The sequence below is a fragment of the Lactuca sativa genome, chromosome 9 (genome assembly GCF_002870075.4).
Source record: "Lactuca sativa cultivar Salinas chromosome 9, Lsat_Salinas_v11, whole genome shotgun sequence".
Taxonomy (NCBI): domain Eukaryota; kingdom Viridiplantae; phylum Streptophyta; class Magnoliopsida; order Asterales; family Asteraceae; genus Lactuca; species Lactuca sativa.
In genome coordinates, this window is record NC_056631.2 from 12,511,295 (window position 1) to 12,583,383 (window position 72,089).

General features: G+C 35.3%; 3 protein-coding genes and 1 long non-coding RNA gene across 4 annotated transcripts; 1 reads left to right on the top strand and 3 right to left on the bottom strand.

Moving 5' to 3' along the window:
- The first annotated feature begins 11,816 nt into the window (after positions 1-11,816).
- LOC111881276 (60S ribosomal protein L14-2) lies at positions 11,817-13,341 on the top strand. The gene is made up of 5 exons (XM_023877694.3): positions 11,817-11,961; positions 12,056-12,157; positions 12,723-12,852; positions 12,930-13,042; positions 13,140-13,341. Exons 1-5 carry the CDS (start codon positions 11,959-11,961, stop codon positions 13,191-13,193), a joined length of 402 nt encoding a protein of 133 aa, XP_023733462.1. The 5' UTR covers positions 11,817-11,958; the 3' UTR covers positions 13,194-13,341.
- Positions 13,342-25,976: 12,635 nt separating this feature from the next.
- LOC111881247 (piriformospora indica-insensitive protein 2) lies at positions 25,977-27,540 on the bottom strand. The gene has a single exon (XM_023877664.3). The coding sequence runs from the start codon at positions 27,508-27,510 to the stop codon at positions 26,113-26,115; it is 1,398 nt and encodes a 465-aa protein (XP_023733432.1). The 5' UTR covers positions 27,511-27,540; the 3' UTR covers positions 25,977-26,112.
- A 7,465-nt stretch (positions 27,541-35,005) lies between these two features.
- On the bottom strand, positions 35,006-36,262 carry LOC111881259 (uncharacterized). Its single transcript, XR_002846754.3, has 3 exons — positions 36,137-36,262; positions 35,491-35,594; positions 35,006-35,237 (listed from the first exon to the last, which is right to left on the bottom strand). It is a non-coding gene; the product is annotated as an uncharacterized LOC111881259 (long non-coding RNA).
- Positions 36,263-63,474: 27,212 nt separating this feature from the next.
- LOC111881223 (succinate--CoA ligase [ADP-forming] subunit beta, mitochondrial) lies at positions 63,475-67,907 on the bottom strand. The gene is made up of 14 exons (XM_052767322.1): positions 67,782-67,907; positions 67,506-67,634; positions 66,797-66,907; positions 66,414-66,525; positions 66,254-66,318; positions 66,051-66,128; positions 65,872-65,946; positions 65,642-65,794; positions 65,394-65,528; positions 65,072-65,236; positions 64,860-64,982; positions 64,706-64,777; positions 64,420-64,498; positions 63,475-63,746 (listed from the first exon to the last, which is right to left on the bottom strand). The coding sequence occupies exons 2-13, from the start codon at positions 67,605-67,607 to the stop codon at positions 64,421-64,423; spliced, it is 1,269 nt and encodes a 422-aa protein (XP_052623282.1). The 5' UTR covers positions 67,608-67,634; positions 67,782-67,907; the 3' UTR covers positions 63,475-63,746; position 64,420.
- Between the last annotated feature and the right edge of the window lie 4,182 nt (positions 67,908-72,089).

Sequence of the window (72,089 nt, forward strand, 5' to 3'; positions counted from 1 at the left end):
TGTCAAGCCATTCTAGGGTGCTGACCTACCCATGTCAAGCCGTTCTGGGTTGATGACCTACCCTTCGGTCCTAACAACCGAACCTCGGGGACTATTCCACCCCCTACTGCTACTATCACATATATCATAACATAAACATATTGTCAGACATATTTGGGGTGTCCGACCTACCCTTCGGTCCTAACAACCGAACTTGGGGACTATTCCCCTCCTACTACCACTATCACATATAACATAGCATGCCACCATATAAACATATCATCACATACTGTCAGACATATCTGGGGTGTCTGACCTACCCCTCGGTCCTAACAATCGAACTCTACTACTATCACATATAACATATCATGCCAACATATAACATATCAGGTAGTAGCAAACCTAGATGATATCATAAAGACAATCATCTAACATACAACTCCTACTGGTGGGCCGACAGACTCAACCCCACCTGCTGGATGACAGATTCCCGAACTGTCAATATCAAAACATCACCCAATTAATAATTGGGTTCCAACACATAACCATAAATGCATACTTGGGGTAAATACTACTTTACCCCTAACTTAGCTTTATTCAAGCCCAAGGCCCAATCCAAAGGACCAAAAGTCAACTATGAGTAAAAGCCCAACACATGGCCCAATTTTCTAAATTGGGCCCAAACCTTTACAAGGTCTTACCATAAGGCCCAACCATTTATTCCAGTCCAACCTTTGACAGTTTTATGGTCCAATATCATATAGTCATTAAGGCCCAACTATGGCCCATCTATGGCCCAATTTTCCAAATCGGGCCCAACTCCTCGTATGGGCCTTACCTCAAAGCCTATTAATTATTCTAATCCATTTTCTTGGTCTTGGATGGCCCATTAATAATCCAATCATCAAGGCCCAACAATAAACCCAAGTAAAATTAGGGTTTCACATAAAATGACGATTAGGGTTAAGTGTTTCTCACTTAACCCATTAAGGACTTAATCCACTAAGAACTTAATCAATTAAGTCCAATATTGCTTAGATTAATTTTTGCCAATGATTATTATTTAATATCTCCAGTTATTAAATAATTCCCGTGTGTCCCGATATTATTGTTTTTCCAACCCAAATACTAGCCCATTTATCAATTTGTTGGGCTTTTATGTCAATTAGGGATTTATATGGCCTATTAGGCCCATTAGAATATCATTAAGCTTATTAGAGTTTTATTGTGTCAATTAGGGTCCATTAAGCTTCATTGGGCCCATTAGGGCTTACAAGGCCCACTAGGGTTTCCAGCACCCCAAACGAATCGATCACAACGAGGCAAAACACACCGCTACCCGACACGGCGGCCGGTGGCGGCAGCCACCAACCTAAGGTGGTGGTTTTCAATTTCCTTTCATTATACTTTAGCTAATTACACTTTACAATGCCTTAACCAAAAATAAACACACACACTAACTACATTAAACACACACATAATGGTGGTTCATGGCGGCAGCCACTACCTCACGGTGGTGGTGGTGGTTGTTCTCAACTTTCCGGCTAGAAAAAACACACACACATGTACTTCAGATTGCATATAACACTCCAGCCACCCACCTGGTGGCTTAAGGCGGTAAAATCAACGGTCTTGGGATGGCAGTGGCGGCAGCCACCATGGTTGGTGACCATGGTGGTCCCTTTTCCTTTATTTCCGGCCAGCAACTCTCGTACCATACGTCTCGTGTTCGACGACAACACCTCTCCAAACCTAACACGCGACCACAGCTCCCCGAATAATAACTAGGCGGCTGGGGCAGATTGAAATGGAGACCAAGGGCGATTTCCGGCGGCAACAGCGGCATATAAGATGTCGAACCCATAAGAAGGAACAAGAATGAGGAGTCATTGGCATTCTGAGAGTATTCTGGTCGCTCATACCCCAGGCGACGACGTCCTTAGCTTAGATCTTCGGTCTTTAATGGCACCTCCGGATGCACACAACGTCATTAGCGGCAGGCGCTATTTGGTGGCGTCCGGCCGTGAGGATGCAAGTGGCGGAGCAACGGTCGGACTTGACACTGACGATGGCGGCTGGGGTAGTTTCTTGTGGTGGCGGCTGAACATCAATTAGGGTTAGGGTTGGACGATGCATGAGGGTTATGAAGCATAAATATGGAGGTTGGTGTGGGTGACGGGTTCACCTGGATCCCACACAATTTCATATGGTTTTTACACTTCCAGCCCCTCCTCCCATTATTCTTTTCAAAACAAATCCAATATTTACCATTTAAACGCTCAACATTAAAATCCATTACAACTTAGGTACAAAATTTACCAAACAACCCCCAATATCTTAAGTATGACATACTCAGCCCTTCCACCTCATTATCTTTTAAACTAATTCCAAATAATTACCGCGAAGCCCATGCCTTCATAAAATTATAACATTTAGCTCCCAAAACCAACATCTCACTGGATATTATGGATTTTAGAGCTACTACTCTTTAATAAATTTTATCTATTTATTTATTAAATAAAAAGGGTGTTACACATATTGCATGATGAGTCCACAACCACCCGATTGGATTACCCTGCCCCACAACCTCCCGGTTGGATTGCTACACATATTGCATACCGGTTCCACAACTTCCTAGTTCGGTTACCCTGGCCCATAACTTCCCGGTTGGATTGCCACTCTGGCCCACAATCTCCTGATTGGATTGCCCCGGGTTTGTTGTCTTACAACACAAAGTTGTACAACCTCAACCCAACCACACTATGTCGACATATGTAACCGATAAACATATAACTAGCAAGTTCAGGTAACCATAAAAATCTACCAATCTATCATATAGTCATCATAACATCATCCTATATACCAAGATTCATAAATCGGTGGGTCGACATTAGTGCCTTCGACCTACGAGTACAGTGAAGAGAAACTCACCTCACAATCTGAATGATAGCAGAAAAGAACGTTGCTCCAAATGCTAACTCTATAAGTCACCTATACATAAACAGTAACCTAATCTCAAACTACCGATCGAAATACCCAAAATGCCCCTAAAACTTGGTAAAAATCCTAGTCAAAGTCAAGGTCAAAAAGTCAAAGATTCCTTTTGGACTGAGTATGCCTTGCGTACTCCCTCTATGCCCAGCATGGAGGGTTCCCTTCCAAAACACATGCATGATCCATGGTACGTGCAACGTACCTCCAGGTACGCCCAATGTACCAGAGCTAAATTTCAAGTTTTCCATTAAGTTCTTATTTCGTTAAGCCAATGCACCAAACTTCAGATCTAGATTAAAAGGTACGTCCTAATGAATAAAGCCTTTGACTTTATCCATTTCCATGCATACAAGATGGTAAAAACTCAAACCCTTGGTCCAAAAGTTATCTAATGTCCCAAAACTCTTGCATGGATCAAAGAGAATGTCAAAGCTCTCATTCTTATAAATCTATGAGCTCAAAACTACATAATAAGGACCCGAAGTAGCTCATACTCCACTAGATCAAACTATGGGACAAAAAATGTACACAATCTCTAAACTAGCAAGATCTAAGCACCTAACTCATCACGATTCAAACTTTATACATCCAAATGATACTTGAGGGTGAGATGCTTCTGGATCTAATTGGTCTTGAGCTTCCAAATTGGTTCTTCAATCTTATCATTACTTTAATGACACCAAAACACACAGTTTCAAGCTCAAAAATGCTCACACAGTGGATTACGGTTTGCTATGGACATCTTGAGAGATGGAGACTGGTGAATGAAAGGGTTTTAAAGAGATAATGATGTTATGCATCTTGAGAGATGAAGGGTTTGCTATGCATCAATTTAGGTCCTTTTATCTAAAAAAGAATAAAAACACAAAAAAATCCCAATTCTTAAATCAAGAAAAGAAGAAAACGAATATGAACAACTTATCTTACAAGTATTGATTGCGGGAGGCAAAATAAAAGTGTCATTATCGAAATGTAAGCATACACATTCGTGCTATCCATACATGTCTGTAAAAAAAAAACGGATTTATAATTGGTTAATATTCAAGATAATTCGCTGATAATAATTAACAAAATATTGATGTTACCATGGCTTTCTTTGAATATATGCTTCTGTAAGTGAAAGAAATGTTAGAAATCATGGCGCTTGTGAATCCAAGCCAGTTGAATGAAAGTTCGGTCAATGAGGCCATTGATACACCTAAAACATTTATGTCATTAAATCATTAAAATTTATACTTCTTTTTGTTAAAGTTAATTAAAGAAACATATAATAGTAAAAAAAGATATACCTAGAATAACAGGGGCCAACGATAGCCATAGTGAAAAGGGAATCTGGTGCCCTAAAACAAACTGAGAAGCTGCAGCACTGAAGAATGGCTCCAAATTTGTTCACAGTCATACCAGTGAATCCCCATCCAACGAAATTTCCGGCACTGAATCCACACCTTCATAATGGCTTCCGTCTAAAAAATCATGAAATTTCCAAGATAATCTCCTTTTCGTTCCTTCTCAAGAACAGACTGGCAAAATGATAACAAATTACTAAAAGAATCTGGCACTAATCACTACTACGGAGTATAGAAATGATACAACACAAATTTTGGTAAATGGTAATGATACCTGATAGATCTTTCCAGTGGTTATGTTGTTATCTCTAGTAAGCCTCACGTCCAAGAAGCGTTCATAATTACCCAAATCTAGTTCGACCTATCAAAACATCAACATAAAATTCAGGTAATAGAATATGCTATACCAGCAGGAGCTGAGGAGAACAATCGAAATCGCAAGCTCTAAGATAAAGAGACGAAGGTCGATGAGAATAAAATTCAGGTAATAGAATATGCTATACCAGCAGGAGCCGAGGAGAATAATCGAAATCGCAGGCTCTAAGATAGAGAGACGAAGGTCGAAGAGAAGTCCTCAGTCGCAGCTAGAAGAGTTAGGGCTTTTTTGTGACAACCCGACACTTTTACACTATTCAATTGATCCATATATCTATAATTCACTTGAATTTAGCATCTTTTAGCAAAATCTTGGATCCGTACGAGTGTTATAGGCTTAGTATATCATAGATATGGGCCTTAAGAAGGGCTAGGAAGGGTGTTGCATCACAAAATCAAGCCAAACACACCAAGAGAGGTGTGTGCGGCCAGCTAGCCGCACACCCAACCGCAAACCCCCTCCAGCCTCACACCCGACCCTATATATAGTAGAGGACCTTCTTCCATTCACTTTTGGTTGCACCTTCTCTCTCTTTACTTTATCTCTCTAGAAACATCATCCAAGAACACTTAGAAGGCCTCCAAAACGTGAAAAACATCATCTTTCAGCTTGTTATAGAGGCAAAACACTTGAATCTAAGCTTAAAACTCATAGTGTTCTTCGTGTTCTTCACCCCTTGAAGGAGTGCGGCCGCACACCTTCATCAGGTGACAGCACACACACAAAACATCCTCGAAAGTGAGGGTATGGCCTCTATAATCGATCTAGGACTTAGTTGATACTTGAAAACCCCTAAAAATCGACACATAGGACTCAAACAAGGAGTGTACAGCCGCACACTCCTGTGTACGACAGCACACACCCTCTGTACGGCCGCACACTCCAGTGTGCAGCCTCACACACAATTCTAGCTGCATTCCCTAGCCGCACATTCACTTTTATGACCATACACCCACTCTAGTACCCATATTTGGCCTTAAACTTGTAAGAATCACTAAGTACGAAACATGGGACACTTAATCCTAATGAATCTAAGTCATTAGGGTGATTTCCCATCATGTTTAGTCATGAATCACCCTAGCTCTAACTCATATATGTGTCACCATATGATTAATAGGGACCTCTTATGTTCAGAGAATCCGTTGACATCCAACACTCATATCGATTGCACACTCGAACCCTACGTTAAACAATGAGTTCATACCCCTTAATTAACCTTTCAATGTTTTTGAATGCTTTTATGGGGGGATACAAGTTGAAACCAACATGCTATAGTATCAATCACATGTGATTTATAGCTTGCAACTAAAAAGGATTTTTATATTTTGAATTGCTTTGACAACAAAATTGTTCTAAATGTTTATTTAACTCATTTTCCACGTAAAAGTTTTTATAAAAACTATTTCCAAACTTTTTTCAAACTTTCTTTGTTTCCTAAACCTTATCTACATCAATATATTTATATAAGTAAGACTTGAAGGACTTAGGACTGATAGCTCACCTTACTTCCTGTTCTTGTTTGATTGTGGACTTAGGGTACTTTGTTAACTGTCCGACTGTCGTTGATTTCTTAGTTATATATCATATATATTTGTGTTGGATATAAAAGCCTTCATTTCAAGTTCAATACCTTTGTGTACCAAAGGCACGCAACTAACACTTCTATTTAACTATAATAGGTATAGTTAAGGATTTCCACTCGTTACTATTATTACCATGATACTTACTATAGTTAGTACTATTACGAGTCGATACACGATTAATACTATACAACGAGGGTACTATATACTATACAAGAGAACACTCAATACATTATACCAAGAAGTACATTATACACTAATACAAGAGAATATACTAAAACAGAATGTGACATACTATTTCGTGATACGACTCTTCACTATGCTATCACCGTGTAACCAGAGTCTCCTGGAGGGAGAGCGGGCATTTTGTGTATAGATCTATACGGGACAAACACTCCCACATCTCGACTGCTAGCTGCAGTCCGAGCCGTCTAGGCCCAGGGGTGACAAATGTCACCATACTACGTGTGACCTGGAGGGTTATCGGTTATTCGATCGTCAATCAGCATGGTTACCTACGAGTTCACATTCGAACCTTTAATTAACACATTAATAATTAAAGGCGAAACAGACTCCTCAAGGTGTATCGTACATTTAATACTACCTGGAGCCTGCAAATTTTATTACATTCAACCGGCAGTGACACTGCTGGGGTAAATCATTATTTTTCCCAATTACTTTACATGAATGAAGTCTAAAAACTATATTTTCATACGGATAGTTTCAATGGGAAAACTTTTTACATTTTCAAAGGATCAAACATACAGATAACCGGGTCTTGGTAGAAGACTACTTTTACTGGAAAATATACGATTTTCTAGGGATCATACTATTTTCAAACATTGATGACAGCTATTATAATACATGATTGAAAACACTTTTATACAAGCAATGACACTGAATACTTATGAACTCACCAGCTTTATGCTGATACTTGTTTTCAAAATAACTTGTATTCTCAGGTCAACAATAGGCAGGTACTGATGCAACTTTTGAGAAGATGGAGCACATACAAGACTCATCTTTTATTTTGCTTATACTTTTGGTGTCTATCAAACTGTACAGAACACGCTTGTATTACAATTTGATATTAATGCAATGGATGTTGTTGCTGGTTTTTACTATTATGCATTGTTATGATACTGTACATGACGTCCTCCACCCCAGAACGTATTCCGCCGTTCTCGGTTTTGGGGTGTGACATTTTTCTTGTTTATGGTGTGCGATGTCTGGTGGAGATGGAGGGGACACTCTAGGGCTAGGGCTTGCAGTTAATAGTGTCCGATGGTGGCAGCGAGATAGAGTTAGGGTTTCTAGGTAGAAGTGGGGCTGCAGACGACGACTAAAGGTAACGACAACGTCGGCAGGGTGGCGATAGCGACGACTATAGGAGGGTGGTGGTAATGGAAGCCTATCGGAAATTGAAGACAGTGGGGAGGTAGACGGAATAGATTTGGAAGAAACGATGGCTGATAGTGTCTAGAGGGTATTAGGGTTTTCCACGAGAAGTTACGACCGTACGTTACAATGATACGTGCGTGTATACGTATACATTGTAAGCTTAATAGATTGTACGTGATGTTATAAAATGTATACCTCTTAATCTTCAAGACATGGACAATACGTTTAATAATATAGTTAAGATTACATGGATGTATATTTATTTAGAAAAAATGTTAAAATGGTAATTTAATATTCAACATATTCATTCAACAATCTTACAAAACAACATAATTTTATTTAAATGCAAATTTATTTAAAGAATTTGAGTCAACCAACAGTAAGGCATTTACAGGTTATTAACAATTCCTAAATGACCACCTAGTTAAAAATAGAAAAATCTTCATATATACATTATAATATATTATATGGATGTATGTTTATTTAGAAAGAAGGTTAAAATGGTAATTTAATATTCAACATATTTATTCAACAATCTTACAAAACAATATAATTTTATTTAAATGCAAATTTATTTAAAGAATTTGAGTCATCCAACACTAAGGTATTTACAGGTTATTAACAATTCCTAAATGACCACATAGTCAAACATAGGAAAATTTTCATATATACATTATAATATATTATATGGATGTATGTTTATTTAGAAAGGATGTTAAAATGATAATTTAATATTCAACATATTCATTCAACAATCTTACAAAACAACATGATTTTATTTAAATGCAAATTTATTTAAAGAATTTGAGTCATCCAACACTAAGGCATTTATAGGTTATTAACAATTACTAAATGACCACCTAGTTAAAAATAGGAAAATTTTTCATATATACACTTACTAAACATCTAAATATCATATTTGTCTAACCTAAATTTTAAATATTGTATTTTCCCTAATTAATCTTTTAAAATATTAGATTTGCGCAAATCTATTTTTTTAATAGTCTTTAACATTTAGTAATCATTTTCTATATTTTTAAATCATTAAAATTAAAATAAAAGTGAATGGACCATAATACCCTTTAATCTTAAAACCCCTTTTGGCTAGATCGACCGTATTGTCCCTCCCGACCCCACCCAAATAGCCTTATGCATTTTCGTCTATCAGCAATGAATATCCCCCTGTTTTCAACAAATCACAACCTCCCTCGTAGAAGATCCCTCTGTCACCCGGAGAAATTATTGTTGGGAGTTTGTTGTAGCCGTGGTTGTGTACGCATGAAAGAAACCCTGATTAGCTTTAAGAATACAACAAACTTCATAAGAGAGAATCCCAGTATTCTCATTGAATTATAGAGTTGTGGCGTGGAATTATTATAGGAAAGGAGGCGAAAGAGCTATCGGGGGTTGTTGAACATAACTACCCAACCACATTCTACAATCATGTCAAATGTTTGTTAAAATTATGCACACATTAGTCTGTTTTTTGTGATATATAGATCTTTTTTAGGTTCATGTGTACAATTCAATTCGACAAGTTTGTTGTAATTTTATAAACTCCAGTAGGTGTTGTATAGGTGGAATCATTAGAAGAAACTATTAGGAACCGTAAGTTTAATCTCCTTTCTATAAAGTTAACCACATTCGGATCCTATAAGTTCCAATTTATATGTTTGTCGTAATTTAGTTTAATTCTTTGAATTTGTGGAATTGTGGTTAAAGGTGAAAAGGAGTTGGAGGAACTCGTTGCCAGCAAGGAAAATGTAGACAAGCAACTTAAAGATGAACACTAAAAAGTTCTCGGTCTCATAGATGAAACATGTATTGTGTAATTAAGAAGATATGATGTAGAAGCATGTTATATTTTTAATCAAAGTGTGGATGTGGGGAAAAAAATAGGGATTTCAACTTGTTTCCATCTCAGTATGTATGTATATACTTTGTAGATAGTCTAATCAAGAACTTTGAAGAGACTGTTGCAGTCAATGAATCAACCATAAAGAGTTTGACTTTTAAACGAGTGTGTTGAACTTGAGCTAACATCAAAAGAAGATGAGCTTAAATACATGCAAACCCTTAATGAAAGAAAAGAGAAAAAGAATACTAATCTTATAGCCTGTAGTAAGCAGGTTGCTGAGAATTTAGACAAAACAATGCAGGAGAATAGTGTTTGCCTAGCATTTAGACAAAACAATGTAGGAGAACCAAATCCTAGCGAAATTTGTAAAGGTGTTGACTTTTAAACTGACATATTTGAAGTTATTCATACTTCTATTCACGATTTTTTTTTTTTTTTTTTTTTTTTTTTTTTTTTTTTTTTTTTGTAAAAAGCAACGGTTATATAACTAAATAAAGGTCAATACATAACGATGGAAGGAAAATAATCAACAAGTTGTGCCGCTAACCCTTTCTGTATGGAAAAACTAATTCTTTTGAAAACAACATCTGTGGATCTAGGAGATATGACATTAGAATGCATGACTCGTTGGACTCTGTTGAGGAGCTCCACGGCCTCTGGTGCGAGAAAACCAAATATATCAAATGCAAAAGGTACAAACACATGTTGATGTTCTATACATACATTCTCGTGCTTTGCCACTTTGCATGCAACGACCTTCAAAGCGGCATGCCCTGCTGTGAAACCGCCACTCCTCAAACCGACGAGAGGAGAGACCCCCATAAGATCCACACACGCGTGCTTCCCTCCTACCCATCCAAAGATCAAAATGTCAGTCGGCCTGAGGGTAGATCTTTCATCATGTGGTTCCGTCAAAAAGTTCACGGACGCTTCTTTCTTTGCAGAGATACCAACATGCCGACAAACATCAAAGAGAACATCCCTAACCACATCATGTCGGTACTTGAAACCAGGGAGCTCTCTACAATGAACCGCATGTTCCCAAAGATGTCCAAACATGCCTTACGACAAACTTGACATATCTCGTCAGTTGGAAATAAAGGAATTCACGAAATTGAATTTCAAATAACAAATAAAAACACTATCCATACTTTAATCACGAAATTGAATATTCAATTAACAAATGAAAACATAAACTTATCTGATACCAATAAATGTAAAAACGCTTGGTGAAAAGAAGGTAGAAAAAAAAAGACGCAACGAGAAGAAGGCAGAAAAAAAAAGAGACGTAGGGTTCAGTCTCTAGTCGCAGGAATTAGTTATTCATATGATTTTAAAGCAAGGGTATTACGGTCCATTCACTTTTTATTTTAATTTTAATGATTTAAGAATATATAAAAAGTATTATTAAATGTTAAGGTGTTTTTGGCTAAACTTATGACGTTTTCATTAGCAATTTTCAACTTATAACTTATAAATTACAAGCTAATAAGTTAGAAGGACTTACTTCTAGATTTTCACTTATTTCCGATAGGACACATTGATAAGTTAATTCCTATACAAACACCATTTTTAGCTTATATCCGTATGAAACCGATAATAAGCTAAAAAATAGCTTAAATAAGTTTGCCGAACACCCTCTAAAAACTATTAAAAAATAGATTTTTGCAAATTCGATATTTCAAAATATTAATAAGGGGAAAATACAATATTTAGAGTTAAGGTCGGACAAATACGATATTTAGATGTTTAGTAAGAACAAATGTTAAATTCTCCTTTAAAATTATGGATTTCTGAATTAGTTTATTATTTTCAAACTATTTTCACCATTATTCTTATTTTTTTAGTTTCTCTCATCTTCTTACCTCTCATTTCTCCTCATTTTTTTTAATTGCATTTTGATAAAATAGATTGTTTTTCTTTCTCTTATCTTTTTTTTTTTATATCATTTCAATGGATATCTAACACAGAAAAATGAGTTCAATACTTAATGCGTACACATGAAAAACAAAAATTAAAACTCATGAAAAGTAATTTCGAACAATATATGGATTTTTTGAATCTACTTTTTTTTTTTAATTAAAAGTTATACGTTAAAAAACAGTTTTTTTTTTTTTTTGTTAGAAAATAGTTCAAAATTTTGGTTGTCAAATTACAAACAATTTAAGGAAAAGATAGTTGTGGACTAACAATCTTTTTGAGAATATCCCAAAAAAATCCCTAAAAAAGTAATAATAATTGTAAAAGTAAGGGCTTGGGTAGACACGGTGGTGGACTAAGACCCAAACATTTTAAGTGAAGCCCAATTAAGAAACAGAGTTTACTCTTTACCATATAAACCCTCCCATATCGTAAACCCTAGCTTTCATCATCTTCAACGCCTCCGCCAGTCTTCCTCGGCGATCTGAATACAGTAAAGCTGAAATGGTAAAACGCAACCCTGAACCACTACCTACATCCATCTATTTGTGTGCTGTATTACCTATGTTCTTACAGTATCCATGTGCTTTGATTTGTGTAGCCGTTCAAGAGGTACGTTGAGATCGGGAGAATCGCTCTCGTCAACTACGGAAAGGATTATGGAAGGCTTGTTGTCATCGTCGATGTTATTGATCAAAACAGGGTATCTCCTCATTTGCTCATGTATTTTTACTATAAGCTCAGTTTATATACTCTTATCATAGTTGGGCGCTAATTGGATCCCTAGATTACTGCTTTCCAAGCAGTTTAATTTGCTTTTATTTATGTAAAATTGTCCCTTTTCAGTATTTATCTGATTGTATCTGTGGGATGTCTGTGGAAAACACGGATTATAGTTTGATTTCTTGAACTTGAATCAGCAAAATCTAGAGTCATATAACTTAGTATGCATAAATATTGCCACACAACCATTAGGTTCAGTAAAGATATCAGTTGGCTACAAGTTATCTGTTAGGATAATTTGCATTTTTTTTTTCAGGAATTATTGAGTGATGACAACCTCAATACTTTTATAAGAATAGAAATAGGAGTTCATTTTAGTTTTGTATGAAGCTGTTATTGTCATTACTTGTATAATCATTGTTTTAACAAAATGCTAGGATTAGGAATTGGAGATGCTCTATGTTCTGTTATATGGATATAAAGAAACATGGAATCTGCAATAGATGCTCATGTCTTAATTACCTCTATTTTGATTTGATAAATAGGCACTTGTTGATGCTCCTGATATGGTAAGAGGCCAAATGAACTTCAAGAGGTTGACACTTACAGACATCAAGATTGACATCAATAGAGTTCCAAAGAAGAAAACACTTGTTGCTGCTTTAGAAGCTGCTGGTAAGTTTTAAAATGTTATGGTATGATATGCTTGTGAATGTTATAAATATCAAACTTATGATTATATTTATAACCAGATGTCAAGAACAAGTGGGAGAGCAGCTCATGGGGAAGAAAGCTTATTGTTCAGAAGAAGAGGGCTTCACTCAATGACTTTGACAGGTTCAAGATTATGTTGGCAAAGATAAAGGTCAGATCCAAATTGAATCATTTTTTTTTTGTAGTTTGTGTGTGTGTGTGTGTGTGTGGGTTCTTACTGTGTGTATTGTTGTTTGTGAATTTTGCAGAAAGCTGGAGTTGTAAGGCAAGAACTAGCCAAGCTTAAGAAGGAGACAGCATGAGATATGACTTTGGTTGTCTTTGTTCTTTTTTCTGAATATTAAGATTTTGGTGTAGTTTTATTTTAATGTTATTGATGAATTATTTGTTGCTTATGATCTTGTGTTTTACCCTCATTTACAATGAAATTATATTTCATTTTTGGACTTCTATTATAGTAGTTACTTGAATGCTTTTGTTTGTGTTTATAGCCTTTGTCAAATAACTTTACAGATGCTTTTCATGTCAATTTGCAAGCTGGGTATTTTGTAAATAGATATGTATAATTAATTGTATAGTATATTTATTTTTTTGAAGAAAATTATAACCAACTAGGCTATAAACTGGTTCAATAAGTTTAGTGTATGTTTTCGTTGGTTTCACTCATGGCTCTATTGTGATTTTCAACTGCAGATCAATCAAAAAATTTAAGCATGATTTTTGCCACTTAGAGAGTTCACATAAATACCCATAAAATTCGCAGGGTTGCTTTGCAGCATTTTGTGTTTTTCTTAATAATCTGTCGAGGTCTTTGTTATTTATTACAATTATGTTTTTTTTTTTTAAAAAAAAAAATCTCAAAAAGCCTTTTTATCTGAATAAAAGGTCAACACTACTAACACTTAATAATTAACCTTGATTAATAAATCTTCATTAGTTTTTTGTTGCTTTGTGTGCTTTTAAATGGGTTAGCTCTAGTTCACATACCATTAACAACATAATTTATTTCTTTGTTTTTTGAACATTAAATCTATCAAGTGGACCATTAGTCTCATCTTTCATTTATTCTACAACAAATGACATGTCATATGTTTGGTTTGACATTCAATATTTTAAAACGTTGGATAAGAATATGATTATTTTGTGAGTATTCTGAAATTCCATGTATGTACAACTATGAATAACATGGAATATGATTATTTGGTGAGTATTCAGAAATTATCTTATGTAGCCATGTTTTCGCTAGCATAAGGCACAGTAAGTCACTCTTCAGAACAAGAGATGTCTAAACATATATGAGGTTTGTCACACTTTTGGGAACATGTGAAAATTAGAGTTCAATTGTCACATAGAAATCAAGAGTTACCTAAACAATTGAAGTGTGTCTAGATGCATGCATGTACTACCTTGAAGCATTTACATGCAAGGAACAGTTTCTAAAGAAAAAAAACGACATTATCATCTATTGGTGACATTTATAGTAAATGGGAACAAATAAAGGTGGTTGTTCCAAAATGTCCACTTGGGTGAAGAGCGAAATCATTGATCAATATTATAAACAAGGTTTTTTTAGGTATGAGGTTACTAAAGACGGTGGAGTTATTATATTAATGTAGTGAAATCACGAATTTAAGAATTTGGGATTTAGGTATTAAGGCAGTAAGCGGTGATGTCTCGTTATGATGAATTAATTTATGGGGTGCAATCAGTGGCGGATCCAGAACCCGAACTTAACAGGGGTCTATTAAGGATTTTTTTTGGATTTGTTTAGCAAAGTGGGTGCCATATATGAACTTTTTCAGCAAAATATTGATTTATTAGGGTTATATATATATATATATATATATATATATATATATATATATATATATATATATATATATATATATATATATATATATATATATATATATATATATATATATATATATATATAGGGTGTATCCACTTCCAAATGTGGCCATACACCCTACTAGCCATAGCCTGCATCTGCCACTGGGTGCAATGTCTTCTTCAAAATAGAATGTAACATTCGTAAATCCGGGCTAAATATTTAAGATATAATAAATAATCTTAGCTAAAGATGTAGTAGTCATAATAACCATTTCGTGGATATAAGAAATGCTTAAATCCGACTTTGTATAAAGAAGTTATGCTTCTTCGAAGTTTCGTGATCAACACGACACAGCTACGCATGTCATAAAAAGTGAATCGGAGATATGTTGCTTATTAGCCTAAGTAATCTAAACGAAAGTCATAGTAATCGTCGAAGCAAGAGCATGCATATAAAGAAAGCATAAATCTGACTTCGTAAGAGCAAGTTATGCATTTTCGAAGTTTCAGTACAACAATGTGCGACACAAAAATCAAAATTTAAATCGGTTCGGTGTTAGCCAAAAAACAATGTAAACGGGAGTTCAAGATCTCCTAAATATAAACCCTTCGATATAAAAACAGTCAAGAATAAAGTTCGTATGAAAGAGTTATGATTTTCGCACGAACTTTAACAATCTAATCTCTATTAAAATATGAATTTAAAATAGAGTGAGAATTAGCAGTTGAGGTCGAAAATAAAGTTGTAGAGCTCTTCGAGAGGATTCCAAGGATATAAAGAATGTCAAAAACAAAGTACGTATGCGAAAGTTATGGTCGATCGAAGATTTCGAGAAAACACCTGTTGTGATGAGTGGCACCACCAGGAAGTGCCACGTAGCAAGGAGAGTGTCGAGTCTTCCACCGACCGAGTGACGTGGCATCATGAGATTGGGACACGTGTCACTACATATTTGTGAAATATGATAGCTTCTAGAATGGAGTAATGCAGGAGAACGAGGCGACGACACGTAACAAGCGAAGGGAGGAGCGACGACAACACATAGGTGCGGCACGCTTGGCCAGTCCCCTATATATAGAAGTTAGTTTTGTAGCCATTACTTACACCTTCACATCCCTTTCTCCCTGAAATGATTTTCTTCTCTTAGAATATGGTTTTCCCTAGATTTTAGAAGTTTTTAGCGGGCATCTGAGTCACCAGAGAGTCCAACAATTAGAAGCGTTTGGGTCAGAGTTCTTCCTATAAACTTTCCAGCCTTTGTCAGAAATTTTTATAAGTTAAGCTACACTCATTATTCCTTAGGTGTAACTTATATTTATATTCATAGACGTTGTTATGAATTTATAAATAAGATTTATTAGTGATTCCAAGTCATAATACTAATTGATCTACTTACGAGAATGATGACAATGCTAGATTTTATGAGGTGTTTAAAGTGGGATTTCTAAATAGTATATTCTATATACCAAACAAACCCTACCTCTGATATGATCTTACCTGGTTGTTCCTTATTTGATAGATCTTGATGTAACATTTTGACTATTGAGGAATCTAGACTAATATTATAGTCGCGAGAAATATAAGGCTAAGACTTAGTGATATTCATATCTAGGTATTTTCAAAGGAAAAGTTAAGGCATTAGGTGAAACGCTGCCCAAACCAAGTCATCCACTTTTAACAAGTGAATGCATAGTTACTTTTATTTTACACATAGATATGAAGTATTTAACTGCTTAGATGCTATACGTGCCTATTATTTGTATTTACAATACTTTGCTCAATATAGCTTACTTGGTTAAATTATATTTTGATAAAGTATTGAACTATTTATTTATCATACCTAAAGCATATTGGGTAGTGAAGGGTTATGGAAAGTAAAATAGTATGTGAGGTTGTAACAAAAATTGTATTGTTGTACTAATAGGGATTAGTCATCTAGTCGGATATAGAGGACGACCACAAACTATTCTAGACAAGTCTGGTGAAACATGGACATGCTTGCAACATATAGGTGTTAATGAAACATACATAGCCATGTCTTCGACTTGTAGATGTTAAATGAACCATACACAGGCAGGTCTTCGACCAGTAGGTGATAAATGAACCATACATGGGTAGGTCTATGGACTGTAGATATTAATGACTATACATTCATGCGGGTACACTATTTACTCCATGATTGCCTTATTGACATATATTGTTAAGGAATCCCCGAAGCAGTATTGTCTACTCGGAGATCCTTTAGCATAGGTCATCATCTTAGGATTGGGGAGTGAGAATAACAGGAATGGGTAATCGGGTTATTTGTTTGATGCGGAATATATAAGTAAAACAAATTAATTATAATATTATGGGTTGAAAACCCTATGTGCTAACCAGGTTCCCAAGTCTAACCTACTCAGTTTCTTTGTATTACAGGTAGCGATATGAAAGTTCAGGGATATTTGGTGTTTGAATCTGTTTAGAGATTTAAGGAGTTTTTAGGCCATTAAATAAATTGATGTAAGGCCTGTAAACACTAGTTTATGCTTATGTTTCGGTATCGGTAATGACATCCCAATATTTTGAAAATTAATGAAACAAGTTTCTTCGAAAATGCTTTTGATATTGATGTCATTTCACATTAATAATGTTTTGGGACAAATTCCGCACTAATAAAATAATACTTTGTTTTAAATAAGCATAAATAAAATGTTTTAATTGGGCGTAAAGTTAGTGACATCACATAACATGTGTTTTATTTGTTATGAAATATATAAGAATCACTTTTTAAATTCCATAGTTGGTCATAGCTATCAACATGGCTATTAGGTACGACTAATGTGATGTTAGGTACGACTAACAAGTTTCTTCGAAAATGCTTTTGATATTGATGTCATTTCACATTAATAATATTTTGGGACAAATTCCGCACTAATAAAATAATACTTTGTTTTAAATAAGCATAAATAAAATGTTTTAATTGGGCGTAAAGTTAGTGACATCACATAACATGTGTTTTATTTGTTATGAAATATATAAGAATCACTTTTTAAATTCCATAGTTGGTCATAGCTATCAACATGGCTATTAGGTACGACTAATGTGATGTTTGGTGGCATTCATGAGTTATATGTTTTCATAGTTGGTGAATATTGGAAATTGCCTACTTTGAGGTTGCACTTCATGGATATATGTTATTGAGTAAAGCTAAAACATATGATTCTTAAGCTTTATGTCCTTTGACTTGTGAATATTTCTTGGTTTCTAAATGAATCTAGTATCAAAACTTGAGGGTATGTCAAATACTGATCTAAAACATGATAATTGTAAAGACTATATTTCGAATATAACATGAAACTCAAGAGAAACACAAAAATGTCAACATGGGATTTGTTCCTTTGATTATTTAGAGTTTGGTATTAGTTAGGCCCCTTAATGAATGGATAAGTCAGAGCATGTGGTCACACCTAGAGGAGCCTGATTGACAAACCACATGTAGAGCACGTAACTTTTCAATCCATGAACAGAGCTTTATAAATATCATAACAGTTGGATATTCATACTAAGAATCGTCGACCACTAAATATTATTGGATGCCTTGTGGATGATAAGCGTTTCACATATATCAAAGAGCAATGGAGTATTGATAGACATTTAGCATTATTTATACAATTAGCTTTTCTTTCTTTCTCTCCCCCTTTTTTCACAAGTGAGAAGTTATGGAATTAATGTGCAATGAATAAAGAAATTAAACCGTGCAATTGTTCGTATGTGAATCAATGGGATCACACACTTAAAAGCATAAATGAAAAAATAAATAATAATATTTATGGCGTATAAATATATATTATTTAACAACTATTAATTAATAAAAATTAAAAGTTGGTTCGTTATGTATAACGCGATAAAACATATAAGCAATTATTTATTTAATTAATAAAATGTTTTATTGATTAATTGAGTTTATTATCAAGTGTTAAGCATAAAGAGGTCTTGGGCTTTATTTATTGAGTTTGAAAGCTTTTGAGAATAGTCATCATTGTTATAAAGAAAGGATTTAATAATTTAGCATCAGACAAGATACTACAGAAACCTTAAGAGCTCCCTTTCAAGATGACCGTATGAGTTTTATGTTTTTAATCTTGTGAAGTTTGGGTGGCCACGACATGGTGATGAAGGATCACCATGACGTGAAAAGCATCATGAAATGCACATTTCATTAAGTGACCACAATGTGGTGCAACAAGGTTTAAAACCCTTATACTCAAGCCTGAGGCCCTATTTAAAGGATGTGATGGTTAGGGTTTGTCAACCGTCAGCCTCCATCACTCCTCTATGTGCATAAGATCAAACCCTTGCCCCCTTTTAAGATTTTTAGATCATTTTGGTGAGTTTGTGATCTTTGAGGGAAGAAGAGGAAGTTTTCTAGTGCAAGGATCCATCAAATAACTCATCTCCACCTTTGTGATCATCTTCTGGATCATTGTAAGTCTTCACGAATTGATCTCTATGGTTCATTTCTTGTGTATCTAATAAGGTTAACATATTATGATCCATTACTGAAGTTTGAATGAATGTGTGTGATAAATTTAGCAAGTTTATGACTCACTAAGGTCGCTAAAATATTATATCTTTTGGATATAAGAGTTGAGAGTGTTTTTAAATCCATGCATGAGATTTAAGTCATTTTCTTACCTTTTGACCTAGTTTGAGTGGAGGACATGCATGGGTCATGCATGTTCATAAAGTTTAGATTTTTATGAACCTTTAAGGTCCCAATAATCCTTCTGGAAAGTTTGAGCAAAGGGCTTAATCCTAACTATGTTGTCGTTTAGCTGCTACGATGTGGCCTTTGGTTGGCTACGACATGGTGAACGTTAACATTTGACTTTTTGACTTGGTTGAGTTTTGGTCAACTAAGTAGTTTTAGATGATAGATTAAGGTTTGACCTTGAATGTTTTATTAGGTGGTGGGTAGCACCAGCTTTTTTTTTTCCGTGAGAGTTTTGGTACTTTCGGCTTCAATTGTGAGACAAGTTTTCTCACTATACTATGTAGGATGCTAGATTGTCTTTGTGAATCTTGCATAAAAAACCAGGAATTGGCTCTTGACAATTATGTGAAAGATCAAGATTTGGCCTGGTCCATGGCTGGAAGGGATTATAAGACTATGATTTGACCAATAACATTCAGTTGGGGGTTGAAATAGACCCATGATTTTATGTATGAAATGTGGTATTTTGGGAAACTAACTAAGTTGTGTGCTTACGATTTTATGTTTAAATGTTTCAGGTAATTTTGGTTCTAAAGGGATGGGTCCGGCTTAATCGCACTACATCTTCTGGAGTTTTCCGCACTATCTATTTCATGACTTTACTCTAATGTTTTGAGAATACATTATACTCTAATTATCTTTTGAATGATTGAATCAATGGTTTTGGTTGTTAGAAAAATGAAATTTTTACCATGTATTTTTGGAAGGTTACAAGTTGGTATCAGAGTCTTAGTTTTAGGGATTCAGTCACACTCCATAATATGTATGAACTCAAACTTAGGAATAATAAAATCTTTTAAAAGAAAACAATTTTCTAAAAAGGTTTTATAAAGAAATGGGTGTAATGCATGCAATCAGCCGAGCTTAAGTAATTAATTCCCAAAATACTCATACATGAACGTTATGTTTAGTATGCTATCATAAGAGTTGCATGCTAGTATAGGACTAAAGATCTGCTTAGGGATGCATGATAGAATGTTTATTAGGAGAGACGTATGTGATTAGGTGCTTTAGAGTTTATGCTGATACTAGAAGTTATGTGATGAATGCACTAGGGTGGTACATACTTAAGACTAAATAGCCCTAGAATGTTTGATTCGGCCTTATTGTCTGTTCTTATTTGATGAAAGCCTTATGGTAGAGACATTTATTAGAACGTCTATTTTATTTCAATTATGTACAACCTGCATTTATTGGATGATTAAAGATGTCAAAACAGACTTTCTTAGCACACATGGGGAATAGAATCCTAGGAGAGCATATGAAGTATCTTAGTATGTTCTGTATTTTGTTTAGCGATGTAGCCATGTATGGGTAGTTATAGATGATGGGTTTTATACATAGCAAACAATCTTATGTCTGCATGCAACCCTAATTGAAGGATCTATGTTTTCTCTATTAGACATACAAGCATTGAACACAAATCTAGAAACCCTAGGAGGCATGTACTATTTTCGAAATCAACATAAACTATGGTTTAGATACATACCTTGATTTGTTATGTAGTAATAACAAAGAATCCTTGAAGATCGTGAACTCTTGAGAGCAAGTGCCTCAAATATGACACCTCTAATGGCTTACAAAACACTTTATGCAAGAGAATGAAAGGAGAGAGGAGGAGGAGGCACAAGATTTCGGCTCTACTAGGGTTTAGAAGGATGGGGCCAAAATTCTAATGGGTGGGGCTCTTTATATTGTTGTTGTTGCTTAGTCCCAAAGCTTGGGTTTGCTGGAGGAAACCCTAATTTCCAGCTTAGGGCCTAAGCAGCCCATGGATTCCTTATCAAAGAGCCTTGGACGAAAAATTATGGGGCCTACCTATAATTTTCATCCACTCCTTTCCAAGGGTCCAATAGCTCAATTTCACAACTATTAATAAATTGCAAAACAGCCCCTACACTTTCAATTAGTTCCTTTAATCCCAAAAATAATTCCAAATTAATTCCTAATTAAATACTAATTAATATTATGATTTCTAATTAAAATATTATTCTTATAATATATTAATAAATCATTTTATGCACCAATTTATTATTCCAAATAATAAATTCAACATCTCTCTCCAAAAGTCATCATGTCAAGTTGCTAAAGTGAAGGCAACCCAAAAGGATTGTGCTACTATCAATTCAAGTATATATCAATTATAGTTATGGGCTTAGACACCTAATCCAACAATAAAGGAGTGAATTAGGCCTACTTCCAATCTACCATGTTAATATGATATTGGAAATGATAGAGAATAATATATATGACACCACTTCGAATGAAATACCATTAATGGCTTCCCTTCCTTATCTCCCTGAAAGTCTCATTTTGCACAATTCTTGCATCAAAATTTTCCTATATTCAATTTGACTTGAGAGTTCTCACACTCCTTTACTTCACCAGGATTTGAATAGTCCTCTTAGCCAAGATTGAAAGGATGTCAGTCTCCCACTCTCAGTCTGATATTCGAGAAGGAGCACCACCTAACTGAAATATCTCACTACGATACTTCAATATAGAACTTCTAAACCAACAGACACTAAGCTCGAGTAGTTGCCTTCTCTTCCTAGTCCTAGATCCGAGTTACTAGGTTTCTAGACCGACGGTTGTAGGCCTCCCTTAGGTCGGCTTTAGTCGAGCTCCCCAAAAGTAGCATCGTATTTTAATTTGTCTTGTTCATACCATTTTTATATATAGAATTATAGATACAAGAAATTATGTCAGTAAGTACTATTTCATTTGTGAAAAGTTAACATGATCGTGTCAAAATTGACATTGTTGTGTCATTTATAAACATAACTATATCAAAATTGACATGATTTTTATATATACAACATGATCATGTTTCAATATGAAACGACTAACCTTCAAGGTTTAAAAGTTAAAAAGCTTTTGACATGCCATGTAAAAAATAAGACAGTCATTTCGAAAATAAATATAAAAATAAAAATAAACAATTGGTCCTTTAAAATCATTTTTATTCTGAATTATTATCTCTTAATAAATCATAACTCTCTCACATACACATAAACATACAAACACATAAACACAAGCACACCACCGCCCCACTTCAACCTAAAGATTTATGTTGGTAGAATTTTGGGGAAAATGTCGTTATAGCACATTTAACTTTAATCATTTGTCCGATTTGGTCATTAAACTTATTTTTTTTGTGAAAAAGACCTATTAAACTCGTTTTTGACCTATCAAATCTCCCTATCTAATAAACCAAAGTAAAATGTCACATGTCCCTTCAAAAACACTTATTTCATATAATGTTAAATACCCTTTTTGCCCCTCTTTGATTTCACCTTCTATAATCATGTTATTATTATTATATAATGTCCAACTCAAAATAAATCACCAATTAATATCCTATTTTTATGGTATTTATGGTATATGATCTCTATTTAAATTTAATGTGATAAGTTTGAATGAATAATTCAAAATAACCCAACCTCACTTACAAATATCCTATTTTTACCTCTGGTTCCAACGGGTGTAACCTAATATCATGATAATCATCTACTATAATAAATGAAGATAATTTTGTCACATGTCAATTTCTAATGAGTTTTGACACTTGTCATTTTTATAATATTTTTTAAATAAATAATATCCAAATGTTAATTTATGGTTTTTTTTAATTTTTAAAATTAAAAAGCCACATAGTCTTATATATATAATATCAAATATAATAAATACTATAATAAATTGCAATTAATATGTTTTTTTATTCTTTATTTCAAAATTTTATTTTAAAAAATATTTATTATTTATGTTTTAATATTTTATTTTCTTTAACCAACTCATATAATATTAGAGTTTTACACCTAATAAACAATTATTTTCGAATTTATAAAATTTCTCGGTAATAATGCTTATGTGTCATTAATGATAGTTTCTCTCTTTTACTCTTTTTTTTTATAATTAATTAATTTATTTATTTATTATTTTTTTTTGTACCCACATCTGTTAATCCATATCATGTTAATCCATGTCTGCTTTGTCTTTGTTTTATGGGAAGCACCTCCCACACAAAAAAAAATGAAGCACATCAAGAAATTACAACAGATGCGCATTCTTCCTTAAATACTCATACACTTATACTCCTAAAATCAAACACCAAAAGCAAAATCTAAGAGCCTAAACGGAACATCCAAATCAGAATAAAAAATGTTGAAGAAGAACAACATGAAATTAGCTATCTACATGAAGAAGAACAAAAAATCGATCTTGGAGGTCTACATGAGAAGAACACCCTCGCCGTCAACAACACCCTCGTCATCTGAAAATGCCAAGGGCTAAGTGAAGGTCATTATTTGCCTCCAAGGACGATGCACTGGTTTCTTCGAAGAAACGACCCAAGATAGAAGAAAAGAAGGAAGACGATGAGGAAGCCTATGCAGTTCCCGATCTGGTATCTCCGATGAAAAGCTCCGGAGAATAGTCGGGGAAGCCGAAGGTGATAGCAAGGCCGAAGGAGAATGTGAAAGACGAGAAAGAGGATGCGGAGGAGAGTCGATTTGTTGGAGATCCGACCCTGCGATCAATTGGGAAGAACTTGAGGTAGGGAAGGAGTTCACAGTCGTAAGGAGGAGTTCTTCGTCTTCCTCTGTTCTTTCAAACGCGATATTATGGATATTATGGATTTGATTTTTAATTTTTAAAACTGAAAAAAGCCATGTCGACTAAATGTTGATTTCTTAATTTTGAAAATTAAAAAAAAAAAAAAAAACCACCTGGACCAAATGTAATCGGTGAAACCAGAAATAATTTACAAGATTCTTCTATTCAATAAGTAAAATGACACTTCAAGGGTCTATTGTGGAAAAAAAATTAGTGACCAAATTAGAAAAATAGCAAAAATTTTAAGGTTAAAAAATGTTGTACGGCTGCCAAAGTTAAACAATATGAAACATGTAATTCTATCAATAAATTTCTTTTAGTTTACTATCTATTTTGACATATAGTTTCAGGGCACATGCAATTTTCTTATCTAGTTGACTATTTTGGTTAGAGAAATTAAATAGTATCCTACTTTTTCTTTCTAATATCTTTGGATCTATTTTAGATGGTGACAAATGTCATTAAATTTAATTTAAATTTGATTGAGATTTTGAATTTGTACACTTGTTATCATCTTAAATAGGTAGGAAGAAAAATAGGACAAAAAAGTAGGATGATATTTAATTTTTCTTTTGGTTATAACTAGTTCGGAGCCCGGTCCTAAAATCATAATTAATTGGTCCTACTGTAACCGGTCTCGGGTCTTACACAATTTCATCTTGATTTAACTGTATAATCATATAACCGGTTATAATTGGGTTTTTGTAAGGGTTAATGACCTAAAAAGGTAACCAACTTTTGTCTTTGTCCACATTTAGGTAACCATGTTTTTTTCGTTCACATTTGACCATTGAACTTATTACCCTATTATGAACATGTCAAACAAGTTTATTGGTCAAATGTATACGAAAAAAACATGGTTACCTAAATATGGACAAAAACCAAAATTTCTTACCCGTTTTGGTAATACTGGACAAGAACCGTCTTAGGATTGTGTGCCCTGGGATCAGGTTCCGACAGTCAATGAACAATTAGGTTAGGCTTGGTCTAACCCAGTTTAGTCCCGGCTAGTCATGGGCTAAGCTGTGTTGCTCGATCTTTAAAACAGATATAATCTATCCCCTTAAGCATATACAACCTAACCCCTAACTAGTTGGGCCTAACTGGGTTGGCCCAAGACTTAACCATCTCCTCATACACAAGACTGTACAACCCAATTTCATTTTTCGTCAATGGATCTTATGACTACTTGCACTTAACATAAAGAACCTAATATTACCAAAATTGGTAAGTAACTTTGGTTTTTGTCCATATTTAGGTAACCATGTTTTTTTTACACATTTGACCAGTAACCTTGTTTGACTTGTTCATAATAGGGTAATATTACCGCTAATTACCGGTCATATTACCCCATTTTGAACAGGTCAAACAAGTTTAATGGTCAAATATGAACGAAAAAACATAGTTACCTAAATGTGGACAAAGACAAAAGTTCGTTACTTTTTGTAACAACTAGTTATAGGGTCTTACTTTTTTAACCAAATTTTATTTTTATTTTTTTAAAATAAAGCTTGTTATTAATAAATTGTTAACAAGTGCACTAAAAAACAAAAAACTGATACAAGGTTTGGAGTGAGACAACAAAAGTTTAGGCAAGGATGTTTATGAATCGAGCCCACAACCCACTCAATTGTGTAAGAAATGGGATCCAAGGTTTGGGAGAATCATCAAAAGTTTAGGCAAGGATGCTAATTAGTATGGCTTTAATATTTTTTTTGTTAGTTTTGTTACTCATAATAAACCAATCCTGCTGAGTTCTGATTGTGAATCACGATTAAGATCATTCTGCCCATTTTATACCTTTTTAGCCAAACTTGTCTCCCACCTTAATTGCAACAAGCACCAAATGTACGTTATAGAATTATTGTTGATACAAATATATAAACGCTTCAAAATGCTATCATATTAAGGTTCCCAAAACATCTCCTTGTATTTAGATACAAAGTGTACATTTGTTAGAAGCTAATTACATATTTGCCATTGAGTTGGAACACCCTCCCCTTTGAGTAAGCAAGCACTACATAATGAGAAACAAAAGAAACACTATCACTAAATATGAAACTTGATGGCCCATAAAACTTGAGCTACTAACATGCAGAATGTCTGATCTGGTATTAGCCACCCTATTGCTATTGCTATTGCATACCTTCAATTGACCCAAAACTCCACTACTTTTGTGAAATGACCTAATGACCCCTCCATCCACACACAATTCAGGGTTCCCTTGTACCCTTAGCTTGTTTCCAACTCTTGACACAAATTTATCAGAAAATGGAAGTTTCCCACTCAAACTGTTGTTCTTCAGATTCAATTCATTAACCATTGTAAGCCTTTCAAGCTCCAAAGGAACTCTTCCTGTTAGCTTGTTGTTGTCAAGAGCTAAATATGTCAAATTTCCCAAAAATACACCTATAGAAGATGGAATATTCCCAACAAGCCCTACCCCTGAAAACCCGATTGCAATTATACCCCTCAAATTTTTCCAAATGTCTGGAATCAACCCTCCTAATTCATTACCACTCAGATACACCTCCTTCAATTTACTCATCTCGGATAAAAAGATAGGGATCCCGAAATTCGTAAATCTGTTGTAACTCAAATCCAAAAGCTCTATGTTCTTCAGCCCCTTCATGCTTACCGGAAAGTTGCCGGAAAAAAGATTCAAACTCAAATCCAGTTTTATCAGATTTTGTAACTCTCCAATGGCCGCCGGAATATTCCCTTCAAACCCATTTTGGCTGAGATCTAGAATCCTGAGTTTCTTGAGGTTTGAAACATTTTCAGGTAGGGTTCCAGTAAATCTGTTCCGGGAAAGCGTAGCTTCTTCGAGATTCTGTAACGTACCAAACCCAACAGGGATGTCACCGGAGACGTTAGTTCCGGTGATAACCAACCTCCTTAAGCTCGTCATGTTACCAATTGATTCAGTCAAAGACCCGAAAAGACTCGCGTTTTCTATGAAAACAAGCTCTTCAAGAGACGACCCCACATGTGAAAAAGCTTGTAAAGAAACGGGCTGTTGAGTAAAACAGTTGTAGAAGAAGAGTTTACGAAGGTAAGGGAAAGCAGAAAATATAAACGGGTCTTGAAGGGTTGAGTTTGGGCCACAAGGCGGGTTAGGGTTGTGGTCGGAAACGTACCCGAAACTGAGTTCAAGGATGTTTACAGTGCCGGGGTTGGTGGCGGTGGGCATGATGCTGTACCCGCAAACGACACCGTGTGGGGCGGAGGAGCAGAGGTCGTCAGGAAAGAGCGACCGCCATGGGATGTCCGAGTTGAGTGCTTCAAGAACACGATAAACCGATTCTTGCTCCACCGAGTTGAGAAAAGGTTGTGAGTTGACGCCGGAGATTCTAATTATGAGCAATGAGATGAAGAAAGTGATAGCATATGTTGGAGAAGATGAAATCGCCATTAAAATATAATAATTTTACAGAGAGCTGAAATGAGGTAGTAACGTATGTACATTCATATATATATAAAGAGAAAGAGAGAGAAGAGGGTATAATTGTCTTTTTCCTTAAAGAATGAAAAGAAAATCCCAGTACAAAGGTAGTGGCAGAGATCTTTTCTCTGCATGTTTCAACATTGAAATCCTCATGAAATTTACCAAACTAGCCCTATATTCTTCCACATTCGAGGGTAATTTGGACAATTTGCATGGATAGCGTTAAAGATGTCCACATACCCTACCATGCCTTACTTTTTTTTTTTATTTCCGCAGTAACGAACCAACGGCTTGAATCGTTATTGTGATTTACAATTTTGATCCCTTCATTTTAATTACTTTCACTTCAGTGCCACACTTTGATATTAAATTCTTATTTAATAAATTCCGTTGTTATACTTATATATGCTTTTTTTAAAAAGAATTTCATCTTCAATTTGTTAATTTGTTAAATAAGTTCTTAAAATTAAAGTAGGATCAAAATAATAACCACTAGCATCTTTTTAAATGTATTTGGTGTGTGTTCATATTATAAAATCATTAATTTTGAATAGTTTGTCGAGCTAATAATTTATTATATTTTAATTTTTTAAATTATAATATAGATTATTCCTTTTGACATAAAGATTAAATGTAGAAAATTAGATACTTTTAACATTTTATTGATCTATTCTAGTTTGTAATTTTGTATCATCTTACTTATATTTTACTTATAATTGTAGACAATATTATATAAAATGATAATTTTGGAATTTAATGAATAAATCAAGAATTTAATTTCATTAAATTAAAGTAAAAGTTCAATTGTCATCGTACAATGAGTGAGATGACAAACGAGCAACAAGCTGTGTCGCTAAGCCTTTTTGAAAGGTAAAGCTAATTCTTTTAAATACTACATCCGAAGATCTATGAGATATAACATTATTATGCATGATTCGTTATACTCTTTTATGAAGCTCTACTGCATCCGATGCGAGGAAACCAAACGTATCAAATGCAAATGGTATGAACACGTGTTGATTTTCCATGCACGATCTCTCATGTTTGGTGACTTTGCTTGTGGCTGTTTTTAAAACAGCATGTCCCGCTATGAAACCCCCAGCCCTCAGGCCCATGAGAGGGGATACCCTTATATAGGCCTGTCAAATCGTGTCATCGTGACACGACAATGTTTTTTGTAACACGAACACGACACGACACGATGTCGTGTTTTATTTCACTAACACGAAAACGAACCAATTAAAAAACGACAACACGACACGACACGACAAAGATAATATTATATAACTATTATTTTATTTAATTCATATTTAATCATATATAACACGATAAAAACGAAAAACACGACAAACACATGCTCAATCGTGTCAATTTCATGTGGATTTGTAAACACGAACACGACACGACACGGCATCGTGTTTTTTATATTTGACACGAACACGACACGAAAACGAATTCGAATTTTGATTTCGTCCCAATTTTGTTTCGTGTCGTGTATTTTTGTCGTGTCGTGTCATAAATTGACACCCCTACCCTTATAAGATCCACACATGCGTGTTTCCCTCCAAACCTTCCAAAAATCAAAATGTCAGCCAATCTGAGGGTTGACCGTCCTTCTGTCGGGTCAGTCAAGAAATTAATAAGTGCGTCTTTCTTAGCGGAAACCCTGACACGCTTAAATATGTCAAACAAAACATCCCTAACCATATCGTGTCTGTATTTGAACCCTGAGAGTTCTTTACAGTGAACTGCATGATCTCCAAAAGAGTCCAAACATGTCTTGCGACACACAGGTTATTATAGATTTTTTTTGGGTCTTTTTAACTCGGCTCTAATTACATATAGAAAGTTAAATGGGTAAAAGCGAATATGATAAAAAAAGTATAGGGGTTGAGCTGAAAAATATAACATCATAAGAGATTCTGCTTGGGCTGCCGGCGGCGTAATGGGACGGAGAGGGGACAACGGGACACACGGGAACACGAAAGCAATCTTCATTTCCAACAGATGCCCGCCGGCGCAGCCGACCTGTCTCCTTCCGCTAATAAACACCTACGAGGTACAACACCTATCGAAAAGGACGTCTCATTAACTTTATAAATAAAAAAAAAACAAGTTAATGCCCAAAATTCACTGTTTCTTGTTCTTTTTCTTCTATTCCCTTAATTTGTATGTTGTGTAGAATGCATTAAGGAGGCTTCCTTAGTAAAAAAATTCAAGAGATGTGTGAATGGTTTATTTTACTCGTTATACTTTATTTAAATTATGGAGTATTAATTATTATATTTATATGAAATTTTTATTTTAAATATTCCAATTAATATAGCTCATAACCTAATAAGGTTGGTGACTTTATAAGTCAACATCACGATCAAAGGCTTGTAAAATTACCGTTATGTTTATGTTTTCTTCCTGGAACTTGAATAAGAGGACTTGATCATTCTTCAACAAACAAGAGGTATGTTTTTATATGAAACAATTGAAAACAAGAACAAGTTGCGCCAAATATAATACATGTGAGGAGATTTGATGGCTACTATAATTCTACGGCCCTTTTAGTTCCTTTTCATACGTAGGAATGGGTCGTTTGGTTGAATCTACTTGTTCCTAGATACTACATAGGAATCTATCGCATTCTTTAGCGATTATAATCGGAAATTTCCTTTGATGTATAGAAATCCAAATTACATATTAGGAAATAATCAAGATAATGTTAACGTTCTATATATCATAATGATGTCAAAATGCAGATTATTGATGAAAATTTCATTTGAAGTAAAGAAATCCAAATTACATGCTAGTAAATGTGCATGCTACCCTAAATCACATAAACCATTTGTATAATTTACTTGATTGATGTAAAAAATTTAGTTGTGGAAAAAATAAAAAATTAATACTTTTTTTTTTTATAAATGATAATAAAAAGGAAAAGTGGTTTAAATGAAAACTTTAACCAACTCCATTGACTAATAATAGCTCAAAGGAAATATAGTTACTAAAATAAAACATTTTAAAAGGTTCGTTGATTGATTATAACTTTAACGACGTTGTTTCATGTTGATGTCATGAGCTACGTCATTTATATCGATTTGAGTGAGTAAAAAATGATTATAACTTTAACGACGTTGTTTCATGTTGATGTCATGAGCTACGTCATTTATATCGATTTGAGTGAGTAAAAAAAATTAGTGACTAATGATATGTTAAACAAAATATAATAATTAAAATAAGCAAACTAAATGTTTTTTTTTCTTCAGAAAGTGAACTTCCCTAACGAGGGTTTCCGGGCCAGCTTTCGCGCACCGACTAATCCGTCGCTGCAAATATGAGGTTTTGCCTTATGCTTTGGAGTCACTGTAGGCGAATCCCTATGGCCACAAGGGCTAAATGGTGAAAGATTTGAACATTTGGTCAATAGATTATCCATCATATCTTCCACATGCTTTACCGAGTCACCACAATCCAAATGGTTAAGCAAACTAAATGTTATGGTTACCAAAAATAATTAAAACCCTAATTTCTAACACTTTTCAACTCTCTAATAATATTGTTTTTTTATTTTTCAATTACTATTAATTTTTATTTATTACCAATCAATTCATATGTTATACATGTAATAATATATTATTATTATTATTATTATTATTATTATTATTATTTTTATTATTATTACTATGCTTGATCTAAATTTATAATTTTAGTGTTATTTTTTATAACTCATATGAAATGTAAAGATCAATACAAAGTAGGGTTGTTAAAAAAAAGTATACCTGAATAATTCATTCACGATTCGGGTAGATTGATTAGGTTTAATTGGGTTTCAAATATGAAAAAGCGGATAATCAATTTACCTGTTGTTTTTTGGTTCAAATTGAAGATAAGAAAAATTAAATTCATATGTACCTAAATATTCGATTCATTTAAAAAAGAAAAAAAACATACAAAAATAGGTCATGCAAAAATAGTATGCCATGGTTATCGACTATGATATATGCATATAGACATCAATAAAGATAACCATGTTTATGATTTGTTAGCATTATTCTAATAGGTTTAGTTATTTGCATAAATAAATGTATTATGAACCCTATTTTAGAGGTGGGGGAGGGGGTTAGGACCACACGTAATGATTGTATAAATTTAATCGTTTACATATTATTTTATACTCACTTTAACATTAAACGCATCCGAGTTGCTTAGAACCTATCATTATGACCAGATGTTGTAATTAATATTTTTTTTTATATACAGTTTACCATTAAACTTTTTTGTACATTATTTACTATTAAATTGTTACTTATGCAACCAACAAAATCTACTCCAACCACCATCGTCCACCTCCCATTGCCACCTTCCACCTCTAGCAACAAAGATCACCTTCCATTATCTTCATGCATCATTACAACCATATGTTATTATGAGTTATGACAATTATAAGTTTCATAATGGTATTGGAATCCTTGAACTAATCACTACATGCACTAATTGTGTACCTTATTAGGCTTAATTATCAGTTGCAATATCTTTAGCTTGTTATGTATGCACACATGCTCTAATAATCTCCCATGTGTGTTGCGCATAATAGTCTAGTCAAAACAAGTAAATGATATTGTATAACAGTGCATTCAATGCCTCCTACGTTTATGAAGTTTCAACAAAAAACAATATGTTTGTGATGAATATTAGTATGGTCTACTATGTTTCCATTTGTCCACATGATCGATGTTTGGGTCGAGCATAAGTATGAATCAAATCAACCTTCTCTACTCGAATTTCACCTTGATCTATATTAAGTCTTTACTTAAGCCTCGTTAATCATATCATTACACTTCACCATGGTCAAGCTTATAGTTTAGATTCAATTGCACACCCTCGGCCGGCGGCGAAATCATCGGGTTGTGCGACGTTAGGACGTTGGATCTTGAGGTAGGTATATTAAACAATACACACAAATATAACCCAAACATTTCTTTTATTTATTATTAATAATAAGTGCTTACATTGTTTGATAGCCAAACACACTTCCTAATCATAAACTAAACAAATAAGACTTCCTTCAGCCACTTGTTGACTTACTTCAACACTCCACTGCCTCTAATACTCATTCCCCTGAGAATACATGGGTTTTGAAAATGTCAACGTAATGTTGGTGAGTCTACAGGTTCTTTTGGTATTATAGTTTAAGAATTCTTTTGTTATTTCTTCTTTTAAAAGATTCCTATTCTTTATATCTTATTTTCCTAGGATAATTAGTCCTTTCTTACTTATCTTATAACTTTTCCTTTTATAGATTTTTATCCCTTTTTCTTATCCTTTTCATACTTTGACTACTTTAAAGGTGTTCTCATTTAGGTTGTTTACTGGACTCAGGGGTAATATAGCTTCTATTGGTACCAAAATCAAAAAGTACGTTTACATATAGAATGTTAATTAAGTATGTACCAGTGATCACTGTTGGGTCACATACATCATCCCTTGATCCTAGTACAATTGTCTTTCCTTTGGCATTTCCCTCTTTTCCATTCAACTTTGGGCAGTCCCTCTTGTAATGCCCAACCTCTCCACATCTATACAAGCTTTGTTTCCTGTTGCTGTTGCGACTCGTTGATTCTTCACCGTTGTTGGTGTAGGGTTTGGGAACCTACACTTCTAAACAAGGTGGCCATTTCTGCCACAATTTCTACAATCGATGTGATGATAACTGCATTGATTACACTTTGGACTACCCCATGTATACTATCTCGGGGTGGTAGTCTCGATTGTTACTATTGTAACTACATACACCTATATTGTTTCATGCTTCTTTTCTGATGGCTGCCTAGCCCTTCCCTTAGAATCCCTTCCAAATTTCCTCTTCTTACTCCCCGCCTTTGGGAGATTAGCCTTTTGGACCATGGTGTCATGACGTATCTCTTGGTTCGTTAGGCTGAAGGCCAACATTTTGGCACTATCATAGGTGGCTGGCTTAGAGGTGGTAACTAATCCTTGAATGGGCTGGGATAGTCCTTAAATGTATCTCTCTACCTTCTTGTATTTTGTAGTGACCATTCCAGGACACAAGTATCTAGATCATTAAAATGGATCGTATAGGCAACCACATCGGCTTCTTTCATCTCCAAATTTCATAGTGCTTGTTCCAACTTCTGCATCACCTCGCATGGACAATACTTCTTTATCATGAGTTGCTTCAGTTTTCTCCAAGACATGGCATTAGCATTGCTAACACCCGTAATCTTCACATAACTATTCCACCAGGTTAGGGTTGCATCTACCAGGGTGCAGGTAGCAAACTTAACTTTGCAGTCCTTTGCGCGAAAACTAATCTCAAAGACGGACTCCATTTTCTCTATCCACCAAGTTAAACCAACTACACCTTTGTTCTTATAGGAGGATTTCGGCTTTACAATTCATAAAATCATTATATGTGCATGTCATAGGTGGACCTCGGTTGTATCCTTGGGAACTTTCCCATCCAATTCCACCTCCTGGTCCCATATTCCTATTGATTTCGTAATTAGCCATAGCAGCAACGCCTCTTTGGGATACTAGTTCTTCCAAAACTGATGGGTCCATAATTTAGGGTCTAGGTTATATTGGGGACTGGTTGGTTTCGGTTGGCTCTCGTACACGACATGATTCTATATTAATGTTAAGGTTAGATATTATAATCCTTATTATATATTTATATGTCAATGATTGGCTTATTGCGAGAGTCAGAAAATTAGAGCGTCGCAAAAAAAGATATCAATCGAGTAAGTTTGTTATGTCGCACGCTATCATTTCACAATGTAAGATATTCATTCATGAAACACATATTTGTTATATATTTACATAAGTTTGATTACAAGTTCAACTTTATCCAACATGATTTTTCAAAATCAAGAAAAAATAGTGGTTTGAATAGGAAAATCAAAGATTTTACATACAAAAAATATAACAGTATACTATGGCCAGCTTATAGCTTTTCCATCCTTCAAACCTAAAAATTCAGCTACTAGCATCCATCGCTAGAGCTAACTACTAACTCCCAAAGTAAACCACCACCAATGCAACTAATTGTGCCATCTGGAAATGAAGATAATCAATCATCACCTCTAAAGTAACCGTCCTGGTCTTAGATATCATAACCTTCTGCTCTAACCCCTCTACACGATGCTCCAACTCCCCTATCTTAAGCTATTGTGACTGAATCTAAGAATGAGCATCCTCAAGATGATCGTAGACATGAAGGACTCTTGTCTAGTCAATATCTCGACCCTGCTCTAGTTCATAAAATCTATCAGTCAACAATCTAACATCCAGGGTCGGTCCATTGTTTTTTACTACCCGGGGCGAGTTAAGAATTTTATGCCCTTATATATACCGTAGGATAGAGAAAAGTTATACATAAAAGAATTATAAAATCAAAAATGCAGTAAATTATCAAACAAATAGTACAAACAAAAACATATAAAAATCACCTAAAAATGATGTCTTCGTGCATTTTTTGAATCAAAATAATCTCTTATTTTACATTATTCAATATTATGTAAAAAATCACTTTCAATACCTAAATTGCTAATTCATTCAATCTTTCTTGATTCATGGTATTTCATAGTAAAATTTCACGAGCTTCAACTTTGTAATAAGACTTCTGCTGCCTCTAGAAATCCAGATATAAGATTCAAAATTAAAGGAAGTCAGAAATATGGCTCCTGCATCACATGACATAAACAAGAACACAAAACTTTAGAAAGGAAACAACAGATTTCTTTAACAAACCTAAATAAAACAAATATCAAATTAAACTTACCCAAATCAGATTTCTAGACACAAATATCGAGCACAAATATATGAAAAATCGGAGGTCAAATACAGGAGAAATCAAATACAAAAACCAAATGTCTTTTAATCAAATATATAAATCAAATGGATAAGAAATACAATAGATTTCGAAATGGAACTTACTTGTTACCCAAATCTGATACAAATAGATGAGAAATAGGAGGTCAGACATTGGAGAAATCAGATACACAAATCCAATTAGTCTTTTAGACTTTGACTCTTTTTTACTGTAATCAAATATAGAAGAAATCAGATAGAGAGAAATCAAATTTATATAAGAAATAAAGCAGATTTAGAAATTGAAGTTACCTGTTACTCAAATCTGATTTTTGGAACAAATTATATCAAGCACAGATAGAAGAGAAAACGAAGGTCAACCATTGGAGAAATCAAATACACAAATCCAATAAGTCTTTGAGACTTTCACTCTTTTTTACTCTAAGCAAATATAGAACAACTCAGAAAAAGAAAAATCAAAGAGATAAGAAATAAAACAATTTTCAAAATTGAACAACCTAATTACCCAACTCTGATTTATGAAATAGAGGATAGAGAAAAATATAGGAGAAATCGAAGGTCTATCTACTTTCTAAAATGACTGATATACCGAAGAAACCAATAGGATACGATTACACCCGGTTATCAGAATCACACCCAAATCACTTATCAGAATTGCTATATATTGGAGACTCGATAACTAGTATCAACTGATAATTAGGAAATTATGATTTGAGAACTATGTATCGATTTATCAACCGGAAGTAAAAACCTTATTTCTTTTGATTATCAGAGACGTATTCTGTCTTCTAGACATTGGTTTCTCCAACGCATGGATTTCTAGCGCCAACGGACATTTCGTCTCTCTATGAGCATTTGATAATCAATCAAATGTTTGGCGCCTCTCTTTCCCTCACTTTCTTTCTCGCCTGGTAAACAGATCACAACATGGGCAAACTATTTTGGGTTGTTCTTATGTATAATATATGGATATAGTTGGACTTATCTGATGCCCCTTAGATTTTGCTGCCCTGGGCCTAAGCCGAAGTCGCCCATGTATTGGGCCAGCCCTGCTAACATCCATCCTTAATGACAAAATACCATCCTCTGTACGATGTATCCTATCTGCATGTCGAGCTACCGGTGGAACTAAAAGAGATATAGCCCTATCGGTCGAAGATAATGGGATGGGATCTCGTAATGGAGGTTAAGATGATTCACGTACCTCATAGACTCCAATTTTATCCTCCGCAATCCACTCATCAACTTAAGGAGTCTTCTATGGGTGGTTCATGGCCTTTTTGAGGCTCTTGGTGATAATAGAGGTGATAATGCTCTCTTATGTGTGGGTATGGGAATGGATTTCCTAGGGGTATTCTTTCAGCATGGACCTGTGATACGTAGTCTGAATAATTGGTGAGAAGGCGATGGTGTGGATGATAGAACCTCCATTGGTTGTAAGGGCTTTAAATCACTCTCCCTAATGGTTTCATCCTCAACCTGAACCTCCGCCTCAACATGATCTGCGGGGTCATCACTGGATGATGAATTTGGATATGGAGAACTATCAACCGGATCCTTGTTATTCGCTTCCTCAAGTGACTCCTCCTCTTCGAGGGTTTTCTCCTCCTCAAATGGCTCATCATCCTCATCGAGCTCCTTCTCTACCTATATAGGTGAAGGTGGCACTAACATCCATGGATCGTAATGGTCTTCTGACTCCAGCGTGTGAGGTACTACCTGATCTTCCTCCGGTAAGGGAAGTACCTTCCATATACCCATGTCGGCCATCTAGCTCTAGAGAACATGCATAAGACATCAAACATGATAGATGTTTATGAGAGGTAGCATAAAAATCAACAAATACATATAATATTCAATTATAAGTATTTAATAGATAATATTGGGTCTCCTGTGACACTCTACATGGGTATGTCGGAAACATAACTCTAGAACATCAATCCAAGCGTCCTCAAAAGTGTATTCAAGCTTAGGTGTCGAATCCTCAAGCAGTAGGTCTCGATCTAAGCCTCCAATCTAAGAATCTCGACTAATCGAACTAGGTTACCGATCCATAAATCCACAAGCGTTTAGTTTGTCAACTACCATATCCAGGTTTAGTCGTGCGTCGGTCAGACCATATTAAAACTTAGTTGCGTATTCTAGGTCTAATTGTGGTCCATCGGATGTGCTGTACTAACCCGATAGACAGTTCAAACTAGACATCTCTCCCGTAAGTAGCCTATCAGTAGTGTAATTAATAATAATACTTTTAGTTATTAGGTTAAGGGTTAAACATACTTAGAGTATATGACCTAAGTTATAGTCATAGTTCCTAAGGAAATAGTAGTTCGCTAAAACATGTAGCTCTAATACCAACCTGTCACACCCCCCGTCGATGGCGGAATCATTGGGTTGTGTGATGTTAGGACGTTGGATCTAGAGGCAGATAAATTGAACAATACACAAAAATATAACACAAACATTCCTTTGATTTATTACTAATAATAAGGGTTTACATTGTTTGATAGTCAAGCACACTTCCTAATCACAAACTAAACAAATAAGACTTCCTTCAACACTCCACTGCCTCTGATACTCATTCCCTTTAGAATACATGAGTTTTGAAAACGAGAACATAATGTTTGTGAGTTCATGTATTTTGATGGTTTTATACTTTTAGAAAAGTTTTACGTTTCTTCTTTTAAAAGATTCATATTATTTATATCTTATTTTCCTAGGATAATTAGTCCTTTCGTACTTATCCTATAACTTTTCCATTTATAAATTTTTATCCATTTTCTTATCCTTTTTATACTTTGACTACTTCAAAGGTGTTCCCATTTAGGTTGTTTAATTAATTAAGGTTGGCTGAACTAAATTAGATAAATGATGAATAATAAGACTCATTTAACAACTTGTTTTGATAAACCTTTAAAGTATGATTATTTATCTATACTATTATTCCATTTAACAGCTATATATAATCTCCAGTGTAATTTTAGGCATTATAACGACTAGGCATAATATCATTCTTAAAGCTTAGGCAGGGTAACTATCGGGCATAATATTATCCTATCGTTTCAGGTATAGTATAAACTACTAATATATTACAAATAATAACATTTTCGTAAAAATCAATAAAGTAGTTTAATAACATGTATTCCCCCCATAAAACTTTTGAAAAAATTAAGAGTGGGTTCGTGAACTCATTCTAGTAGCGTGATTCGTTGATGTATGGTAGATTCGGGGCTCGGGCTTCGTAGACTGCCTCAGGATTGACTAACACGATCAGAGAATGAGAGGGAGTTGCTTTAGGAATTTTGTAGAAATGGTTCTGTAGACACTCATATTTATAGCATGATTTTGAGTTGCATGTCGCACAAATATCTGTACGCGTCGCGCATGAGGATCATGGCTCCATCCGGGAGTCGACACGTGTCACTCTCTCACTAGGCCACGTCGCCCACCATTTTCTCGAATCAGGGATTAGAGTGCACGTCGTGCATGGCGGCACGATGCGTGTACATGATTGTTTTTGTGAAAATCATATCTCCTACGTACGAGCTCTGATCTTTACCCGCTTTATTGTAACATCATGTTGCCTTCCATTTCTAGGTTGTGGGCCGGAAGTCGATTGTGTAAGAATTTGGGCCTTAAGGAGGCAAAGTTTAGTCCTTGTGGAAGGAGGTAATGTTAGTTAATATATTTTACCCTTTGAATTGTGTTTTGGGCCGAAGGGTAGAAAGGAAAAAGTCATTGGCAGGGTTCTTGCATGAAATATGGATTTTTATTCGAGAAGTTTTTTATTAGCCCCACACTTAGTCCGACCCAGCAACTTGATCCAATTCAGATTGATCAGGCCCAACTTGATACAACTTGGGTTAGTTTGGTCCAAACTAACAAGTCCAAAACCTTATTCGACTTTGTTTTAATTTAGTTCCAGTTTTTGTGTTATTTTGCATTTTAATTTATGTTTGATATAGTAAAAGCAATTGGTTTTTAACACTCCCTGAATGTTGTGTCATGGGTGGTTACCGACTTGTTGTTTTGTACCTACATTTGCAAAAGAAATGAACGTTTTTTTCGGAGTTGATTAAAAGTTCTTAATTCTCTGGTTTTATATAATTTTCCATTGCTATCTTAATTTTTGGCGGGGTTAAGTGGTGATTTTTGGAAGTTAATTTGAAGCTACGTGGTGCATTTATATCATAGATCCATGGTTATTTATTTTGATGACATACTCATTTATAGCTCTATTTGTAATCTGTGACATCCCCATTTTCACGGCCAGAAAAGACCGATTTTGTTTATGCTTTATAAAAATCAGAGTACTTCTTTTCATAAAAATGTTGCGGAATTTGTTCCCAGAAAAACACGATAAATACGTTATTAAAACATTTTCGAAGAAACGTATTTATTTCATTTTAAAACGTTTGGGATGTCATTGTTAATACAGAAACATAAGCATAAACAGAACGTACAATTATTTACACTAGTGATCTACATCTCTTTTAAATCTCTCAGTGTAATGTCACTTCACTTCGTCACCTGTGATATACATAAACTGAGTGGGTCAGGTTGGGAAACCTGGTGAGTACATAGGGTTCTCAACCCACAATAATATAATTATTATGTTCAATCAAACAATCAACCCAATTACCCATCCCCATTATCTTCTTTACTCTTTAAGGATTTAACCTAAGAGTCATCTATCCTGCATTCGTTTATTCCGAAGTCCCTTACTTCCAGGGTTATAGGAATAGCACTAAATCCATAGCCGCCAATGTTCGTTCATAAAGCACTAATTCCATAACTACTATTGTGACATCCCCAAAATCTCGGCCAGAAAAGACCGATTTTCATTTATGCTTTTAAATATTTTCAGAGTAAATCCTTTTGATTTGAAAGAGTTGCGGAATTTGTTCCCAAAACAAAACATGATAAAATAATATTTATCAAAGCATTTCATCAAGAGATGCATTTCATTATATAATCAAAACTCGGGATGTCATGTTCCGATACAGGCCATAAAGCATAAACGATAAACATTACAAGTCATTCAACAAATATATACATATACAGACTTGTAAACAAAACAACAAGATGATCCATCCATCTTACGCCCTTGTGCCACTTCCTGTAATACAAATAAAACTGAGTGGGTCAGGCTTGGGAGCCTGGTGAGCATATAGGGTTTTCAACCCACAATAAATAAGTTTAATTTCACCAACCAATCACTATCCCGATTACCCATTCCCGTTATCCTCACTTTACGTCCCTAAAACAACTATCTCAAGGGACCTAATCTAGGATTTTCATCGGGACGGACATCACTGCGAAGGGGTTTCCTCAACAATAGATATCCTAAAGGCAACCATGAGGGGGATAGAGTACACCGGTGAACACATCGTTCACAACACCTACAGGTTATGAACCTGCTAGCGTTCCACTGGACTGTCTAGAAAGAGTCCGTGGTCGTTATCCATACTCCGCTGAATAACTAGATCAACAACAACAACAACATCGAGGCCTCTCATCTGTTTATTACACACCAACTATCTACCCATGTTCTACCCAACATATTAGTAGATAAAATATATATTTTCATACGTAGTTTAAAGAAAACTTGTATAGCATGCTTTAATCAGCACATATATCACATAACAGATGAGGCACACACACACATAACACATATCTCATATAGAAATAAGCAGATCTATAAGATAGAAGAGATGTGAATACTCATTCACACATAACACAACCAAATATATACACATAGCACGTATTTTTATATAAAATACTTCGTATTATTGTATTAGAAGAAATAACTACACACTCACTTGATCAGAAGATGATCGGACAGCGCTACGGCTTATAGAAGTAGTATTCCTCAGCAGATCTGGAAGATCTCCTCGAAAATCGAACTTCTCGCGGGCAGAGCTTCGACTCGGGAACCGCGCTTCTCGGGATCTTCGGGATCTCGGGACTTGCCTCGGGGCTAGAGTATGATACCGGGACTTCGGGGTAGCTTCGGCACGAAAAACGATGCAAAAGACTAGAGAGAAGAGAAGAAAATGAACAAGAAATGAGGCTGTCTTCGGATCCTTTATATAGAGGCTGGAACCTCGGAGTACGCGGGGCGTACAGGCGTACGCAGCGCGTACGCGTCCGAAATCGTCATTGCATGCGTCATCCGAAGTGTCGACACTATCGGAGTTACGCGATAGCGTAACCTCGTACGCGGGGCGTACTCCGGATTACACCGGTGACACGGCTTCGGATAATGCTTCCGAATTTTGAATTAAAAATAAATACAAAATGATTAATAAACTTCGGAAATTCATAACTTCTTCATACGAACTCCGTTTTCGACGTTCTTTATATCCACGCGAAGGTGAGACCATGCTCTACGACTTTCGTTTAGACTCCGTCGGCTAATTTTGACTTTATTTTTATTAATTATTTTTAATAGGCCGCGACAGAAACTTTCGTTATAAATTCATAACTTCTTCGTTTGACGTCTGTTCTCGCCTAACTTTTTATCGCTTCGATACTAACAACGAGACCTTCAATCCTCGTTTAGATTGCTTTGGCTAAAAACCGCTCGATCTCAAATCGAGTATTTCGGGCTGCACACCGCTAAGCCGGAACTTCGATAAGTCATAACTTCCTCATACGAAGTCAGATTTGGGCGTTCTATATATATTCGGAAACCTCGTTCCGACTACTACAACATTAACCAAAGTTATTAAGTTTATTTTACACTTAAATTTTGACGCTTATTTTTATTCTTAATTAATCAGACCACATAATTAAGCAATTAAGCACAAAACACATAATACTCAAATAATACAATCTTATTATTTCAAAACGGGTTACAAAGGTTAACCTAGACTATTATATTGCTAAAAACGGCAAGCCCGGAAACACAGGCGTTACAGCTATAGTCTATTCATCGGGTACTAAATCCATAGCTACCAGTCTTTATCTAAAAGGTACTAAGTCCATAGCTACCAATGTTCAACAGGTACTAAGTCCATAGCTACCAATTCCTACAGGTACTAAATCCATAGCTACCAGCATCTAACTAATAGGTACTAAGTCCATAGCTACCAATTCCCAATAGGTACTAAATCCATAGCTACCAACGTCTAAAAGGTACTAAGTCCATAGCTACCGGTGTTTGTCCCATAGGCACTAAGTCTATAGCTGCCAATGTATACTCACGTCATCTTCTATCTCTCATCATTCATCTACCCATCTCATACCCAACATTTTCGTATATATAAAATACATATACAGTTTAAGTCCTTTAAAACATGTATAAAACGTTCAACCAGCATAGACAACAAGTATTCAGATAATGTGCACACATAGCACGTAGTTTATATAAAATACTTCATATCTATGTGTAAGATGAAAGGGACCATGCACTCACCTGAAAGGTGGTGAGTCGGCACTCGGACAGCACTTCGTTACTCTTAAAACAATTATCCCTTGACGAAACCTAGTATCATTACCACTAGAGTTTAGTCTAACGCTTGACGAGACTAATTTAATAGTCTAGCTATTGTTACTATTATATAAGCGTTAAATAACACTCAATATAACTCATAATAATAGCCTAAATAATTATTTTAAGGTCCTAACAATGTTACTATAATTAAATAAAATCTATATTAAATATACTATAGGCGTAGCTCACTTACATCGGGTTTTTATTAAAAACCGGGCTTCGCTGGAGCAGCGTTTCCGAGCCGAAGGCTTTTCTTCTCGGAGTCGTCAGGCGCTCCGGGGCTTTCTTCTCGTGATAGGGAGGTTCCCTAGACTTGGGAGGGGTTTAGGGAGGTTAGAGAGAAGTTAGAGAGAGAAAGAAAGGCTTATGGTGAAGAAAATATGAGGAGTTCACCCTTGTATTTATAGGAAGTGTATAGTAAAGTAGTCTCCAAGCTTCGTCCGTAACTTTTGCATACGAGCTCCGTTTTTGTCTGTCTTTTTACTGTTGAGTTCCTATTAATGAGATCTTCAACTTTCATTTAGACCTCGTTGGCTAATTCTCATTCTATCTCGGATTTACAAAACTGTATCAAATTCGCCGCGCTCGAAAAGTAGGGACTAAGCTTCGTCCATAACTTTTGCATACGAGCTCCATTTTTGTCTGTCTTTTTACTGTTGAGTTCCTATTAATGAGATCTTCAACTCTCATTTAGACCTCGTTGGCTAATTCTCATTCTATCTCGTATTTACAAAACTGTATCGAATTCGCCGCGCTCGAAAAGTAGGGACTAAGCTTCGTCCATAACTTTTGCATACGAGCTCTATTATCGACGTTCTTTATATCCACGCGTTGGTATTTACGAGTACTACAACTTTCATTTAGATCCCGTCGGCTAAAAATCGACCGATCTAAAATTCAGATTTCGGGCTGTGCACTGCTATGCTAAATCTTAGAAAAAATCATAACTTCCTCATACGAAGTCAGATTTGGGCGTTCTTTTTATCGATGTTCTTAGTTTAACATATTCTACGACTTTCGTTTAGATCGCTAAGGCTAAATCTCGCTCTATCGTAAATTCACTATTTACGCTTCTCGGTATCGTGCCGGTTCCGTCGCGAAACTTCAACGGGTCATAACTTCTTCGTTATAACTCGGTTTTCGGCGTTCTTTATATGTACGAAAACCTTGTAACATACTCTACAACTTGATTAAGATTATTTATTCTAAATAATCTTTTGTCGAAAAGTCGTTTTCGACCCCTATTGCCTCTAATTTGACTAGCCCAGATTTGCGGGCGTTACATAATCGAATACCAGTTCTACAGTCCGGACCCACTCCAAAAACTCATCTAGATCTAGCTTTCTGTCTTATTCAGGTATGTCGACCTTAATTTCATTTGTACGCCAACCGTCGTTTCCTTCTTTGTTAACCAAATCACCGGAATTGGAGCTAACACCACTCGGTCGCCGATTATTAGAAAGAACTAAGTCTTGAATCCGTTCTTGCATCGCCTTCATCTGTTACTCCATATCCTTCTTGTCGACTTCCATACGCTCCAAAATCTTCTTTAATTCGATACTACTTTGGGTATCCATGATGCTCTGATACCAAATGATAGGCTGACAGTTATGCTCGGACGCCCAATTGCTTATTATAGTGAAAAATTAAATGATGCAAAACGTTGTTATTCTATATACGATAAAGAGTTTTATGGCAGCATTATTTGATCTCAATGGAGTTCATATTACATTCTGATCATGAAACCCTCAAATATATTCAAGGCCAACATAAACTTCAACCTCGACATGCTAAATGGGTTGAGTTTTTGTAGATTTTCACTTTCACCATCAAGCATAAATCTGGAAAATTGAACCAAAACCAGTCCTCAGCTGCTGAAGGCCTCCTTGTAATTCCAATTAGTCATCACCTGAATACCACCACATGTGACGAGGCTTAGATAATCCTTTGAGTAAAAGACTCGTTCCTACAATGGTTAGACTCAAACGAGAGTTGCGCAGTAGGGCCAAATCCAGCACTCTGAGATTATTCAACCCTGATCACATGTGATGTGACGTATTCGCCTAATGGCTAACTCCATCACTCAGAGTCCCACAAAACACAAAGCAAGCAGCATTCGGACACAGGAAACTACTCAAGCAATTCTATCCTCATAACGAGAAATTGTACTAACATACAATGTTAAGCTCATACTATCAGGCATAACCTAAACAGGCTATCCTACTGTTGTCTACTCAACACTAGCATGCAATTCTCATAAAGCTGAAACACATATAGCAAGTACATAAGGCATCCTCCTAGATCCTTAGTCCTATTCTAGCATGTTGTTCTACTAAAACTGAAACTGATAATCATAACATAAACTTGTATGGGTAATTTGGGAGTACTTACTTGAGCTCGGCTGATCGCATGCACCACACCCTTTTCCCTTTTCTCAAAATTCTTTTCTTTTTAAGTTTCTTTTTCAAAAATTCTTTCGAAAACATTTTTCATTTTTAAAAAAAAAAATATTTTACCATTCCCTTAGTTTGAGTCCAGCCATACTCGAAAGTGTGCCTGAATCCCTCAAACCAAGGCTCTAATACCAACTTGAAACGACCCAAAATACGACCCAAAAATTTTTGTTTTAATATTACTAAAAATCACATCATCGAATGTCATATATACTACGAACCATGGAATGAGTAACTCAAAAGTCAAAGTAACTGTTTCAAAACAAAAACTGTATCAATCATATCAAAATATACGAATAATACTCCCAGGATAAAACTGAAGATGTGGTGTGTGCGATGTCATCATCCCGAGCTCTTCCCTTTGCTAGCGGAAGTACCTGAAACCAAAATTGAAACTATAAGCACGAAGCTTAGTGAGCTCCCCCCAAAATACCACATATCATATAATAACATATAAACAACTATTGGGCCTTGCCCACTTCATCGGACCGAAGTCCGAAAACTGCATCGGACCGAAGTCCAGAACTAACCACGGCCTTGCCCTCTGCATCAGACCGAAGTCCGGAGACTACATCGGACCGAAGTCCGGAACTAACTGCATCGGACCGAAGTCCGGAACTGACTAGGACCTTGTCCCTTGCATCGGACCGAAGTCCGGAAACTGACTGAACATAGCATAGCATAAACATATCAACTAGCATGAACATATATATTGCATATTGCATCAGACCAGAGTCCGGAACACATAACACAAAACATGCTTGAATCACAAAGACATCAAGCATTCTAACTACTGCATCGGACCGAGGTCCGGAACTACTGCTAACTAAACGGACCAGCATTATGGTCGTAGACCCGTTCCTACTGGAAGGAAACTCACCTCGTAAGCTGGCTGAAGAAATGCTACTCAGAAACCGACTGCTGCTGTTGCTCCGTAGCTTCTCGACTCAAAGGGGACTGAAATGCAACCAGAAATCCGGATCTGCTTTCTCCCCTTAAATACTTCTCTTCTCTCTTCTTCCTCAACCCCCCCAAGATGCACTAAAACCTTCACAAGATAGAAAATGCTCCAAAAATGCTTAAGAACGGCTAGGGTTTCGTATGGGACTCTTTGTGGGTGAGGGAGGCTGGTCTTGGGGCACATAAGATGTTTAAATAGGGTGCAAACCCTTGAAATTAGGGTTTCATCCAGACTGGCAGACTCGCCGAGTCCGGGAATATAGACTCATCGAGTCGCCAACTTAAACCGCGTGCAACTCCCGTCTCTACTCGACGAGCCGGGCTACTGACTCGTTGATTACCTCTTAAGAAATAAAAATTACTTAGTTTAAATCACATACCAGAAATGGGACGTTACAACTCTCCCCCACTTATCTTATACTTCGTCCTCGAAGTCTGCTACTGCTGAATCTATAAATATCTCTAGATAATGCTCCCTCATTTCCTCCTCGGCCTCCCACGTCCATTTTGAACCCTTTCGGTGCTGCCACTGCACCTACACTAGTTGGACTACCTTGTTCCTCAAGGTCTTTGTTTTTCGATCCAAGATCGCAACGAGCCTCTCAATATAATTCAGGCTGCTATCAACCTGAATATCCTCCAAGGGTACAATTGTTAACTCGTCCACCAAACACTTCCTCAACTGAGAAACATGGAAAGTGTTGTGGATCTGGCTAAGCTCTGCTGGGAGATCCAACCGATAACCAACCCGACCCAGCCGGGCCAAAACCCTAAAAGGGCCAATGAACCTGGGGCCCAGCTTGCCCCTCTTCTGGAACCTGATAACACCCTTCCAGGGTGATACCTTCAGAAGGACCATATCGCCCACCTGAAACTCCAAGTCCGAACGCCATCTGTCGATGTAACTCTTCTTCCGACTCTACACAACAAATTTGTATTAGGTTGGGCCTGTTGGATCAACTCTGTGGTCTTGAGCACCACCTCGGTACTCCCGATGACTTGCTGACCGACCTCGCCCCAACAAATCGGGGTCGTACACTTTCTCCCGTAAAGCATCTCGAAAGGAGGGCGGTCAATGCTAGCGTGGTAACTTTTGTTATACGAAAATTCCGCTAAACGAAGATACGTATCCCAACTGGCACCGAAATCTAGGACACATGCCCAAAGCATGTCCTCGAGAGTTTGAATCGTCCTCTTGCTCTGCCCGTCTGTCTGGGGGTGGAAAGCGGTGCTGAAATGGAGACGAGTACCCATCTTGTCATGAAACTGCTTCCAAAACCTGGAAGTAAAACGGACGTCTCGGTCTGATACTACTGATACATGCACCCCATGTTGTGCCACTACCACGCGCACATAGATATCGGCTAGCTTCTCGGCCGATATGCTCTCCCGAATCGGTATGAAATGCGCGCTCTTGGTCAGCCGATCCACTATGACCCAAATAGAATCAACTCCATGTGCGGTCCTGGGAAGCTTAGTGATGAAATCCATAGTGATATCCTCCCATTCCAAACAGGAATGTCGAACGGCTGCATCTTGCCGTGGGGTCTCTGGTGTTCTGCCTTGACCTTCCTGCAGGTCGGGCACCTCTCTACGTACCAGGCTACGTCCCGCTTCATGCAGGGCCACCAATAATCGGGTCGAAGATCTCTATACATCTTCGTCGCCCCTGGATGGATGGAGAACCGAGACTTGTGGGCCTCATTATTGCGATCCCTACCAAACTGATGGTCAAACATAGTACTTCAAATATAGTACTTCCAGCCACTACCAAGCTGATGGTCAAACAGAGGTGACCAATTGTACCCTAGGATCATTATTGCGAGCCCTCATCAAAACCAATCTCAAACAGTGGGAATATTTACTCCCATAAGCTAAATTTACTTACAATCATGCCCCTAGTAAGACCATTAGTTTCAGTCCTTTTATGGTGGTGTGTGGTACGAATCCTAAGATACCCCTGGATCTTGCAGTACTTGACACGACATAAACATTTAGCAAAGAGGCTAGCGATTTGGCCACAGATATCAAGCGTCTCTACCAGCAGGTTCATGACAAGATCACAAAGAACAACAAACTTATAAAATATCATCGTGATAAGGGTCGTACGCATATCTTGTGCTAACCCGGTGACCTCGTATGGGTTCATCTTTGTAAAGAGAAATTTCCTGCTAAAAGACGTTCCAAGTTGAGACCTCGTTTGGACGGTCCTTTTCGTATCATCGCCAAGGTCAATGGAAATGCTTACAAGATTGATCTCCCATGTGACTATGGTGTATCTGACACTTTTAACCTCGTTGATCTGCAACGTTATTTTGACCCTACGGATCTTCTATCAAGTTTGAGGACACACTTTTTTGAAGAAGGGGAGGATGTTTGCCTCGCACTCAGTCTGGCCCAACAACCTGATCCAATTCAGATTGATCAGGCCCAACCTAATACAACTTGGTTCAGTTTGGTCCAAAATAACCAGTCCAATACCTAATCCGACTTTGTTTTAATTCAGTTCCAGTTTTTGTGTTATTTTGCATTTTACTATATGTTTGATTTGGTAAAAAAAAAAGTTGGTTTTTAACGCCACCTTAATGTTGCGTCATCGGTGGTTACCGACTTGTTGTTTTGTACTTGCATTTTCAAAAGAAATGGACCTTTTTTTAGGGATTTGATTAAAGTTTATTAATTCTCTAGTTTTAGAGAATCTTCCTTTGCTATCTTAATTTCTGGCAGGGTTAAGAGGTGATCTTTGGAAGCTAATTTGAATCTATGTGGTGCATCTGTATCGTAGATTCAGGTTGGTGTTTTGCCCAACGAGGATTTTCGAGTGGTGTAACTGTATCTCGAAGGATCTGTTGTTTGTGTGGTTTACAATTAATCGGTCAATTTCAATCTTATTTCTAGTTGTCATCCTTTCATTTTTAGTCCAAGATATTTAGATAATATTGTAGAGCTCTTCAACACCTTTCCGTGGATATAAAGAACATCGAAAACGGAGTTGGAACTAAGGAGTCACAACCGTTTGAAGTTAGGGCGATTTTTGGGTTTGCCACGTACGTTGGGCGTACTAGGAGTACGCTGGGCGTACGTGATCAATGCCCAAACCCAATTTTCGTGGTTTGAGCCCTATTTAAGCTGCTTAACTCCCCGAAACCCATTCCATTCTTAACATCCACCTCTCCAACCCCCTCTATTGAAACCCTAATCCTCAATTGAGCCTTGTGAGCAAAAATAAGGTGTTTTCAAGTGCTTTGGGTTGTTCTTGGTGCACCTTGTTGAAGAAGGAACTCATTGAAGAAGCTTTGGTTGCTTTGGAGCTTGTAGATCCATACCTTTTTTACATTGATCTTTCTTCTAGAGGTATAAAATTTGAATCTTGATGATGAAATTGTTAGATCTACCGAGTTTTGGGTGTTATGAGCTTTTGGTCACTGTAAGTGCATAAGGTTTAGATCTTGAAAGTTTGTGACCTTGTTATGGACAAAGTTGGAAACTTTATCCATATAAACATCATAATAATTCACATCTAAAGATTAAGACTTGGACTTAATGGATTAAGTTGGAAAAGATGCACTTTTGGTCCCTTTGAGACTTGAAGACTAGATCTTGGTTGGTTGGACCATTCTAATGAATAAAGTTCGAAACTTTATCCATTATGCAGTTATTAAGAACCATAAAAATATCATCTTGATGGGTTTTGATGAATCATGCTTAAGTTGATGTTCATATTATGGGTTAAGATGGATAAAATCGGGTTTTAGGTCACATTAAGACTTGAAAAAGTATAAAGTTTGCAACTTGATGGCTTACTACATTTCAAGGAGCCTAGATATTAAGTTGGACGTTATGTCTTAACCGATTAGGACCTCAAAAAGGAAGTCGGCCATCTAGGGTGTACGCATATGTACATTGCGCGTACGTACCGAAGGTCCTGATACTGTGAGGGTTTTAATTACGTCGGTCATACTCCGAGGGTACGATGAACGTACTTACTAGAGGGAAGACTTAGGCTTATTTCGGGTTATGTTGGGAATTAGAGACTTTGGGCCCTTGTTGGGCCGTGAGTTTTTTTGTGATGGACTTTTAGACTTGGACCTATTTTTACATGGTATATCTTCTGGGTTTTGGGCCATGTTTGGACTTTGGGTGTCCTTTAGGAATTAGGCCACTATTGGGATTTTAGTGCCTTTGAATTGGGCCTCGGTTATAGCGCTAAGTGAGGGAAAGGTAAAATTGTCTTTATCGGTTATGGTTTTTGGCCCATTTATTAATTGGGGTTTTATTTGATTGGTTAGCATTGGGATTCTCCGGTTCATTAGCCTGAGTATCTGTTTAACTGACAACTGACTGAGGTTAGTTTCCTCATTGTGTTTAGCGGGTCGAAGGAACCTATGTCGGCCCATGGTTTATTACGATTAGGTTGCTAGTTGTCTGCGTGGCTATACATGTATGATTTATGATATGTGTACCGGGCGGGTCTGATGATTATATTGTATGTTATTTATCTTTGTGATTCTTGCATGTGTTTATGTGTTTTTATGTTTAACAGGCAGGGCCCGATGACGGGTGGGGCCCATTATTTACTGAAAAATCTGTTCCTAGAAGGGCTCGATGTCAGGCAGTGCCCGATGCCGGGCAGGGCCCATTGTGTGTTTGAGATGTATGATGTGTGGTATTTTGGGGAACTCACTAAGCTTTGTGCTTACGGTTTTCAGTTTATGTTTTAGGTACTTCTGAAACGAAGAGGAAGAGCTCGGGATGATCGCATCGCACGCACCATATTGTTCCGCATTTTAATTAACTCTGATGTATTTGGATGATTTTGACATACTCTAATTTCACTATGGTTTTATGATAACATTTTGGATGATAGTTTATTATTATAAAATCAAAATTTTTAGTCTTAACTTTTGGGACGTTACATTTATATTTATGTGATGATCTTGATGAGTACTACAACTTATCTTTAGGTTGTTTTGGCTAGTTTTGACTTTCACATTTTGACCTAACGGGGTATAATTAGATGATTTTATAAAAATTATATCTTCATCATACGGGCTCCGTTTTCGGTGTTCTTTGTCTTAAAGGTCTTATCTCGGGGAGTACTATGACTCTCTTATTGGTGACACTAGCCAAAACTCGATTGATCTGTTAATGCTATTTTGCGTTAATGATTTTAATTACGTTATATCCCTAGAATCACATTGTTGCACATTTTTCGAATATGTTGACCAACTTAGAAGATGGTACGACTTTTTGGACACTCCTTTTCGATCCTATGAGTTAATTTATCTTTCATATGTAAGAGGATACTCAATCATATTTATTTATAAAATGAAATATTACATTGATACTTTATTACATTTGTTTCTCTATGTTAATTTCTAACTGCGGTGAGTGACAAAGTTTTTCCAATTTTCACATTCAATTAACGAGAGATGCCTATAAATTGAATCTAAATAATGGGCATGACCATGGTGGGGTGTATTGATATACTAATGAGAGGGAGAATTCATCTAAAATAATTACACATTGTTACATGCATCCATTTGTACCTTTTAGTGACTTATATTACAACTCGATCAAGGAAACGATAGAGATATGCTAAAGCACATTGTTCATCATATTGAGATAATAAGCATCTCATATCAAAAGACAATATAACACAGTCACTCAAAAATCACTTATGACATTGATCGGCATAGTGGTTTTTCAAGAAAATGCCTTATTCAATATTTTTCTTCCCCAACCTAATATATAACATATTGAGATTTTTCCAACCCTATTTGTTGAGTAAACATACCGATATTTTCTTCCGAAACTCGGAAGTATATGTTTTATTACATATGTTCTATAATTACTTTTGTTTAGTAAAAAAACATAAACTTTCCATACCATACTTTTACGAGAGAATTCATATATCTCATAAATAAACAACATTTGTCATACTTAATATCTAAATATAATATACACCATAAGTGGCAGGACCAGACTTTTAGTCAACTGGGGTTCGCTAGTGGAGCGTTTTCGAACAACTTTGAGCCGTTTCCGGTTGTTACCAAGTACTGTAGTAGTTTCCCGCAGTTTCAGGCGACCACAAGCAAATTCCAATGCCTATGAGCAGTTTGCAAGCGACTGGGAGTATATTCCGGCAAGTGGTTGGTTGTCTCCGGCTTCTTTTCTTGGTGAAGTTGTACACACCAGCAACTAGGATAGACTTAAAAAGAGGGATAATTTGTTATATGTTGATTCAAGAGGTGTCAATCTTTTGTGAAGTGGGGCCAATTATTTATTTAATATCAATAGATGCAAAAAAGTTATACATATTTAATAGGTGCAGCCACTGCAAGTAGTGCCATACACCCCACTACCGAAAGGGTAGCTCCGCCACTGTACACCATACATAAAGTTCCAAAATATCGTATTTGCTGTAATTTTATTTTTTAATATTTTTTAACATATTTAAAATCAATATTTTATATTTAAAATTATTTTAATTATAAAAAATAAATAAATTGACCATAATACGTTTGTTTTGAATACATTACCAAGGTCCGGAAACAAACACATTAATGAGGTCGTCGTCGTTTGCTCCAAAAAAACCTCGACTTAACAACCATTTAACGATTTTGATCATCAGTGGCTTCGTCTAATTGATAATACGTCATTGATCATCATTAGCGATTTCATCTCCAGTTCTTGAACTCTATAGTATTTGTTGTGGGGAGTGTATGTGTGTCATTATACATATGTTGAGTATGTGTGTGATTTGGGTAAATATAACATTTTGACAATTTAAGGGTATACATGATATTTTAAAGATAGTTTTATAAGATGATGTAACAACCCAAAAATAGTAATAAAATATTAATAGTTCCATTCACCAAATATCTCCAAGTCAATAACCAAATACAATATCAAAAACACCATAATACAAATATTCAAAAAAAAGTGAAAATAATGAGGGGGATGTTGTGTCATCACGTCGGGCCCTTCCCTTTCATACGGAGAAGTGCCTAAAACCATAAACATAAACTGTAAGCACAAAGCTTAGTGAGTTCCCCAAAGTACAACAAACCAAACATACAACTGAGCTAGCCTTGGGGTGTATTCTAACCCAATCATACAACATGTAAGAGTTGCATAATAGCTAGCACTCTACATAAACAAATTGGTGGGCCGACATTGATGCCTTCGACCCACAAGTATAGTGAGGAGACTCACCTCAATTTGTAATCCGATAAAACTCGCACTAGAGTTGCTGCTATAAAGCTCCTTTAACTAATATATCCAAAAATAACCTTAATTAGCAACTAAGGTGAAATTCCAGAATTAAGGGTCCTAAACATACTCTCCTTGGGGTAAATGACCATTTTACCCCTTCATGACTAGGACCTACCCCATATTCAAACGAGGCCACAGAGTCAACCCATAAAGTCAAACTCGTCGGAAAAATATCCTAACATCGAGTCTCATGTCGTAACCAACCCTTAGTCATGTCGTGAGAGTCGACCAAGTCCGATTCCAGCAACTCAATCCCAAATCAGTCACGAATTTCCTATTGGACCTACTTCACAACATGAGAATCACTATGTCACATCATGAGTTTCATAAACTCAGCGATTTACGGGCTTAGTCATTGTCACATCATGAGACCTTAGGTCTCACGTCGTGACTTCAGTCTAAAGCCAAAAATCAAGGTTTTGAGTCCTCGATCCATTAGGCCATCAAACCTAACTCTTCCAGAAGCTTAAAGGGACCCCAAAGGTCGATAAAATGTTTGATTTATGGATATGCATGCACCATGCATGTCCCAATCCATTCTAGGTCAAAAAGTGGAAAAATATGCACCAAACTCTCATGTATGACTCTTATGCTTCACCAAATTCCAGATCTGGACAATATGATGATTAATGAACCATTAAAATCCATAAAGTTTCTAACTTTATGAATTTACTCCAGTCAAGCATGCTTAAACATGAAGAAGAATGGAGAATACCCTAGATCTATCCATAATATGCAATAAAGTTTGAACCTTTGGAACTTACAAAGGTCCAACAGCAAGAAGAGATGATGACGATGATGATACTTTTCACTCCACCACTAGAACACTTCTTTTCCTCTTCTTCACTCCTTAATCAAGTAAGAAAATGCACCAAAATAGCTAAGGACCTCAAAGAGGGTTGTGATTAGGGTTTCTGGAGGCTTAAAGAGTGAAAGGATGTTGAGGGTGGACAACCCTAACCCTCTCATTTCCTTAAATACCAAAAAAAATTAGGGTTTTGGTCATCATGTAACATCCCAAGATTTGTAACTTATAGTCCCTAGGGATGGAAGGGTAAAGCCATGAAAAAGCCTAAGAGCTAAGTTGAAATTTTGAGACCAGGAAGAGTACGTTGTGCGTACATAAAGGTACGCTGAGCATACTAGGCGCGCCCTAGTTCGCTGGGTGTACACTTGTGTACGTTGGGCGTACTCATGTCAGAAGGAAACCCTAATATTTAGTGTTAGGGGCTCTATAAACATCCTTATGGCTCATTTTCTCTCATCATTCCTAGCCTCCGTATTCTAGAAACGTCCCAAACCCTAGTTTTGTGTGTGAGTGTGAGTTAGTGTGTGTTTTAAGCTCTTGAAGGTGAAGGCATTGCATCAAATAGTTGGAGAAGGAAGGCAAGCTTGAAGATTTGAAGTTCTCTGGTTCTCTAGAAGCTCCAAGAGGTAAAACGCTTCTAGCTTGGCAACTGTTTTGAATAGATCTTGTCTTGTTTAGTTTCTTGGCACTTTTCTTGTCCCAAAAACCCCAATATGGTGCATGATGCATTTGGTCAAATTTAGCTGTCCTTCCAGACCCTAGAAAGGGTCCTAAGTCATAAAAATGATGTCCCAATAGTTGAATGTGTCACATGCATGGAGTAGGAAGGTCTTAATGGATTAAGACCATGTGTTAAGAACTTTCTGGACGTCCAAGGTCTTAAAGTTCAAGACTTTATGATTCTTAGGCACATTTGGTCGATGGATCTGAAGTTCAGGCTTAAGTGCTTAAGCCATTAAGCACTTATGAGAGTTTTGGTTCAGACTTGCGTACGCCCCGCGTAGAGAGTAGTATGCCCCGCGTACCGAGTCAAAGGTCCCCTTTTTCAGTCAACACGAGATGGAGTACACCCAGCATACTACCCCTATTGGTCTTTTGCGATTTGGGCTTCGGGATTGGGCTACCTTTGGACTAGTTGGACTTGGGCCTTGATGGGCTCTTTGGATAAGAGTATTTTGGGCCAGTTTTGGTAGTGAGTTTTTCAATGAGGCCCAATTATGGAGTCGGGCCCAATTTGGAAAATTGGGCCAATAATGGGCCTTGCATATATGGACTTGTGGATCATGGATTTGGTATTGGGCCTTGGCCCAAATTAGAGGGAAGGCAAAATGGACTATTATCATAGGTGGGACTCTTGGTAAAATTAGCATTCCCATTTATTGACTTAATATTCGTTATTTTTGATAGTTCGGGATTTTTGGTGAGACAACGATTCGGGAGTTCGATTCTTCAGTTCGGATTGACATTGCGAGGTGAGTTATATACTCAAGGGTCTAAGGCACCAAGGTCGTCCCTTTGCATTATTATTCGGATTAGTTGCTGTTATGAGATGTTAGATCGATATCCTGGTAGATAGGATGGTTATGCTTAGTGACCTGTAGTTTGGTCTGACTGTCTGTATGCCGCTAGGAGATTACTTGTTATATGTGCACATGATTGATTGGTAGTTAAGGGTATTCCATCCCGAGGATGATAGGACCCTAGTATGTTGTCTCTATAGACTGTTATATGATTATCTTATATAGGTGCACATGTTTGATTGGTTATGGGCATTCCAACCCGATGGTTATGGGTCGAGAGTATTCCATCCCGATGATGATTGGACTCATAGTTTGTGGGCATTCCAACCTGATGGTTGTGGGCCTGGGGTATTCCATCTCGGTGGATAATTGGACCCATAGTATCTGTTATATATGTATTGTGTGTGGGCATTCCAACCTGATGGTTGTAGACCAAGAGTAATCCATCCTGAGGATGATAGGACTCGTAGTAGGTGGGCATTCCAACCCGATGGTTGAGGGCCTGGGGTATTCTAACCCGATGGTTGATTGGACTCATAGTATGTTGGCATTCCAACCCGATGGTTGAGGGGCATGGGGTATTCTATCCCGATGGATGATTGGACCCATAGTATGTTGTTTGTTATTGTATGTGTATTGTTGTTGGTATGAGTATTTTGGGGGTAACTCACTAAGCCTTCGAGCTTACATTTAACGATTATATTTTCAGGTACAACGGATGGCCGCGGGAAGGCGAAGGTGTGACCGTACACTTCCTCAATTTATGATTATGATTTTTGGGAACTCTGATATGAAACTATTTTGAAAACACTTTATAATAATCAGTGGTTTTAAAAAGTTTTAAATTTTCATGAATTTTTATGGATGTTATACATCAGACCGCTCTCACTTCGTGAGCAATAAGGGCTCACGTCGTGAGACTCAAGGAATACAGGTCAACAAGTCAACCCTGGCTCACGATATGAGAGGCATTGCTCATGTCGTGACTTCTTCCAAAGGCTAGAAAAAGATTCTTGAAATCATGTACCTCAAAACCTAAATGCTACAGGTGGATATAAATCAATGAATAAAAACAATAATTTAAAATCTTTACAAAATAATTATGAAAATGTAATATTATAGATGCTTATTTGAAGTATATACATATTAGATGGTTTTACTATTTATGACATATAGAGACTTATTATTATTATTATTATTATTATTATTATTATTATTATTATTATTATTATTATTATTGATGTAGTTTGGTTAAAGTAAAAAATAGCTAATAAATAACACATACCGATTTTACTTAACATCTATAACTTTGTATAAATTTCTCATATCTAATAAATGAATCATTCAATTCAATGTTCTAATAAAATCTAATAAATGGTCATTCAATGTTATTTATAGTAATAGAGACGCCAATAACTACCTCACAATTGTTTACTGGCGAGGCTTCAAATTATTATCATATGGGTGAAAAAAAAGGTACATCGTTATTGATACATTACTAAGTTCTTTTCGACCATCTACTTGAATTTCGACCATCTACTTTAATCCGAGGCGGATCCAAGGGGATCCTGGGGTAGCCCGGGATACCCCTTAATTTTTTTTTCGGTAGTGTAATTTTTCTTTACAAATCTTTCAATTTTTTTGATATAATGTATATATACGCATTCCTTCAATTATAACCACAAACAAATAGTAGAGCTACTGGTTAAGGTGTTGACTTATTGGTTCAATTCTTTTTCCTTACATATCATTTGTCTTTTTTTTTTCCTCTGTTATTCTATCCCACATCGCCAAACATATGTAACCTCAACAATTTTACAGGTGTTTACCACACTTTCTAATGGGGAAGAAAACATAAAATCCGTGGTATATGTGGTTAAAGGGATCATTTGTAATTAGGTGAATGTCCTTTTTTCGATTTGTAACTATAAACTACAATGTATCGTCTTTTATTTTGGGCTCTCGTCTAGTTTCTTGCTAGGGAGGGTCCGCTTTATAATATATTTGTCGTTTTAAAAAAAACTTGAATTTACTAATTAATTAGATTTTGGTTCAAACGGATTAAATAAATAAAAAATAGTTGAAAATAAGATGGTCAAATGTCTTCAAAGAGTTAAAAAAAAATCGCATATAGTTAACTTTAATGCATATAACCATAGATTATTTTATTAATTAGGTAAATTAATATACATTATAATTTTATAATTACAATTAATATATTAACTATTTATAGATTGATATCAAAGTAATGGACAGAACTTATCATACAAAAAGTTATTTGTTACCCACACTTATATAACTTTGATGTATACCCATATTCAATAATTGCGATCATTTAAATTATTTGTAACTAGAGTTGCTAATAATCACATCATTATTGTTGGTAACAATTAAAGTTGTTGTAAGGAATAAGGATTGAAATATAGTTATGTAAATAACGTATTGGTAACTAGATTTGTTTTCTTTTGCTTATTCCTATAGGTGTAACTAGATTTGTTTTCTTTTGATTATTCATATAGTTGGCTGCTAACCATGTTTGCTTCTTTTTTAATATATATTAGTTGTGATACCCAATGTATTATATGGTTTAATTTTTTTAAAAAAAGTTAAATATAAATTTCAAAATATTTGAGAACTTTGAATTTATAAGAAAATAAGAAAAATAATAAATTATTATAATAAAAATATTTTCTATTTTTTAAATTTAAACAAATAATTTAAATAAATAAACAAATAAAACCAATGAGCTTTTAACTTTGGAAATCTGAAATTAAAAGGTAAATTGATTAAATTGAAATTCATTTATTATTATGTTTATTGCAATTATTATATTTAAATATTATGTGGATTTAATAAAATAGAAAAACTCATAAAATGACATGTGAAAAAAAATAATTCAAAATAACCATAAAATGATATTTGGCAAATTAAATGAGAGTGTAACAAGTGGCAAAAAAAACTTTTATTTATTAGAATAGATATCTCTTTGGTGTTTCAAAAAAATAAAAAATAAATAATAATAATAATAATAATAATAATAATAATAATAATAATAATAATAATAATAACGTATGGCTCGTCAAAAAAATGTGTATATTTATTAAATTAACTCGTTTTATTTCTTATAAATTTACAATCAACCCTAAACTACTCAAAACTTCATCAGATACATAAGTAGTTATTCATCAAAAATAGAATGACATATATATACAATATCCTTGCTTTTAATATAATGCAGACTATTTATGTATATTGTATAACATCGGAATGCTCACAATGCTCTCAACTTGATTAAACAAACATAGGTTTGATTCACGATATCATACTTGCCTAGATAAATATGTTATGATTAGAGATGCCATTACTAGGAAGAGAAAGCTCATGGAAATAATGAAGATTACACGTTGCTTCCATGAAAATGTAAAGACCTTCCATGACAATAATAAAGAGGAAAGGTGAAAGAGAATCATCTTGCCTAACACCCATTTTGATGTCAAATTCTTTTGTAGGTGACCCGTTGACCAAAACAGAGGCTCTACTAGATTCAAGACAACCCTTAATCCATCTTCTCCACTTCCAGCCGAAGTCCATTTGCTCCATAACCAAGCAAGAAATTCTCAACACAAAGAATCAAACGTCTTGTCAAAGTTAACTTTAAAGATCAAAGCCTTTTTTGTTTACCTTTTTGGTCCAAGAATGGATTTCATTAAGTAACAACGCCTCATCCAAGATACTTCTACCTTACACATAAGCCGATTGCTCGGGGCTTATGATTTTATCCAAAACCCTCTTAAGTCGAGTGGCAAGAACTTAGAGAGCACCTTGTACAAACATCCTACAAGGTTGATCGGCCTATAATCTTTCAAGGAGAGCAGGTCACGAGTTTTGGGAATTAAAGAAATAAAAGATGAATTGCATCCCCTTGCCGAAACTCTAGAATTCTCAAAATCTTTCATAAACATGATCACATAATCTTTTATTAAATCCCAATAATAGTTCAAAAACTTGAAGGTGAAACCATAAAGTCCTGGCGCCTTCTCGTTTCCACAACACCAAATAGCATCCTTGATTTCATTTTCAGAAAACAGCATAATAAGGGCAAATTTGTCAATATCTGAAATTTTTTTGAACTTGTTGTTGATCAGTTTAGGTCTATTATTAATTGGTTCATCAATTTTTTTGGAAAAGAATTCCCAAACCTCTTTGACTATTGTAGATGAGTCCTTAATCCAAGAGCCATTAATATTTAAACCATTAATTCGATTCTTTCTATTATTGTTGTTGACGACACCGTGAAAGAATCTCGAGTTTTCATCGTCGTCCGCCTCCCATCTCAGTCTCGACTTTTTCTTCAAATCAAGTCTTCAAATTGAATCAATTTCAAGAACCATTTTCTTTCAATTTTGCCGACTAGTCCTCTGTGGGGACGATAAAGATATGTTTTCCACAATAATCTCATGTATACCGATGACGTGACCTTTAGTGGTAAATGGTCGAAAATTAATATCATTATTCTAAATAGATTGCTTTGTTACTTTTTTATTGCTTCGTGGTTGAAGGTGAACTTACACAAGAGTAAAGTTTATAGGATTGGCGTAAATGACTTGGAGGTTGATAGACTTGCTAGTATCTTAAAGTGTGAGTCTGCTTCCTTTAATTTTTGACTTTTTCCCTTCAAAAGCTAATCCAAACACATTTTAAAAAATAACTTTTGTAAAAAGTTCTTTTACAAAAAGGATTTTTGCCCCACAAAAGCTAATCTAAACACCCCCTTATCTTGGGCTCCCGATGGGAGCTAACATGAAACTTTCTAAGCATTGGAACCCTATCATCGGGAAATTTTGATGTAAGTTATCTAGTTGGAAAGCAAAATGTCTATCCTTTGGTGGTCGCTTAACACTTGTTAATTCGGTTCTTAATAGTCTACTATTGTATTATTTTTCTATTTTTCGAGCGCCTAAAAAGTTATTAACAACCTTGATGCCATTAGAAGAAGGTTAATATGGGGTGGCAGTGAGGAGAAAACGAAGATAAATTGGGTGGCTCACTAAACCGAAGAATATGGGAGGTATAGGCATTGGTTGTCTTGACTCGGCCAATTTTACACTTCTTGCAAAATGGTGGTGGCGTTTAGAAAACGAGTACGAATCCTTTTGGTTTTCATGCATACAAGCGATTCACAATATTAAGCTAATTGATGGGAAGGCTATTGCAAAAAAGAGTATAAAAGGTGTGTGGTCCACTATTTCTCAAATTGTCCCTGAGTTTGAACAAAGATGTGTCTTGTTGGCTAGCTTATTCAATAATGTTGTTGGTAAAGGTGATAAAACTTTCTTTTGGAAAGATTGTTGGTTGGGTGACATGGCTCTTAAAGAGATTATTGCTAACCTTTATGCAATTGATAAGACTAAGGATTGTTTAGTGAGGGAGAGGTTACTGAGGATGGAAAAATCTCTCTTTATTGTTGGGATTGGTCGAGACATCTTAGAAGGGGGCGTAAGTTCAGACAATTTTATGATTTGGCTAACTTGTTGGATGATTTTCAATTTTATGATGGGCATGACAAGTGGTTGTGGAGGGGCGATGGAAGAAATGGTGTTTCTATTAAATATCTCTTTGATCTTATGTCTAAAAACATTGGTGAAGATGTGTTGCTCTCCTAAAACGAATTCTATGACTATGTTGCCTTCAGACATTCCGTCTTTTGGCGACGAAGGGAGGGAGATGCGGTGGGGGAAGGAAAAGGATTTTGGAGATCGAGATTTTCTTTCTTTTTCATCAAAAACGAAGAAGGATAAGGAGGGCCTACAATGCATCTTATCCGAAGGGAACACGCTTTTTCGGCCGCGGGGTGGTATGATTGTCGGGCCCTCTTCTCGCTGGCCTATTAGAATAACAGCCTCCGAGCTTTGCCTGCCCTTTCTAATAAAGAATTCTGACTCGACCCGGGGAAAGCGCTGTGAATACGTCTAAATGGGTGAAATCGGTGCCCTTAAAGGTCAATTGTTTTGTTTAGTGATTGTTTAGAAACAAAATTCCTACTTCTATGAATCTAATCAAGCGGATTTCCCCCTCTGTATGTCCCTTCTATCATGTTTATGACGAATGCACGAATCATGTCTTATTCTCCTGTTATTTTACTTCGGTCATATGGAGATGGATGGCGGATTGGTCTTTTTGTTTACAGGTGTAACCGTCTTCTTGTGATGAGTTACAAGCTTTACTCAACACCAATGTTGGAAGTAAAGGACTGCAAAAGTTGAGGTTGTCAATTGTCTATACCACCCTTTGGATGATCCGGAAGGCGCACAATGTTATTCTCTTTAGGAACGAAAGGCTGGCGATTATGTTAACCGCAGATGATATTAGTATTAACTCCTTTAATTAGATTAAATGTAAATCTAAATGTAGCTCCATTAAATGGGCCGGTTGGAGCTCTTCCCCAATTTTGAATTGTTTCATGTAATATTCTCAAGCTTCTCGCTTGAGTTGTTTCTTTCTTATTAATATACCGCTAGCTGTTCCAAAAAAATGTCATGATTAGACTCGGCAAAAATCAATCTAACCCGCTAACCCAACCCAAAATTTGAGGGTTTGGTTAAGATTTTCAACTCATTTAAGTTAAATGGGTCAAACTAGTGGTGCACAAAAAAAAACGATTCAAGATCCGAACCGGTCAAAGAACCGGTAAACCGGTTTATGCTGAACCGGTCCACGGTGAACCGAACCGGTTTGAGAACCGAACCACCGGTTTACACCAATTCGAGAATTTTGTCATTGAAACTGGTTTAGAACCAGTTTATATCGTGTGAACCGGTATAGAACCGGTCAAACCAGTTTAGAACCGATTGAACCGGTTTAGATAGGTTCGATTAATTTCTTGAGTGAATCGGTTTGAACCGAACCGGTTTGAGGCTGAACCGGTTTTCCTTGGCTATGGAGTGAACCGAACCGGTTAGGTTTGAAAAAAAATCTGGTTTGTGCATGCCTAGGTCAAACCGCTTAACATATTTAATTAAATAGGTTGAGTTAAGTAAAAAATATAAACTCGTTTTCAACCTACCAACCCATTTATCTTTAATATGTATTTAATTTAATAGTTATTTTGAATATTATCATATATCAATCAAATAATTAATTTAAATTTTATAATGTTGTACTATTATTTATGTTTAAAAAAGTACAATCATAATTCTCATCATTTTTCTTAGCACCGGCAATATTTGCTACTTTCTAAAACCATTTCGAAATTAACATTTTTAATATTATTTGAAATTAACATTTTTAATATTATTTGAAAATTTTATATGTATTTTTGAATTAGAGGTGTGCTTTAAAGTTTATTTATATTTGGAACTAATTTAAATAGTATAATCTTTAGTTTATTTTTTTATTTTAAATTGGTTAACCAAAGTTTAATGAATTTATATAATATGTTGGTTGGGAAATTATATAAACAAATCATCTAAAAGGTTGAGTTGTATTGGATATATCAACCCATTTAAATAAACAGGTGGTTGGGTTGAAAACTTCAACCAAATTAATAAATGAAGTGAACCCGAACCCAATCACTCATTGTCAACTCTAGTCATGGAACTTATAAGAAGCAAACATTCTTTATAGTTATTATCCTAACAACAAATATAATTTTTTTTACAGATTGTCCCATAATTATTAAGATCTCAATCATGATTTTAAGATTCAACAAATAGAAAACAATATTGATCGCTTTAGGATTGCTAAGGCCTGACTAGGATTGTAAGATTTTACCGATCTGATGCAACCTTTTGGTCTTTATTTTAGTCAAGACTTGAGTCTTGTGAACTTCATGAAATTCATCAACCCTATTAAAAAAAAATCAAAAATAGAGCTTACAAAATTATTCATTAAGGTTTAGATTAGCCTCCAAAATATTTTCATCCACCTTTCGTCTTTCGGTGATCTTATGTTTTTAACTATAGACGAAGACGATCACAGTGATGGTGTTTTTTCTTTTTTCTGCTTTGGATGTTTTTCATCTTGTGGTTTGCATATACAAGTACCGCTTAAGAAGTTAAATTCAGTTGCACTATCAATATCTTAATCAACATCAAATTATAATAGATATTACACCAACAAAACCTTTTCGTGAGTAGATTAAGAGAATAGTAATTTTTGTTGGATCTTCTAATCCCAATCTAATTCTAGTTGAGAAATTTGATACAAAACATTTTCTTTCAAGTAAAGATTCAACCCATATTAACTTATCTCTTAGTAAATTGACATTTTGACAATGCAACCAAAGTACCAACAATATGGACATTAAGCCACAAGATTAGTTTTAATTTAATTCATTACCGGGTAAATTATTTGACTAATTATCTAACCAAATATTAAATCAGAATTTCTTTTGTATTTATTCCCGGAAAATGAGGTAAAAAACCGACCTCCACTCATATCAGAACAAAATGATGATCAAAATACTAGTTCTTGGTTTATACCACAAAAAAGAAAAAAATCAGAAAAAGTGGAAAATACATTACGATTTGAGTGCTTTAACTGCTTTCTCAGCGGCATCATCCAAATCTTCCGCTGTAATCAGTGCCATCCCACTCTCCTGTGTAATCAATCAATCAATCAATCAACATCATATCTCTCTCTCTCTCTCTCTCTCTCTCTCTCTCTCTCTCTCTCTCTCTATATATATATATATATATATATATATATATATATATATATATATATATATATATATATATAATTTTTTTTCTTTTTAATATGAATAAGTCAAATGTAGATAATAATAAAAAATGATGAATTTTACCTTGAGAATCCTCTTTCCTTGGTCAACGTTTGTACCTTCAAGACGAACCACCACAGGCACTTTCAATGCAACCTGTAAACAAAACACTAATTTCTCAAATCCTTCTAAACCAATATATAAATGTTGCATAAAATATTTTAAATAGAAATCTCACATGTTTAGCAGCATTAACAATCCCACTAGCAATGACATCACATTTCATTATTCCTCCAAAAATATTAACCAAAATTGCTTTCACTTTCTCATCTGAAGTCAAGATCTTGAATGCCTCCACAACCTGATTAATGCAAATATCAGAATACATATTAAAAAAAAAAAAAAAAAAAAAAAAAAAAAGAGTTGAGTTTGAGTTGAAGTGGGCCTCACCTGTCCCTCTGAAGCATTTCCACCAACATCCAAAAAGTTGGCGGGAGTTCCTCCATGTAACTTTATGATATCCATGGTGGCCATTGCCAATCCTGCACCATTCACCATACATCCAATTTCACCATCCAATCCGATGTAATTTAAATCTGCTTTCGCAGCTGCCACCTGTCATGTGTTATTTAAAAACAAACAATTCATTACTTCAGAAATAACTTATAGCCAAACTGCAACAAATTGAAATAACACAACATATTTTACTCTTTTTATCAATATAACACAATGAATCTATAATAGTGATGTAATTACACATTTCTGTTTATACCTCACGAGGATCCTCTTGTGTTGGATCACGAAGAGCAAATATTTCTTTCTGACGATACGCAGCATTATCATCAAAATTTAACTTAGCATCAGCAGCAACCAACATGTTATCAGAAGTCTCAGCAATAGGATTAATCTGAAGGGTAAGGAACAAACAATTCCAACTTAAAACTTAAAACTTAAAACCCAAAACAAAAAATTAAAAGTGAAGCTATAAATAATAAACTTGTGTGTAAAATTAAAGCTGACCTCCAACTGTGTGCAATCGGATTCACGGAAAAGGTTATACAATTTTTTCACTTGTTCAATTGAAGCGCTTCTGTCAGCTACTTTAGGAGCAAGACCATCTACAACTTTGGCAGCATCTTCATCTGTAATTCCTTTGAAAACATCAATAGGAACCTGCAAATAAAGTGTGAAATACTTTTCTATTCCTGGACTTTTGCCCCATATTATAAAGAAAGGCAGGCATACCTAACCTTTATAATCATGTCAGGGAATTTCTCTGCAAGGTCTTCAATGCTGGTTCCTCCCTCTCTGCATGCAATTATAAGCTGAAGAACAAGCCACTCATTCATTAAGCACCAATAACAGAAGATGTGTTGAAAGAAAACTTAATACTATATTAAAAAAAAAAAAAAAAAAAAAACAAGCTTACAGGACCAGCGGTTGTACGATCAAGAGTGATTGCAAAGTACATCTCATTCACAAGTGACATCTTTTCACACAAGTAAACCTGCATAGATTCAAGGGTATGTTAATATTTAGGTTCAAATGTAAAACTTTATTTCAAAAGTTGAAAAAAGTAAAAGCAACCAATGATCAGAATAAGATATGAAGGAGAATATAAGTGATGTCAACCTTGCTGACAACTTTGCCTTGAGGGCCAGTTTGTTTAGTAACAAGAGTCTGTCCAAGCATCTTCCCTGCAAGAACATCAAATTATCAGTTTTTTTAAATGATTTTTTTTTTAAAAAAAAAAAACATTTTGTCATGGAAGTGTGTAGACAAAATTTCATACCAGCAATCTCTTCAGCCTGTTCTGCTTTGACAATGTGAACTCCACCCTGAAGACCACTTGTGAACTTCCCCAGGCCCCTTCCACCAGCAAGAATTTGGCTCTTCACCACCAACTGGACCAAAAGAAACCAGCGCCAAATGTTTACATGTCAACTAATGAACATTCAAGTACAAAAATGTAGTAGATTACAAACTCTACAACTAACATGAAGAAAGAAATATTAAGAAAACCACAGCCCACATGTTTCAACCATTATGGCTTATTACATCACTTTTTGACATTTAAAAGGAAAAAGCCTTGATCATGTTTTTACTTCTCATATATACCCTTTGAACATCCAAACAAAAATTAAAGAAGAAAAAAAAAAGTTTATGTTTAATTACCTCCTTTTCATTTGGAAAAGTTGTTTGTATAGCCTTTCTGACTTCCTCAACAGAGGAAACAGCAACACCTTTTGGAACATTAATACCAAACTTGCCCATCAATTCAGCTCCCTGATGCAAGAGCTCATGTGAGTAAGTAACTATAGATAAAACATAGCATGTAAAGTTGTGATAACATCTGTAAACTGATGCCATGCTGTGCACTAAGCTAGGAGAACAAATGTAGGTAGACATCCGAGTCTAGAAGAACAGTAGACATCAAAACAAAGCTAATATTACTATGATTCAGTAACTTATAACAGTCCAACTTATGACAAATTTTAGCAGAATTGGAGACAAGAGATTAATACCTACCAAAGGATATATTTTAATTTCTAAGATCAATACTTAATTCTAGGATATCAAAGTCAAAAACATGTATCACTTCGTGTTCTTATTCTTTTCATATCTTTGCTATCTAGCAGATGCCGTGATAACATCATGTAACCAAGTGAACCATAGGCGCATATCTCAATTTCAAAAACAATAGCTAATTCGCGCATATCAAACTCGAAATCCCTACATCTCTTTGTGTTCTTTCTTTATTTTTCTTTCGTCGTACAACAGATGCAGTTATAACAAAATAGGACCGTTGATCACAAATATACATACGCTACGCTAATAAAAACCAAAAGGATATAACTATAAGCGAAGAACGGAGGAACGGTACCTGATATTCGTGGATATTGAGACGGCGGAGCTGCTGTTGTTGCCATTTTCCCGCAACCTTCAGCGATTCAGATGCGAGCTTGTTGACCAATCCTCTCACCATTTTTCTGTTGGTTGAGTTCAACAAGATCTAGTACGGAGAATAAACAGTTATATAGAGAATAGATCGAATCGAGATGATTATAAAACCGAAATCAGAAGCCCTAATATTGAGAAAAGAAAAGAAAAAAGAAAGGAGAAATGAAAGAGGTGAAACGGAGGCGGGGAGACGACTGACCTGTACACCGGAAATAGGAATGGAAACAAAAACAAGCCCTTGTTAACCTTCCGTTAACCGCGTAGAATAAAACGCAACGTTGGCCCTTTTCAATATTCATATCTTCGTTGCTATGTTCTAAATTCTAATTCAACTATTGAAACCGGGTTAATGGTTTCTTACCGTAATAATTTTTTTCTCACGGTTATATTTTTTTTACCTCAAAATTTAATTTGTTTGTTTAAAAATCAAAATAAAATTTTTTGTTTACATCATAGCAAATACATTTGGTCAGGCCGTTTTCCTCTTGTTACCTATCCAACAAACATGGAGGTGCATTATATCGTTGGTGTGATTGTGATTTACCATTGGTGGATCCATGATTTTGATACGTTGAGGGTATATGAAAAAATTATCAAATTATTATTATTTTTTCAGGTTAAAACGATTTTAAATACCGATTACAAAGTTGCATTACCAAAAAAATGTTCAAATTCTAATATAATTGTCATCTTCGACTTGTCATGTCCTCTCGGAAACGATCAACTATAAAATCATTTGTAATTTTTATGAATTCTTCTTTTTCAATGAAAGACATCAAAGAAGCACTCAAAAATCATCATAGATCCGATTTCTCAAATCCAATTTAGCAAATTTCATAATTGAAATACATCTCATATTTGTCATCGTTGTAAAGGCAACACCAATACCAACTTTTCTAGCCAATATACCATGTAATAAGAAATGTGTTTTCTTGTTTCCATCATGACTCAAGAAAAGGTAGGTGATTCCATTGAAATTAAAAAAACGATCATCTTCTTTCATAAACATCATAATGAAAATCAAGTTCTTGTGTAATATTCATTCTTTTCGCCTCCGTAAAATCATGATTTAGTGCGCCGAAATAATAAATTGAGTAACACAAGTTTAAAATCGCCATATGTGTAAATAATTTGGTGTTTATCTTGCAATGATCACAAAACTCTTGCACCTAGAAAAAGAATGGGAACTTTCTTTACTTTTCTCATTCCCCTCTCTTTCCCTCTCAATCATCCAAAAAATGAGTGGAAATAAAACTGAAAAAATAAGTCTTGTCTTTCCCTCCCAAGTCCTTCTCTTTCCTTTCTTAAATAAAACTCGAAAAAATCTTTTTTTTCTTTTCATTTTTTTCTCCTCCTTAAAAAAACTCAAGAACATCTATTTCTTTTCATTTCTTTCCCATCTTCTCCTTAGAAAAATAAATAAAAATAAAAACCTCAAGAACACTCATATCATCTCGTTTGCTCTCATTTTCTTCTTTAAAAAAACATGAGAACATGGTGTTGAAGTTACATATCAATAACTATGGCAAACGTATCAACTTTATAATGATGTTGATTGTTGATGTTTGTTTTTGTCTTTAGTTTATTGCATAATTTTCTAACATATCCATTTTTTTCATGTCTCGTTATATATATATATATATATATATATATATATATATATATATATATATATATATATATATATATATATATATATATATATATATATATATATATATATATATATATATATATATAATATCTTCAAACTCATCATCTCTAACCTCTTGCAACCTTTTTTTTTGTCATCTCCAATGATAAAACCACTTCAAGTATGTGTTGATATTTTTAAAAGTTTGAGACAACATATTTGTAATCTAAAATATGCAACATCAAGTGCAAATAAAATATAAAATTGAATTTTCAAAATAAAAATTAAAAAGAAGCATCTTGTGTTTGGTTTCAACTAAATCAATTTTTACCATCTTTTTCAACGTATTTAAGGACTTTAATAACCTTTGTGAATAAATAAACCAAGCTTGGCATTGTCTTATAATAAGAACCTCATAGTGTATCTCTTGCTCGTATTAATGAAAGTTCTTGGTTTAAATCTGTTAGGTTTTATATGTTACAAAAATTCATGTGGAGGAAAATAACTTAACTTTGAAGTTCACATGCAACCTAATTGGGTCCATGTTTTTACTATTGAAGGCTATAAACTATGAACATCAAAGAACCCTATGGAAACCCTAGTATTTTCAAAAAGTGTTTACATACCTTTTGATTATTTGTATAAATAATCAATAAATTCTTTCTTCAAAAGCTCTTGGAAGCAAGCACCAGAAATCTCATGCATTTGATGGTTCCCACACAAACCCTGAAGAGAGGGGAAAGGGAAGGTAAATTTTTTGCTATCCTTCATAAGGTATTAGTAGCCAAAATATGAAGGTGTAAGACCCTATTTATAGCTAATAGAAAAACCCTAAATAACCCTTACTTGATTAAAATAATATAATTTCAAATCACGTAATTATCTAGTTTCCTAATTATCTATATTATCTATATGGAATATTCCAGAAACCCTAATTAACCTCCTTAAAACCATCCACCGCCTTAGAACTTAGAAGGTTTAGGAATCCCTTTTGTTCAACAATTAAACAATTATAGCTTTAGTCCTTACACTTTTGATTAAACCAATTAATCCCAAAATTAGTTCTAATTAATTTTTGATTAATTCTTAATTAAATAATATTATTTCTAATTAATATATTCTTCCCATATTATATTAATAAATTATTTATTTTTATTTATTAATCGTATAATAAATCAGTATCTCTCTCAAAAAGTCATCTTATTCAATTACTTGGTTTGAGAGCAACTCAAAATAACTTTGCTAATAATTCAAGTATATACCAATTTAGTTATTAGCTTAGACACCTAATCCAACAGTCTCCCACGTGGATAAGTCTATAACTACAATTGTCGATATAACTTCTAAATTATACAGCAAATGGTGCTTCTGAAAGCAACTCCAGACTCTGATATGATTAGACATTAGTCCTAAGATAAGTGATCAAATATTCATTCGTTCTACCATATATTTTATAGACACGAGACATGGATTAGAACTAATCTCATTGTCCAAATTATGTTTCCCGATTTCCTAATTTGTGATGACGTCATAAGACTTCTAATTGAACATATCAATTCAATCTTGGTTGGGCCCAAATATTTTATAGACACGAGACACGGATTGGAATTATAGCCACTCATACTGGTGCGTTTACATAACACCAATGCATAACCGACTTGTAAATTACAACTCATTATATCTCTATTTTAAGAATATAAGATATTATCGTCTCATAATTACTCGTGATAGAATCCATGAAGTAATTCTCTGAACGTGGGTTTATCCAACACTTAAATTTCCATTTTGTAAGTACTCATGAACATTGCAGCAACATAATTGCTATGTCTAATCTCCTTAGACAATCTACAATCCAATTCATGATAGTATTCATTCACTACTTACTTCCCACAGTATGAGCGACTGTAAAGTTTTGAATAATCAAATTATTCAGGAAGTAAAACATGCAAATCAAAACACAAGAATAAATAATTAATAAAGACAGTAAACAAACTCATAAATAATCTCTATTGTTCAATCACCAAAATCAATTACATTTATTTTTGTAACAAGTTTCAAACTAATCATCTAACTACTAAAACTAATATCATATCTCAAATCAATGCCTCTAGCATGTTGATTATGCTTAACCCTACTTAGAGCCTTCGTGAAATGATCTATAGGATTGTTTTTTGGTGGCACTCGCTTTACTATGAGATGACCTTATTTAACTTCATGTTTATCGATATGTTTGGGTTTACCATGATCTCCCAATTCTTTGGTCAAAGCAATCGATCCTTCATTACCGCAGAAAAGTTCCATTGGCTTCTGAATGGTCAGAACTACTTTGAGATCCCCTATGAAATTCTTCAGCTAAGTCACTTCCTTTGATGCTTTACTTACTGCTATGTACTTTGATTCACAAGTAGAATCAGTCATCGTGTCCCGCTTGGAACTTTTACAAGTGACTGCTCCTCTATTTAATAAGAACACCCAGCCAGATTGAGAACGAAGGTTGTCTTTGTCCATTTGAAAGTTGGCGTCACTATACCCACTTCCTCAACGTATCACTGCCACCAAGGACTAAAACCAAGTCATTTGTCCTTCTCGGATACTTGAGTGTGTTCTTCACTTCTATCCAATGAGCTCTGCCAGGATTTCCCTGAAAGTGACTAACCATGCTTAGAGCAAAAGACACATCAGAGCGAGTACATGTCATAGCGTACATGATCGATCCTATAGCCAAAGCATATGGGACTCGACTCATTTCCACTATCTCTTCATCTGTACTAGGGATTTGAGTCTTGCTTAACTTGGCATTACTTGAATAGGTAACTCTCCTGTAATGTCCCATTTTCACAACCAAAGATTTTCATTTTTATTTAAGTAAATCAT

What these genes read in the sequence shown, in the direction of transcription:
- LOC111881276 (XM_023877694.3), top strand. An exon ending in ATGTTATTGATCAAAACAGG is followed by an intron (nt 12,158 to 12,722) that starts GTATCTCCTCAT and finishes TTTGATAAATAG; the next exon opens with GCACTTGTTGATGCTCCTGA. An exon ending in TTATGTTGGCAAAGATAAAG is followed by an intron (nt 13,043 to 13,139) that starts GTCAGATCCAAA and finishes TGAATTTTGCAG; the next exon opens with AAAGCTGGAGTTGTAAGGCA.
- LOC111881223 (XM_052767322.1), bottom strand. Translation starts at nt 67,607, where the DNA reads ATGGTGAGAGGATTGGTCAACAAGCTCGCATCTGAATCGCTGAAGGTT. An exon ending in CACAAGAGGATCCTCGTGAG is followed by an intron (nt 65,237 to 65,393) that starts GTATAAACAGAA and finishes AACACATGACAG; the next exon opens with GTGGCAGCTGCGAAAGCAGA. An exon ending in AAGGAAAGAGGATTCTCAAG is followed by an intron (nt 64,499 to 64,705) that starts GTAAAATTCATC and finishes TTGATTACACAG; the next exon opens with GAGAGTGGGATGGCACTGAT.
- LOC111881247 (XM_023877664.3), bottom strand. Translation starts at nt 27,510, where the DNA reads ATGGCGATTTCATCTTCTCCAACATATGCTATCACTTTCTTCATCTCA.